The sequence below is a fragment of the Zingiber officinale genome, chromosome 11B, assembly GCF_018446385.1.
Source record: "Zingiber officinale cultivar Zhangliang chromosome 11B, Zo_v1.1, whole genome shotgun sequence".
Classification (NCBI taxonomy): Eukaryota; Viridiplantae; Streptophyta; class Magnoliopsida; order Zingiberales; family Zingiberaceae; genus Zingiber; species Zingiber officinale.
This window is the reverse complement of record NC_056007.1, coordinates 83,612,883-83,684,971: the sequence shown is the minus strand read 5'-3', so window position 1 is coordinate 83,684,971 and position 72,089 is coordinate 83,612,883. Positions and strand designations below refer to the sequence as shown.

The following is a 72,089-nucleotide window of genomic DNA, read 5'->3' as shown; positions in this document are numbered from 1 at the left end:
TGGCTTGGCCGGCCACCATAAGATGGGTAAGAAGCTTGACTTTAAGTGGATATAAGGCTTTATAAGTAAGAGACTACAACAGGGATCGAGAGAAGAAATTGGTTTTGGTCTCCTGATGAGCTTGAGCTTCCCGTGTTCGCTCCGAACATCCAACTCAAATTCATCAATAATAACTCATACCACTAAAGAGTTATTATTGCACTACCGCACCAATTCCATATTACAATATGGGCTCCTTCTTATCATGAGTGTGCTAGTCTCCCTGTGTTTAAGATATCGAATATCCACTAATTAAATGAGTTACTAACAACTCACTTAATTAATATCTTAGCTCCAAGAGTAGTACCACTCAACCTTATTGTCATGTCGGACTAAGTCCACCTGCAGGGTTTACATGACAATCCTTATGAGCTCCTCAAGGGGACATCATCAACCTAGATTACTAAGACACAGTTTCATTCTATAATCAACACACCATATCATTTCCCAACTTATCGGGCCTATTGATTTAACAAACTAAATCTCACCCTTTGATAAATTAAAGAAATAAATATTAAGTATATATGCTTATTATTATATCATGATTAAGAGTACACACTTCCATAATAACAGAGGTCTTGTTCTTTTTAACAGTTAGTATAAAAAGAACAACCTCAAATGGTCCTGCTCAATACACTCAGAGTGTACTAGTGTAATTTTATAGTCAAGATAAACTAATACTAAATTACACTACAACCATTCCAATGGTTTGCCCCATTCCATCTTGGTTGTGAGCAACTATTTATAATTTATAAGAAACTGATAACATGATCTTCTGTGTGACACAACACACCATGTTATCTTCAATATAAATTAAATGAATAACTACACTTAGTATATAAATGTAGATATTTGACCAATGTGATTTTTTATTTCAAAATAAATATTTATATAAAAAGTTAGACTTTTAGTATACACTCTAACAATCTCTCATTTATACTAAAAGACTATGCTGTCATAAACGCTGCCATACATCTGATTCTCATCCCCTCAACATGCCGATCAAAAGCTGTTGATGCAATCTTGGCGACAACAACTTCTCCTTGCTTTACGATGTCTTGTATCAGGTGGTACTTGCGCTCAATGTGTTTACTCGCCTTATGGGCTCATGGTTCCTTCGAGTTTGCTACTGCACCGCTATTATCACAATAACTTGTGATGATTTTGGGCAAACCAGGAATCACATCTGATCCGGCGGTAAGAATGAGGGACCCACTTCCTGAAGGGTCTCAGCTTGAGGACCGATGAAGGGCTGACTAAGTGGTTAATGGCCGCGCCGAGAGGCTTAGTCGGTCCGAGCGGAGCTAGAGATAACCCATCCATGGGCTTGGGTTTCCGACGCCAAGGCAGGAGGATCGAAGGGCCGAGTGGCTTAGTAGGTCCGAGCGGAGCTAGAGATAACCCGTCCATGGGCTTGGGTTTCCGACGCCAAGGCAGGAGGATCGATGGGCCGAGCGGGAGTCCGCTCGGCTGGGACCAAAGGGCCGAGCGGGTTGTCCGTTTGGCCCAGATAAGGGCGAGGGTACAAAGGTGGCCGAGCGGCCTATGCGCTCGGCTCGGGATATGGGATATCAGCAGAAGCATGTCTGATGATTAGGCCGTACACAAGATCGCACGATGGAGGATCTTGCCGTCACATCATGGAAAGGTTGATACAGTAGCAGTATGGCCTCATGGACGTCTTTCTGACGGATCCATATCTAGGCATGGCCCTTCTGACAGACCCATACTTGGGCATGGTCAAATGCAGGTGGTTACTTTGATTGGCACGCCCAGGCTTCTTCGAGGGGCCTATATAAGGCCTCCATTCCTTCACCGGAGGTATGAAAAAAGTCTTCATCTTGAGGCCACCCTTTTTGTTATCCCTCGCCTGACTTGAGCGTCGGAGGGCCGTCGCCGGGACACCCCTCCCGGCTCGGTTTTGTTGCAGGTTCACCGGAGCACTTGAGGATTCAGCAGGGAGCGCCACGTGCCCAGTGTCCGTTGGCTCCTGGTTCGGACAGGATCAAATTGGCGCCGTCTGTGGGAACGCTCCTGCATTCGAACAAGAACAATGGATGAGGCTGGACGACAACACACGGTGGCGCTTTCAACAGAAGAACTCGACGCTCTGGTCGAGATGAGGGCCGCCAAACTTGTGGAGCAAAAACAGAAAGCCGCAGCCGAGCGGCCGGAGCAACAAGCAACATCTGCATCGGGTGGCCGAGCGGAAGCACCTCAGGCCACCGTCGCATTCCACCGGGCCTTATTTCGCACCCCTGAAGCCGTACCAGCTCGGAGAGATAGAGGCTCTTCTTCAGACGAAATGCCAAGGCGGGATGACAGAAAAGGGAAAGCTCCCCGGGCGGACACATCTCCCGAGCGGATCAATCGCCAATTCTCGGAGGCTATTCTACGAGACCCCCTACCCAAGCATTACGTGCCTCCGACGATCGGCGAGTATAATGGAACAACAGACCCGGATGATCATCTGGGTAAGTTTGATAACACAGCTACACTCCATCAATATACAGATGGAGTAAAGTGCCACGTCTTCCTTACAACCCTCTCAGGATCGGCTCAACGGTGGTTTCGGAGGTTGCCGGACGGATCCATCGCTAGCTTCAAGGACTTCCGAACGGCCTTCCTCCACCATTTCGCTAGCAGTCGGCGGTATCAGAAGACAAGTGTCAGCTTGTTCGCCATCAAGCAAGAGCCAAGAGAATCGCTTCGAGCTTACATTCAGCGGTTCAACCAAGTGGCGATGGATATCCCAACGGCCACATCGGAGACGATGATGAATGCCTTCACGTAAGGCCTCGTAGATGGGGACTTCTTCCGGTCGCTCATCCGAAAGCCGCCCCGAGATTATGATCACATGCTGCATCGGGCCAACGAATACATAAATGTGGAAGAAGCGCAAGCCGCTCGGAAAAAGGAAACTCCAACCGAGCGGGCACCTGTTCAGGCCGAGCGGAAACAGCATGCCGCTCAGCAGCCACCAAGAGGACCGAGGGCCGAAGCAATCCGATCCCCCCACGCCAGGTCGCACGTACAAGAAGTGGTTGCCGCTCGGCCCAAGCCAAAGAAGAGGTGGACCCCTATGTTCTGCTCCTTCCATCAGACGGATACGAACAACACGAGGGATTGTCGAAGTCTTCCCTTCGTGGCCAATCCCGTTCCCAGGAAAGCCGAACGACTGTCTCCTCCCATCGACAGGAGACAAAGGACCCATGAAGCCGACCGGACCCGCACCGAAAGGCGACATCAACAGACACCCGATCGGCACCGATCTCCAAGACAGGAGAATCGCCGGGCGTCCAGAGAACGGTCACGACCGTCCACTCGGGAAGAGGAAAACAGGAGCAATACTTCCCGGGGCGAGATCAACGTCATTGCTGGCGGGCCAACCGGAGGAGACTCCAACCGGGCCAGAAAGGCGGGCGTTCGGCAGCTACAGATCCACGCAGTCGGCTGTAGTCAAGAGCGGGCAAGTGGACCGGAAATCACCTTCGGCCCCGGAGACTTGGAAGGAGTAGAAGTGCCCCACGACGCTCTGCTCATTAAAGCGGTAATAGCAAATTATACTATTCACCGCCTATTTGTTGACACAGGGAGCTCGGTCAACATCATATTCAAGAAGGCGTTCGATCAGCTGTAAATTGATCGTGCCGAGCTGCTGCCCATGACGACCCCGCTCTACGGGTTTACTGGCAACGAAGTTCAGCCGGTCGGACAAATTCGGCTAGCTACCTCACTGGGAGAGGAGCCGCTCAGGAGGACCAGGACAATAAACTTCGTGGTGGTCGACTCTCCTTCGTCCTACAACGTCATTTTGGGACGACCGGCGCTTAGCGAATTCCGAGCCGTCGTCTCAACCTTCCACCAGAAGATGAAGTTCCCCGTCGAAGACAAAGTGGGAGAAGTACGGGGGGATCAATTAGCAGCTCGGCGATGCTATATCGAGATGGTCCGAGCAGAATCCAACTCTGCTCGGAAGGCGCCTCGAATCGAGGTAAATGTCATCACCGAGAAACCTCCTGCTTTAATTTATGATGAAAAGGAGGAGGTTCAGATCCATCCGAACCGATCGGAGGCCACAACTTTTATCGCCTCTGATCTGGAGAAGGAGCAGAAGGAGGAGCTGATCCAGTGCCTCCAATGAAATCATGATGTCTTCGTCTGGTCGACACATGAGTTGCCCGGGGTTTCGCCGAGCCTGGCGCAGCATGAATTGCATGTCCGACCGGACGCTCGGCCAGTGAAGCAGAGGAAAAGGGATTTCAGTGCCGAGCAGAACGCCATCATTCGAGCGGAAGTAGAGAAACGAGGTGCAATTCCCTAGCTGGCTGGCCAACGTGGTATTGGTCTCCAAGCCGGGCGGCAAGTGGAGAGTCTGCATCGACTTTCGGGACTTAAACAAAGCATGCCCCAAAGATTTTTATCCCTTGCCCCGGATAGATCAGCTGGTGGACTCTACGGCCGGTTGTGAATTGATTTGCATGCTCAACGCATACCAAGGCTATCATCAGGTGCCGCTCGCCCGTGAAGATCAAGAAAAGGTTAGCTTTATGACTGCCGACGGCACGTATTGTTACAATGTGATGCCGTTCGGACTGAAGAATGCTGGGGCCACCTATCAACGCTTGATGAACAAAGTGTTCAGGGAGCAGATCGGGCGGAATCTGGAAGTCTATGTGGACGACATTCTCATTAAGTCTGTCCGAGCGGCCGATCTTTTCAAGGACATAGAAGAAACCTTCCGAACGCTGCGCAAATATGGAGTCAAGCTAAATCCCCAGAAGTGCTTGTTCGGAGCAAAAGGAGAGCGTTTCTTGGGGTACATAGTGACCGAACGGGGAATCGAAGCAAATCCTAGCAAGGTGAAAGCTCTGCAAGACATGCCGCCCCCAAGAAATACAAGAGAAGTGCAGAGGTTGACCGGTCGGATAACTGCTTTGTCCAGATTCATCTCCAAAACCGCCGACCGGAGCCTTCCATTCTTCAAGATCCTACGCAAGGCTACTAAGTTCCAGTGGGACGAAGAATGTGACCGAGCGTTCGGAGAATTGAAGACGTATCTTAATTCTCTGCCAGTGTTAGCCAAGCCGATCGGGGGTGAGTCACTTTATATTTATTTGTCATCGACTGAGCATGCTGTAGGGCAAGCGGCGAAGAGCAGCCGGTGTATTTTCTAAGCCACATTTTAAAGGATGCTGAATCTCGTTACACCGGGCTCGAGAAGTCGGCATTTGCTTTGGTTCTAGCCGCTCGGCGCCTTCGACCGTATTTCTTGGCTCACACCATCATTGTCCGGATGAACAGTCCACTCGGAAGAGTACTATTGAATCCAGAAGCGTCCGGACGGCTCATCAAGTGGACGACAGAATTAAGTGAATTTGACATCCAATATCAGCCCCGCTCGGCGATCAAAGCCCAATCCTTGGCTGATTTTGTGACCGAAGTTACAGAAGGCCGAACTGGAAGCTATGTGGAGAATATATGTGGACGGGTCCTCCACCTGGCAGGGGAGTGGGATAGGAATAATTCTGCTCTCACCAAGAAGAGATCGAATCTGTCCATCCGGCTAGATTACAAAGCTACCAACAACCAGGCAGAGTATGAGGCCCTCATAGCTAGGCTACAAGCTGCTCGGCATGTGGGTGCCACCGAGTCCTTAGCCACTCGGACTCTCAATTGGAAACACAATAGCTGTTGGGCACTTTGAAAATCAATAGTGCCAGGCTAAAGTTCTACGCTGAGGCCTTTAAAAAGTTGAAGGCCGAATTTCAAGAAGAGTTAGCCAAACTCGCAAGTTCAATAACACCAGTCGCCATTCAGCAACCAATTGAAAAAGTACTGCTGGTGGCGCACGTCGATCGGATGCAAGGCCTCACGTTTCCAAGCGACTGGAGGACACCTATTATAGAATTTCTCCGTTCGGGCACCACACCCTCCGATGAATATGCAGCCCGGCTCCTCAGAAGAAGAGCCAGTCGGTTTACACTCATCGGAGATCAGCTTTACAAGAAAGCTTTCTCGCGCCCGTTGCTGAAATGTGTAAGCTCGGAGGACTCAGCTTACATCCTCCAGGAAGTACATCAAGGATCATGCGGGGGTCATCCGGGCGGGCGCTCATTGGCCAAGAAGATCCTCTTGGCCGGATACTTTTGGCCAACTTTACAAACAGATGCCGCTCGGACAGTATCTACCTGCCTTTCATGCCAGAAGTATCACAACTTCTCCCACCGACCGGCCGAAGAAATGAAGGCGTCAAGTGTTTCATGCCCGTTCGACCAATGGGGAATGGATATTGTCGGTCCATTTTCGATGGCGACCGGGCAGAGGAAATTCTTACTAGTGGCGGTAGACTATTTCTCCAAATGGGTGGAGGCCGAGCCGCTAGCAAAGATCACTGAACAAATGGTTAAAAAATTCATCTGGCAACACATCATTTGTCGGTTCGGCATCCCTCGCCGACTAGTGTCCGACAACGGGCGGCAGTTCACAGGGAAGATGTTATAGGATTGGTGCAAGAGCTACGACATTGAGCAACATTTCACATCCGTGGCCTATCCTCAGAGCAACGGTCAAGCTGAAGTGGCCAACCGGGAAATTCTCCGTATTTGGGAGGAAGTTGGCCGGATGAAGTGCCGAACGTCTTGTGGGCCATCCGAACAACGCCAAAAGAAGGGACAGGAGTCACACCGTTCCATTTGGTATATGGTGGCGAGGCCGTCATTCCGGTTGAAGTCGGCGTGGAGTCCGCCCGGATCCAGAGCTACGATGAGGACAACGCCGAACGGAGAAACATGGAGCTGGATTTGGTAGAAGAGGAGAGGGCAAAGGCGTCCGTTCGGCTGATGGCGTACCGACAACGAATGAAGCAAAACTATAACCGGCGCGTCATTCCAGATCGGCGACCTTGTCTGGAAGAAAGTCAAGTCGGTCGACGACGTCGGCAAGCTTGAAGCTCCATGGGCAGGTCCCTTCAGAATCATCGAAAAGCTCCGCTCGGGCGCGTATTATCTGGAGGATGAGGAAGGTCGGCAGCTAGATAGGCCGTGGAGCGCAAACCACCTCCAGCCTTACCGGGCAGGATGAAAGGTGTGCCTATGTAAATCATCTTGTGTACTTTTTTCGACTGAATACTTGAAATGCAGAAACGAAAAATCAAGAGAACAAATAAGAAATCGCCAACAAAAGAACGAAGGCCTCGAGCCGCACGGGTCGGGCCAAGCGCTCTAAAATTGAAGGCCCCGTACCATTCGGACGGAGGTATATTATCCTAGCCCAGATGCTCGACGAAGCAGACCCTGAGCCATTCGGCCAAGAGTACGTTATCCGAGCTGGGTGAAAGGAACCAAAAGTGATAAAAAGGAGGGCAAAAAGCTTCGCCGAACGGAAGCGTCAAAATTAGCCAGAGTCGTAGAGCCGCACCGACCAGCTATAAAAATCGAGCGGAAACCGACGAGCACCGTCGTTAAAAATCGAGAGCTACCGATCGGCTATAAATATCCGCGCATTGGCTATAAATATCCGCCCGACGAGCACCGTCGAATCGAGAGCCGCGCGATCGGCTATAAATATCCGCGACGAGCACCGTCGTTAAAATCGAGAGCCGCGTCGATCGGCTATAAACATCCGCTACCGACGAGCACCGTCGTTAAAAATCGAGAGCCGCCCGATCGGTTATAAATATCCGCCCGACGAGCACCGTCGTTAAAATCGAGGCGCGGATCGGCTATAAACATCCGCGACGAGCACCGTCGTTAAAAATCGAGAGCCGCGCTGATCGGCTATAAACATCCGCGCCGACGAGCACCGTCGTTAAAAATCGAGAGCCGCGCCGATCGGCTATAAATATCCGCGCCGACGAGCACCGTCGTTAAAAATTGAGAGCCGCGCCGATCGGCTATAAATATCCGCGTCGACGAGCACCGTCGTTAAAAATCGAGAGCCGCGCCGATCGGCTATAAATATACCAAGCGGAAGAACGAATATCAGAGTAAGAAACCGCGGAAACTACAAATATTAAAACATTCAGGCCCGATTGGGGGTTGGTCCTTCGATACTCGGCATTTGTTGACTTCACGCAGGCAGGATACGTGCAGAGCGAGTAGGCCTTCTCGCTCGGACTTTATGCAATGAGCCAAGCCGATCGGACGCGTGAGGGAGAAAGCTTAAGAGCATGACTGGCAAAAATTTTACAAGCATCAATGTTAAGCAAACAGAAGAATATTATGGACAATGAGTAGGAAGACAGGCAAAGGGGCATCGTTTCATTAGAAGAAAAATTATGCCGAACGGCACGTACAAAAATTTTACATCCGCCGAGCGGATGAAGTACAGAAAGTGCTTGAAATAACCCGCATCACTCCGGATCCTCAAAATTAAAAAAGGTGTCCGGGATGTCGTCAATCATGGCCGCCAGTTCGGGAGGGGGAATGCTTAGGTCAGCAGGAAGATGCCCCCCTTCTTGAAGTACGCCGTGGTGACCTTGACCGCCTCGAGGAAGGTTGAGGAGACGTTGCCACCAAACTTTTCGCCAAATCGCTCCGAGCGGATGTATTCCTGGCGCGCTGCTGCTAGCCGACTTGGCTCGCCCTCCTTATATTTTTTGAGTGCCGCTCGGGAAGCGGTTAAGGTATCTTGGACTGCCTTCAAGTCCATCTCAGCTTTTGTGCGTTCGGCCGAACGGATCTCCCGCTCGGCATCCAGCTCGGCCCCTAGCTTCTTAGACTGCTGATCTAGGGCCCGGACTTCGACTTTCATTTTATCTAGATCAGCAATTGCCCGCCTCTTCCGGCCATTGGCACGCTTCACGTCCCCGTCCCGCTTCTTCACCAAGTCTTCGAGTCGGGCCACCTCTGCAGCCAGATCGGCTGCCTTCTTCTGTTCGGCCTCAAGAGCTTGTTTCTCCCGCTCGGCCGTGGGACCTCCCGACACTTGGAGTTTTTCTAGGAGATCCTCCAATTCGGCTAGCCGATGGCTCGTGGCGATTTGCTCAGCCCAGCGCTGTAAGGGAAATACTAATATCAGGAATCAAACAATAGCATGACACGGGAATGAAGATGGGTTTACCTGAGTGGCCTGCTGCATATTGTTATCGCCGAGCTGCTTGGGCGTCATAAGGGCCACCTGAATCTGGGCGTCCTCGAAGAGCTTGGCAAGCGGACCAGTCAGGGTTATTTCGTGAACGGGGCTCGATGGCCGATCGGCAGACAGTAAATAGTCCTCTGACGGGAATCGGAGGGTAGTCTTGATGGTAGGGTGGCCGGACGGCGCTTCTTCAATCGCGGCCGCCTGATGCGAGGACTCCCCTATGGTGGAAGTTTCGCCCAACCGACGTAAGCGGCGGCGAGTTCGGGGAGGAGAGCCGGAGGGCTGTGCGATAGGCGAGGCCACAGGGGTCCCAATCTGCGGTGGCGTGCGGTCAGGCGAAGTTACGCCGATCGGCGCCTGTGGTTCCCCCTCTTGGGTCGGCGGAAGGCTGGGGTCTCTTCGACGTTTCCACCGAACCTCCAATGGTGGATCTCCAACCTGGGGGACGCCCAGCTCAGCGGGGGCCGAGGAAACAGGATCCGCCTCAACCTCCGTTGAAGCGGATGGGGTAGTTTCTGTTTCAGGGGCGGACTGCGCCCCCCCTCTCCTGCATCCGCCGGGCGGCTGGGGATGAGTCCCCGCTCGGCGAGCTCTTTTTTCGTAGCCGCTTCAATCTCCACGGACTTCAATTTCAGGTGAGCGGTAGCCTTGGAACGCCACATGACTTCAACTGCAGTAAACGAAATTAAAATCAATTAGACAAAAAAGACTAAGAGAGTAAAGAATCCTTACTCATGCGGAAGGGGAGATTTGCCCGAACGGGAGACAATCCGAAAATATACAACACCCCCTTGAGCAGCAACTGGTCGATCTTGTATCGCTGACCAGATAACCAGTTCGCCGCATGAAGATAGGCTGGATTGCTTCTGAACTTGCCGAGCTCCGGCTGAGTCGGCACAGCGGTCTGCCATTTGGTTCGGAATGCTGGCCGCTCGGGAAGTCGAATATAGAAGAAAAACTCCTTCCAGTGTTTGTTGGAGGTCGGCATATTATCAAAAAATTTAAAGCCTATTCTACTTTGGAAGATAAAAGTGCCCGGCTCGGATTGTTTGGGGTAGAAGAAGAAGTAGAATATTTTGGGGTCAAGAGGGATACTGTGCAGCTTAAAGAGGACGACCACCCCGCTCAGCAGCCTAAAGGAATTCGGCACAAGCTGGCCGAGCGGGATGCGAAAATAGTTACAAACCTCTAAAAAAAAGGGATGGGTAGGAAATCTAAGGCCACCATGGAATTGGTCTAAAAAGAAACAGATTGTGCCAATCGGCGGGTCATGTGGTCGGTCAGTCGGGTCGGCTATAACTATTTCATGGTTATTGGGAATCCCATACGTCCGAACCAGGCGCCGAGCACCCTCCTCATCAAACCGACTCTCCATGGTCATATACCAGGGACCGTGAACGTTGGTGGCGGGTTCAGAGGAACTTGCCATCTCGGAGAGGCAAGAGGATAGCAAGAAATCGAAAGAAGGGGAGCGAAAGAGGCGAAATGAGCAGGGAAAACCTAGTAAGTGAAGGAAGAAGACTCACTGAGGAGGAAACGGGCGGAAAAGATCACCGGGGAAAAGGTAGCAGCCGGAAAGTGGGACTGGATCGCCGAAGGCTACAGCGGCAGAGGAGGCAGAAGGAGGAAGCACGAGCGAGCGTGCGGCAGAGGAGGAGAACTGAGACTTTATACAGCCGGGGCCCGTCGGCCTCCGCCATCCGATCCAGGTCACGAAGGACAAGGACGCCATCAGGCCGTCCATTTTAAACGAGGGCGTCCCATCGTGAGTGACGTCGCCGCCACACAATGGGCGACAAGTGGCGCTCTGTCGCCAAGCACAATTAATGCGCCCATACCGCGCATGCTTCGACTTAATGGAGAGGATTTGTGTGATTTTCGAGAAGATCTAGACAAGCAAATATCCACATTAAGCAACAAGACAACCGAAATAAAGAGCCGAACGGCTGAATTTGGCAGAAGGGCCGAACGGCCCCAAGAATATTATGAGCCACGGAAAGGCGGCGACCGCCCGCTCGGGCACGTATAGTCCAGTCAGTCGGACTCACTGCCTCCTTCGACTAGACTTGAAGGGAAGGCAAGTGATCCGGCGGTAAGAATGGGGGACCCACTTCCTGAAGGGTCTCAGCTTGAGGACCGATGAAGGGCTGACTAAGTGGTTAATGGCCGCGCCGAGAGGCTTAGTCGGTCCGAGCGGAGCTAGAGATAACCCATCCATGGGCTTGGGTTTCCGACGCCAAGGCAGGAGGATCGAAGGGCCGAGTGGCTTAGTAGGTCCGAGCGGAGCTAGAGATAACCCGTCCATGGGCTTGGGTTTCCGACGCCAAGGCAGGAGGATCGATGGGCCGAGCGGGAGTCCGCTCGGCTGGGACCAAAGGGCCGAGCGGGTTGTCCGTTTGGCCCAGATAAGGGCGAGGGTACAAAGGTGGCCGAGCGGCCTATGCGCTCGGCTCGGGATATGGGATATCAGCAGAAGCATGTCTGATGATTAGGCCGTACACAAGATCGCACGATGGAGGATCTTGCCGTCACATCATGGAAAGGTTGATACAGTAGCAGTATGGCCTCATGGACGTCTTTCTGACGGATCCATATCTAGGCATGGCCCTTCTGACAGACCCATACTTGGGCATGGTCAAATGCAGGTGGTTACTTTGATTGGCGCGCCCAGGCTTCTTCGAGGGGCCTATATAAGGCCTCCATTCCTTCACCGGAGGTATGAAAAAAGTCTTCATCTTGAGGCCACCCTTTTTGTTATCCCTCGCCTGACTTGAGCGTCGGAGGGCCGTCGCCGGGACACCCCTCCCGGCTCGGTTTTGTTGCAGGTTCACCGGAGCACTTGAGGATTCAGCAGGGAGCGCCACGTGCCCAGTGTCCGTTGGCTCCTGGTTCGGACAGGATCAACATCTAAGTCCATCAAAAAGTTCCTGAGCTATACAGTTTCTTTAGCTGCCTTAGAGGCTGCCACATACTCAGCTTCCATGGTTGAGTCTGAAATGCATTTATGCTTAACACTCCTCCATGCTATGACTCCACCTCCTAAAGTAACACATAGCCTGATGTAGACTTACTATTGTCTCTATCTGATTGGAAGTTAGAATCCGTGTAACCTACAGGAAGAAAATCATCTGCTTGGTAAACCAACATATAATCTCTAGTCCTTCTCAGGTACTTTAATATATGCTTTACGGCAGTCCAATGTCCTTGTCTTGGATTACTTTGATATCTGCTAACCATGCCCACGGTAAAACAGATATCCAGTCTCGTGCATAACATCGCATACATTAGGCTTCCTACAGCTGAAGCATAAGGAACTGCCTTCATTTCTTCTATCTCTTTTGATGTCTTAGGAGACATCTCTTTAGATAAAGATACTTCATGCCAAAAAGGTAGAAAACCTTTCTTGGAATCTTGTATGCTAAAACGAGCTAAGATAGTATCGATATATGAAGCTTGGGATAAGCATAACATTCTTTTCTTGCGATTCCTTATTACTTTGATCCCAAGAATATGTCCGCATTCTCCCAAGTCTTTCATATCGAATTGCTTGGACAATCATACCCTTACTTTTGACAATACTTTGATATTGTTGCCAACTAACAAAAATATCATCTACGTATAGTACAAGAAATACCACCACGTTTCCATCACACTTCTTGTATACACAAGACTCATCCGGACATTGAATAAATCCATAAGACTAGATTACTTCATTAAACCGGATGTTTCAAGATCTTGAAGGTTGCTTCAGTCCATAAATATATCGATTGAGCTTACACAGTCCATAAATATACAAGATGCTCTTTGCCCTTTTCAATAAACCCCTCTGGTTGTTTCATATGGATGTTTTCTTCAAGACTTCTGTTAAGGAAAGTTGTTTTGACATCAATTTGCCAAATCTCATAATCCATATGAGCAGCAATAGATAAGAGTATCCGGATAGACTTAAGCATAGCTACAGGCGAAAAAGTTTCCTCATAATTGATTCCCTCTTTCTGAGTATACCCCTTCGCAACAAACCTTGCTTTGAAGGTTTCCACCTTCCTGTCTGTCTCTCTTTTTCCTTTGTAGATCCATTTACATCCAATAGCTTTTACACCATTTGATGGTTCTACTAGCTCCCAGACTTTGTTAGAATACATGGATTCTATTTCTGAATTCATTGCTTTTTGCCAAGATGCTGCATCTTTATCTTGGAGTGCTTCGTCATATGTTCGGGGATTAGGTTCATATTTACCTGGGATCAAGTCCGAAGACTCTCCCAAAAACATGAATCTTTCAGGTTGCCTCACAACCCTCCCACTACGACGAGGCACTGTCTGTAGTTGTGTATCATTTGTGATACATGTTGCAGTTTCTTATGATATTTCATCTTGCACTCTTGGTACTAAAGTAGATGTATCCTCTCTCATTTCTTCTAGAACAATTTACTCATGGGCTTGTGGTTTATTACATAGTCCTCTTCTAAAAATCGGGCATTCATGCTAACAATGACCTTTTGATCTTTAAGACTATAAAATAAACCACCTTTTGTTCCTTTAGGATAACCTATAAACAGGCAAACTTCTGTATGAGATTCCAACTTATCAGCATCTCCCTTCATCACATGTGCTAGACTACCCCAAATCCGAACATGACTCAGACTAGGCTTACGCCCGTTCCATAATTCTGTGGGAGTAGAGGGTGCTGATTTAGAAGGTACCAAGTTCAGAATGTACATTGTCGTTTCTAAAGCATATCCCCAGAACGAATTTGGTAATTCTGAATAACTCATCATCGATCTAACTATTTCCATAAGAGTCATATTCCTTCGTTCTGCCATACCATTCTGTTAGGGTGTACCAGGTGCAGACAATTATGATTGAATCCCAACCTCTGATAAGTAATTCCTAAACTCTCCTGAGAGGTACTCGCCACCAGAACGAATTTGGTAATTCTGAATAACTCATCATCGATCTAACTATTTCCATAAGAGTCATATTCCTTCGTTCTGCCATACCATTCTGTTAGGGTGTACCAGGTGCAGACAATTATGATTGAATCCCAACCTCTGATAAGTAATTCCTAAACTCTCCTGAGAGGTACTCGCCACCACAATCAGACCGTAGTGTCTTGATACTTTTACCATAACGTTTCTCCACATTAGCCTTGTACTCTTTGAACTTATCAAAGCATTCAGACTTGCGCGCATCAAGTAAATGTACTCATATCTCGAATAGTCATCTATAAAAGAGATAAAATATTCGAAACACCCTCTTATCTGGATAGACATAGGACCACACAAATCAAATTGAACAAGTTCCATCACATCTTTGACTCTATACCTCTCGGCCTTAAAAGGTCTTTTGGTCATTTTACCTTCCAAGCAAGATTCGCAAGTTGGAAAGTTTTCCAACACTAATGAACCCAAGAGTCCATCGGCTATTAGTCTTTGAATCCTACTTAAGTTAATATGACCAAGTCTTAGATGCCAAAGATATGTTTGATTCATTTTCGAAGGTTCCTTTCTCTTATTAGAATTAGAAGATGTGTTATTAATTTCCATTTGTTATTTTGTGGGAGTTATTAGATTTAGAGTATACAAATTACCAACTAATGTACCAGAACAGATAACTATCATATTTTTCTTGATAACCACTTTGTTATCAAAAGAAACAGTATATCCATCCAAAAATAGTTTAGAAACTACTACTCTTGACTATAGGCGTCAATCCATCTTAGGTCCATTTGGGAAATCTAAGTTAAGATCTTGACTAGATTCTGGTCTCGAGGAGACAGAATCTAATTACTACTCTTGACTATAATTGTACTAACATTTGTTTTGCAGGGTAGTATTAGTTTTATTGTCTCGGACTAACTTCATTTTGCAAAACATAAAAGCGGCTGGAAAAGTTGGTCCAAGCGCCCGAAATGCCCAAAATTGATCTTGTCGCCAGCTTGGATCGCGTTGATTAGATGGCTGACGTCACAGTCTAGGCGCCCGAAAGGGATCCAGGCGCCCGGAACTGCCTATATAAGCAGCCTTCCACCAGGAGCAAGCATAACAATTTCTCTCTACAATTGATTTCTTGTACGCTGCTCCAAAGACGCTCCTGCAATGGTGTGAAACTTCTCTGACAACCTGCAACCCAGTTTTTTAATTTCCTTGTTGTCAGTAACTTCATTTTATTTTTCTTATACTTATTGTGTAACACTTTTGTGAACTATTAGTGGATTTCCCAACGAAAGTACTCTCACGTGCGGACCTTGGAGTAGGAGTTGACAAAGGCTCTGAACCAAGTAAAACTTGGTGTGTTAGCATTGTTTTAGTTATTATTTTCCGTTGCGTACTTTGACTCGATAACGATTTTTTAACGATCGCTATTCACCACCCTCTAGCGTTCTTTTCGATCCAATAGAGATTTGCTAAGGTATGCACTTAACGCATTTCCTAGGACTCCAGAATGGTCAACCTTAGTAGAAGCGTATTTCATCTCTAAGGATTTAGAGGTAAGCAATTTAGAAGAACTTTTTTCAACTTTTGAAATTCATGCGTTAAGATGTGCAGGTCTAAAGAAGGAATCAAGGCAAAACATTGCCTTAAAAGCTAAAACAGATGAACCAGATTCCAAGACATCACTTGACGATGACGAAACAACGTTAATGGTAAGAAAATTTAAAAATATTTAAATCTAATAAATTTAATTAAGTGCTGGGTACAAAAAAGAAAAAGAAAAGTAAGATGCTACCACTGCAAAGAAGAAGGACATGTCAAAGATAACTGCCCAAAATTGAAGAGCAAAGACAAGGACAAGGAAAAGAACAAGAAGTCAGCTTGTCCTAAGTATACTCTAAAGGTGACGTGGGATGACACGTCATCTGAATCAGAGATAGAAACCCTTTTTTTGGTTCCAAAATTATACTTAGATTAATTATTTTTTGGCTTTCAGACAGAAAGTTAAATATTTAATTTTTTAAAAAGACTTTGTCTAGAAAGTGGTTGTTGCTCCAATATTTAAGAAGGTCTAGTGTCTCGCCATAACATAGAACCCAATTATTGAAATAAGTATTCAATTGAGTAACTGGTAAGCAATTATTTGTTATAAAAATACTTTTTCAAAAAATTTTAGAAATTATTTAGAAGTTAATTTTTTCAAGAAAAATAACTTTATTTGTAAAAATATTAATTTTTTATGAATGTTAATTTTTTTTTTTTGATAATTTCAACTTTATATTATCTGACTTATATATGTTAAACTTTCTTTACATTGATAAATCCAAACTTAAACTTTAATTTTTCCCTTAGACTTTTGTGTTAGACCTTCCAAGTAATGTCTTTAAGGTTACCTTATTTTTTATGTGATCAAAAGGGGAGTAGTAAAGATTAAGTCTAAGGGGAGGGTAGTACAATTTTTTAATTTTTGTACTTGTAATTTTTTTTACCTTCAAAATTTGAATTGTTATTTTATTTATGGTTTACCCTAACTGAACTTAGGGTTTGTTCATATCAAAAAAGGAGGATTGTAAGTACCCGTGGTAGTTTTGATGTGACCAACCAAATAAAGTTATGTCCTGTTGATATTTAACTTCTGTGTCTAAGTGTGCAGGAACTTAGGAGCATAGGAAGTCAAGCGAAGATGCAGCTAGCGAAAAAGATGACACGGGAGAGAATCGACGGGCTCGGTGCGTCCGAGATATGAGGTGTTGCAAAAGAGTATGCGGGTAGACGAAAATGAGGCACGCGGCGTTTCCGAGGGACAAGAAGCTAGAGCAGAAGTTTGCTCAAGGTCAGAAGTTAGGTTTAGGTGAGCCCTATTTCGGATGGCTAAGATCATCAAGCGGAGCCGGAGCCGAAGTAGAATACCTGGACCCAAGCAAGCGGAGCCGGAGCGTAAGAACTTGGACCAAATAGTTAACATGATGTTAACTTGGGTCCGGGCTCCTGGACTGAGTCCAGGCGCCCGAAGCAAGCTTTTATCCGGAACACGGTGTGGAGCGTTTAATTTCAGTGTGACGGGGATAAAATTTTATCTCCTCTCAGGTGCCTGGAACCCTTCTAAGCGCCCCGACCAGGGCTATAAATATAGTCCTGGTCCCAGAAGATCGGAACAATACTTGTAATTTATTTCTTTCCAATTTTGTTCTATAACTGAGTGCTTTAATTGCTGTAAAGAGGCTTCTCCGCCTAAAGGAGAGTTTAGTGCGCTTTTATCTTCCTTGAATTAACAACCTCCCGGTTGTAACCAAATAAATTTGCTGTGCCTCTTATTTTTTTCTCTTATTTTTGTTTATGTAAGTGTTAAGTATAATTAAGTTGTAAAAGTTTGAGGAAGGTTCATTTTTATTTGCAGGGTTATTCACCCCCCTCTAGCCGGCCGCTAAGAGACCAACAGAGGGTATTAGAAACCTTAAGAAGCCATTTGCTAGCTGACTCTAGAAACAAGTGATGTAACCTAGAGGTGGCTTGTGCAGTCGGTGCTCCAACATTGAGATCCAAATCTTGTGGTTGAAGGGGATACCATAAGATATTCAGAGTTGCATTTCTGCATCTCTCATGTATACAGTCCGATGGGACTCATACCAATGGTTTGAGAGGTTACTTATTGGAGACGGAAGGAAAAAAGATAGTGAACTTTTTGTACTGACTAAAGTAGAGGAAGGCAAAGAAGGCGGCGAAGACGAAGACACGGGCAGAAATGAATGAAGGTGAATTCTCTTTTGGATGACCTAATAAATCTTGGAGCGACATAGTGGAGTTATCACATCAACCCACCAAGTTGTTGGATGACAAAAAGGGAGTCGCGAGGTCTCTACATAGTCGTCAAATCAATCAATTGAATGGTTATGATCACAACATAACCTCTCCCAATCAAATCTCCATAGTGATAAGTTACAAAGTGAACACCAATCTTCGAGACAATTCAAACCCAGCCATCACATGCAGAGAATAGATAGGCGCCAACATGCCACCACTGATGGATTTGGAGTCACGTTAGTAAAGGCACTGTCGCACACCTCTGTAGTTAATGCGATAAGGTGCTCCCGTAGCCCGAAGCAGATACCGCTTATCACCCATTAATACAGCGGTAGGTATTCCAATCATAAGAGTGATATGCACCTCGGGATATAGCCGAGTTGGTTATCATATGACATATTTGCATAATAATTAAACAAGGGTTGAATTCCAACGAAGACCAATGAATTACCCTCCCATATGATAGCTAGCTTTGGTTTCCTAATTTACTCGCTCCTAATAGTGTAGGATAGTCTTGGGTGGTCGTCAAGGTGACAAATTTCACCTTTTGTATAATAAGAGTGATACACACTCTTGTGTATCACGTCCATTGAATACAATGTCTTCTGTCCTAGGTGACCTAGACTCAGCTAGCTGTACTAGAGAGAGGTCTACACCTCAATTTAAACATGTGAAAAAGGTGTTCTCGAAAGGCAAATGACAACTCAATATAGTACAATAAGTTAGACTACACCTCCTTCGATTAGATTTGAAGGAAAGACTTGTGATGTAACAGAATTCAGCCTCCACGCGTCCCATGGAGTCAAAAGTCGTGCTAATCTATCAATTAAAGTCAAGATGGGTCACACATGACCCAAAGGGAATTTGATTTGCTCAGATAAGACTCGGGTCTGATTGAACCGACTCAATAAGCTCATCCCAAAGATTCAAGTTTGGTTAAGTACAAGTAAGCTATAGGGGCTCCTATCTCAGCTCCCGATCCTGACACCCGTCTGGGTCTTAGTCACCGACATGGCTCCTGTCTCGGCTTCAGATCCAAACCTCCTCCATGTCTCAAGCCTTAATCTCCAACATCCACTCTGGCTTAATTTCAGATTCTGGCACCACCTACTTGTTCGGTCTCAATCATCGACATCGTTCTTGTTTTTCTCCTCCATGTCTCAGGCCCCTATCGCCGACATCCACTTTCGCTCAGTCTCATATCCCGACACCATCTACATGACTCTGTCTCAGTTGCCAACATCACTTATGTCTCAGCTTCAGTCACTGGCATCCACTCCGACTCAGTTTCAGATTCTAGCACCATCTATGTTCGCCCCTAGTCGCCGACACCACTTCCAGTACAGTCTTAGATCTTGGCATCTCATCTCAGCCTCAGTCACCAACTTCATCTACTCTCATGGTCAATCAACACAAACTTCAATTCCTCGTTCCTTCATTATTAGATCAAGCTCACACTCTACGTGGCCTATTAAAAGCATGAGAGTGACATGTGGTTAAGGAGGCCGCTTAACCACCCAATCATTGAAAATCATTTCTATGCAAATATTGCAGAACATGTGTCATTGGATGAATGGAGAAGCAGTTATAAGATTATTAGACTTGGTCTCCTTGATACCTCCCTCTCCAAACATGCCATCGCTTAGTGAATGACGAGACAGCTAACGACTATCAGATCTAATCCCCTTTACTAGCTCATACGAGGAAGATGGAGGAGCATGCTCTGCAGTAGTTGAAACCCTAGACATGGTAAGTGTAAAAGATCCCTAATTTTGAACTCTCTACAACTCCACCAAGTTTTCTTCCTTTTCTTCTTCTCCATCTCTTCTTCCTGCATACTACCTTGAGCAAACTCTAACTTGAGTATCGGAGTGGCCTACCAGAACTCCTGGGCGTCAGTCTAACTCTCTGTTGAAGTGCATTTTAGGGTTTTTTCATCATTCACACTAATAATCTCGAGGGAATGCATGAGTTGAACTGAATGAGCCTCTATTAATACTTCCTAATCTATCCTAATGGTTGGTGAAAAATATTTATAGAATTAAATCGGTCAACCTTAGAATTAATGAGTTCGAATAATTGAATACCTTTACCCACTAAAAAATAATAATAATACATCCAAAAAGTAATTAGTTATTTAAAAAGCCGGTTTATTTTTATTGGAGGCATAATGAAATAAACCGAAGCCCTTCTCCTTCTCCGACCCCCTCTTCCCTGCTGCCTGTTTCGCCCGGTCGCCGCCGCCGCCCACGGTCCACCTGTTGGCGACGCCGTCCCGACGCCTCCATCCCTCTCGAAATCCAGTAAGCGGTGCTTCAGAAGAAGATAACAAGTGGAGGGGAGTGTTGATTCTTAATATGTCTCGGGGGCTATCCTCTTATCTCTAAGGTAAATAAGCAGCTAACTCCATGATGTCATGCGGTCGCCCCATTTTCTATCACTCACAATCACTTCTCAGTTGCTCTCTATCTTTCGGCCCTCGCAGGCACTGCCTCGCATCCGCTGCGCCCCTTCGCGTGGTTGGGGCAGTTCGTTATAGAATACTTTGCAGTTCTCGTTCTTAAAATATTTCGGGTTCTAAGAAAAAGCTTATCTTGGATTCCTGAGTATCACATTTTGTTTCTTTACTATATCTCCTCGGTGATCAAAGTCCAGAAAAGCATGCATAGGTGTCGGTTAGTAGACCATTCTTTTGCTCTATGTTGTTTGGAAAAACGCCTTCAAAAATTTTCATCTGGGATGCATTGGGCGTAATACTGTATCAAATTTTATTTTTGAGTTTCAGAGCTAGAATCACTCGGCAATCACTTGCAGATTTTTCCAATTCATGTGAAGTACGGAAGGGGGTAGGCTGATTTCCCCCTATTTTTCTTCTGTGAAGTCTTATCAACGTCACTGATCAATTTCTCTAACAGGTTCGGAAGAATGGAATCGATTTAACAGAGTCATCTCATGCGTTCTCATCTTCTAATGGTATTAACTTATCATTCTGTATGATATGTTATACTGTTATAAAATGTGGTTCCAACTTGACGACTCATGTAAATATGCTTCTTTCAAGTTTCAACAAACCACGAACAACTGAATTGTGCACATTGATGTCAGTTAGGAGAAACGAGGCACTAATCTTTGTGAAAAAAAAGGTTTTTATTTTGTTAAATTGCCTTAAAAGTACTTTTGTCATTTCGTGAGGGAAAAAAACACTTCCATATGGTGCTTTGTTCAAAGCTCTATATGGATGAACTAATAGATACTGTTAATTACCTATCTAGATTTACATCGACATTCAACCTAACCCGGTGTATTTTTGCATAATTATTGTTCCAAATTACAATGTTAAATCCAAGCCATGCTACCCTGACACCGGGCAGGATAGCAATTATCCTATGGGCTGATGTGAAAGCGGAATTGAGGAGAAGGCAAGAAGAGAAATCACCAAGAACAAAGAGAAACCAGAAAAGGGGAAACTTTATTATAAATAGAGGAGGATCTCTCAAACATCTAAACAGGTGTTTATATGAACTCTAGATCCTAACACTCAAAAAAAGAAATAAGTCCTAATATACATATCTTGATTCCTATCTTGTAAGGAAAGGAAAGAAACTTTACCAGAAAAGGAAACATTCATAACAGAAGGCAATTATTAAAACAAGACGCTAACATAGACAACCCATGACCCATAAATATCAAAAATACCTTAAATACCATAAAAATGAAAATTACTAAAAAAACTAAAAATAGTAAAAAATTCTTTGGATCCTCCAACTTGGGTGGGCCTAAACCGTTGATTTTGGACCCGAAACTTGGTGGTTACGGTTCCCTAACAAACGTAGATCTTCGAATTCTGCACGTGTGATCGCTGACAGAACCTGATTTTGAGTTCCGAATCAAAAGTTGTGTTCTCCGGAAGATTGGGTCCTCCTGGTCCTGCATCATACCCCTAACTATTTGGCTTAGATACATTGATCTTATTCATAAGTTGAACTTTGTTCAAGGCTATGTTATTAGCAGTAAAGATTTCACAGATCATTTTAATTGCAGTTTTCTATTTTCTCCTTCTACCCCTCACCTCTCACATGGTCACACCTTCAACTTTAATTAATTTAATATGTTTATTCAATTGTACTATAACCTGCTGTTTTGTAGATCTCAGTACCAATCTTTTGGGTGACCGTTTGGGTACTAAATTGCTGCAGCTGCAAGTTATTAATGCACTTCGGAGGGGAGATAACCAGCAAGCCTCCAAATTTCTTTTAAACCTTGGTGAAGTGAAGGACTACTTAAATCCCAATAGTTTTTCTTATATTCTGGAATATTGTGCATCCAAGGGTGATCCATTGGTAATGATTAATTTTAAAAATTCTTAATTTTAAATTCAATGTGTCTTTATTATTTGTTATAGAATCCAACTGCACCTTTAGCTATGTGTAAAACATAACTATCTCCTAATTTTGACAATTCTTCAAGGCTGCATTCACCTAGTCAGTCTCTGGATTTTAGTGGGGGTCATGGTTTCCTTTGTTTTAGGATCCTAAAGAGTGTTTATGCATAATCTAAGAATTTTCAGGAACCTTTATACCACTCATATATTCTTCTACAAATACATTGGGATAGCCTGGAATATGTTAATAGAGATGTATAGTTTTTTTTTTTATTTTGGGGGGGGGGGGGGGTAGTTTAACTGTCAGAGGATCAGAAAAGAGAGAAGGGAACTGGGAGCATATACATACTGCTGCATGCTTAACTTAAACTTCAAACCTAAAAGCATGCTCAGCCTCAGTTTGTTTACGAGTTCAATAGTGTGTAGTTTGCAATTAGGTAGAAATGCAAAAAATTTCCATGGCAATGCTGAAATACTAAGTCAAAATTTTGATATACAAATCCATTAAAGACTACAGATCAAACATTCTTTTTTTTTTTTTTCCTTCAGGGTTAATAGTATTTGAGTATATGCATACTAGATTGCTAGGTCAGGAAATTTGTTTGGTTCCCTATACCTTCTGCTGACGGAGCAGATATATTTTTTCTTCATTTTCTTATTAACAGTTTGCTGATAACTAGCATTATTTCCCATATTTTGTTCTTATTGGTGGTCTTATTGTTTAGTTTGCTATGGAGACATGGAATACGATGGAGGAAAAAGATATTGCCTTAAACAAGAGAAATTGCAGCTTCATACTTCAAGCTTTTAGTAAACGAGGATACATGGAGCAGGTTTGTTTTGATTGTGGTTATTCTATCACTGTTACTTACTATGTGATAAAGAAAATTGTTTGTAAAGATATAGAATTTTTTACCCAGAAAATGTGTAATTGTTATTTAAAATATGATCTCTTTCTTTTTAGCAAAAAATAATCCTCCTTTGTAAAAATATTTTAGAGTTCATAAGACGGAGGCAAATATGTATTTTACTTTTCTTTTCATTTTCCAGATTGTCTTTGTTATGGAAATGGATAATTGAATTTTTTTAAGCTATGCAAATGCAGTTCACAAGAAACTCTTTCCTTCAACAATTTATAGTTCATTTCTATGGCGGTTCAGATTCCAAACAATGTTACTGCCCAGATAGCTATTCCTAGGAATATATGGAAAGCTGGAAAATCTACTCCTATGATTGAAATGGGAAAAATATGGAAAACATGTTCCTTATTATTCCCCTAGTTGATTTCATGTCTCTTACAATTTTCTTTTACTACATTTTCACAACTGCAGAAGGCCAATCTAAGCCTAAATTAGAAAAACTCATATGAAGATGTATATGCTGTTGGTGGGTATCCATTTTTTTTTCCTTTTAATTGGCGTTGGCTTTCCTAGGCACCAAATGTAGGTGTTGGGTTTTTTCTGGGCACCAAATTTAGTTGAATATATCCTGAGCCACTCCCATCCATAGTAGTAATTGTTTGGTATTTGATCTGACTTTCTGGGGGTTGATTTCTTCAGTCCTCTAGCTGGTTCAACTAAATGGGTATAACAAAATGGATTTTGTTTGGCCAGAAATGTCAGTATTTAAGGAATTGTTCTCTTTTTATTTCTATGATTATTAGAATACCACTTTAGCATTCAGGATCATCCTGAGATGGTCACATGCTTGTCTGCTGCTGTTGTCTGTCCTTTCTCACTGTATATATTCCTTTATAAACTTTATCTTAAGCATGATTCTAGAAGTCATTCATCATCTTTTACAGAAAATTTTCTTGCTCAATTATTCACTTTTCATAGGCATTTAACCTGCTTAATTCTCTTGGGGAAAATGATCGGGTGCATTCTTCGCTGCCAATGTTTAATCTTTTCTTAAGTGGATGTTGGAGTTCGAAGAGCTTCAATTATGTTAACCATTGCTTGGGGCTGATGGAAACACAACTTGTTGGCAAGTCTGAAGTAACCTACTGGGAACTTCTTAAGGTTAGAATTCGATCTGAATGGTTTTTATGAGAACATGTAATAGAGTAGCATGAATTATATCTGTGACATAATGATCTAAAATTTAGATGTTTACTTGGTTGACTTAATAATCAATCATGCAATATGTTCAAGTGTCTGTTTAAATTTGACTTTAACAAATGAAGGATGTTTAACTGTGCTTGAAGTATCTACAGACAGTTATATGGTATATTTTGATACATCAATAGTTACTTCTTGGGCTTTTTTCCCATCCCAGGCCCTTTCTCTTCTTGCTTTCAAGCAAAGTGAAACCTTTTGTATTGTCATTTTGGTATTTGATATTTTATCATTATTTGTCTGCTGAATTTGCATATCTTCTTGGTCTTTTGTCCATAATGACAATACTACTAATTTTCATAAAATTTCCAATTTGATGATAATACTGCTGATTTCAGTAAAATTTCCAATTTTACCATCTACTCAACATAGAAATGGTTTCGATAGACTATAGTTTTTAACTTGTTTAGTTTGTCTGATTTTTATCATGATCTTCCCTGCATATATATATATGTTTTTTGATAGACTCTAAAATGCTGGTTGTTGCATGAACTTCCATCAGTGTTGTTCAGATTGTAACTGCTAGTGTATGAATGGATGTGATTTTCTAGACAAGCTGAGTGCTTAGATTATTTGTTTATTCTTTATTATTTGATCATGTTGACGTGTTATTATATGTTACTTCATATCATTTCTGTATTATGGGTGGATGGACAGTCACATGCTCATGTCCAAGTCTCTTTGTCACGCTTGGGATGATATCAACTATACCCTGTCTCATCTTGTTGGTGATGTATGCAATCAAAGGCTGCATTGCATCATTGATCTGAGTCTTCTCTGGTGGTTTTGCTGAACAACCTGTTTCAGATGTGTTTTGTCTGTTCCTCAGGCACTTATACCAATGCTTTATAATTGAGTAAATGTTTAATTGTTGCATCTTCTTCGTATTGGCTTCTGCTACTGGTGCTTAGGATGTTCAATTGCTAATTCTAAAATGTTCTTTAGCTTGCAGTTCTGCAGAGAAGTCTATCTTCAGTTCATGAGATCTGGAAGGAGTATGCTAGATATTACAATCCAAGTGCAATAATGTTACGGAAATTTATTTGGTCCTTCAGTAGGTTAGGTGATCTTGAATCTGCAAATGCTGCCTTAAAACATCTAGTCATGTTTGCAAGACAAGGTAGTGCTTGCCTTTCAAAATCTGCTTCTGGACAATATCGTTCATCAGGTTTAGATATCCCTATTCCTTCAAAGGACAAACTATGTGAGAAGGTTTTGTTGGACAATCCAACTTCCTTAACCCACAGCAGAAACCCTGAGATAAGTGTAGGTTTGGAAGCTAGGCTGGAGGTATTGGATATGAGACATAACAATGACAATAGGAATCTTGAATTAGAGAAAATTTTTGATGGTCAATCACAATCTGACAAAGTTGATACACTTGTATCAGGAACCCTAATAGATCAATTAATAAGCAAGTCAGGGAAAAGTAAATTCATTTCAGAGGCACATGAAATCATTGATGATGCTGTTCTAAACAACCTAAGTTTGAAAGACAAGCAAGAAGCTTTTTGTGATCCCAGAACTGAAAACATGAAACAGATATCGAAAAGGTTCTCCCGTCCGCTTATGAACTTGTTGAGATGGTCTTTTAATGACATCATACATGCCTGTGCAGAATTGAATAATTACCAGTTGGCTGAGCAGCTATTTTTGCAGGTACAGTCATCTGTCATATGTATACTTTTGTTATATTTTAATTTCTTGGCTGTGAAAGTATTTGTTGTTTTTGCTTCTTTGGATGTGATTTTTTTGCTGCTATGTATTCATCTACCTTTTATAGATTGCTTTGGTTCTAAATGTCAAAAAATTTTCTACTTGAGCCATATGTTTCTAATATAGACCATTTGGTACAAATTAAAAGGCATTGATAATGTATATATTACCTCCTAGTCTAAGATGGTTCAAGTCTTTTTAGCGAACTTATATTTACAGCCTCTGCAGTTGGTATCAATCAAGATCCGCAACCATGATTCTGATAAATATGATAATTTGTTAATAATGCAGTAAGATTACCTGGATAACCAGTCTGATGTATTTCCAGTAGAGGACTAAAATTGTGAGTTTATGTTAATAGAAGGTATGACAGTGCACACAGAATCTTTGCAGACTGTTTAGCTGGGTAGCAATATCGAATGAAGAGTTGAAGTACAGGGAAGAGAGCCTCTCCCTCCTTTTACTTGAGAGAAATTGGCAAGAGAAAGAAACAGATGAACTAATAATGTTACCCTATTTGAGCTGACATGCTAGGCACCCAATACAGTCTGTTTCATTGATAGGGTATTTATTAAACATTTTCAGATTTCTGCCAACTAAATTTTCTCCCACTTCTCCATTTTTTATAATCCGTACTTTGCCCTTGAACACAAATGATCTAGTTATAACTCAATTTTCTTTATTAAACTGAAGATCTTCCTTTCAACAAATTCTAATCTTAAAGTAACCACAATATTAGAAGCAATGGTTGAATGAGGTGATTTATTGGAGCCATTGGTGTGAGAAAAACTGCATGCTGACTTAATGAAACTTCATACAAAACCATGATATATATTTAATTACTTGCTTAACATATTGCTTTGAGCAATGCTAGAAAATTCTTAGAGATGTTTTGTATTTGGCCATTATAAGTTATGTTTATTGTTATTATTATTTGAATGTGCAAATTGTAGTGTTTCTTGTTCTTTGGTTCAAATTCAGAATATTTCATGCATTGTAGAATAACTTAAATTTTAGTTTCAGATGCTTTGGAAGTCACAAATTTCATCTTAGTGTCTCATTTCTTGTATTACTGATATTCACTTATTTTAGAAATTTTTGGTTCACCTACACGTCTATTGTTTTTCTTTCTAAAATTCAGCACTAATTGAGTTTATATTTTTCTGTAGATGTTTGACATTGGGTTGAAACCTTCTAAACATACATATGATGGCTTTGTTAAATCTGCCATTGCAGGAAAGGGAGTTGAATATGGCATGAAAGTGGTATCTACCATACTGTCATTTATTTTCAGACTCAGACATTGTTTGGGTCCTTTGTAAGTTGTTTCAACGTTTATTTAACTTACTATTTCTATGCATTATTTTCCAGCTCAAGATGATGGAGGAAATGAACATCGAACCATATAATGATACTTTTGCAGTTCTCTCAATTGGTTATAGCCGAAATTTTGAGCTGGATTTGGCTGAGTTTTTTGCAGATAAGATATCTGTTTGCCTACCCAAGTACATGTATACCTACAATTCTTTGTTTGCTGCCTGTGGTATCATGGTAACCAGGTTCTTCCTGAAAATGTTAATATTCAATGCATTTTATTTTCTAATTATTTCCTATGTTTCCTTTTCTTTTTCTTTATATCTAACTAAGCCTCTTGTATCCTTTACCTCAATAAGTAGTATACAGTTAAAATATTTATATCATACCAATGCATATTTGATTGTTTTTCCTTTTAGAGACAACCCTGATATGGTTACTGAAAATCTAGTTAGTATTGAAGTTATTCCTCTTTTACTTTTTTACTTCCATCCATTAACTGTGGTACTCCACATATGCCCCAAGTTTTATCATATCTTCATAACCATGATTATTTCTTTCTTTTCCACTTGTTCTGGCAAGTTTAAAATAAAATTGTTATGCCATCAGTAAATGCACATTTCTTGAATACACTTTCTTCCAAGTTGTGCTCTTCAAGTAATTGGCCTTTCTATTTTCGTACATGTTCTTAATATTGTATGTGGGTTTATCATCAATGGTTGATACCATGCTATATAGTAATAGAATGAGATACTTCTGTTAATGACTGGTTATGCACTTATGCTAGTCCCAATCATTGAATTGTTGGGAATTTCAAATTGTTTACAGATGCTGGTCCAGTAGCTACTTGATTCAATACATCTTTGAGAATTAAGATCTAAATGGACAGGAGTTACACCAATTGCTAGAATAATAATGACATACCCAGTTGCTCTAACTATAGAGGAATTAAGTCGGCGAATCTCAGTATTGAACTTTGGGAAAGTCTAATTGAACGAAGACAATAGGTGAAGTGATTATATTGAATAATCATACTTGTTCTATTTTTGGATGGATAGCAGTTGATGATAGTTATTCAATAAGATATTTGAGTTAGAGAGGTCTCGGAAATAGTTTGATTTATTGCTTACAGAGAGTTTAGAAGGTAACTAGATAATATTATGGTATCTTTGGAAAATAAACGAGCATCAAATGTGATAGAAACATATCATGTTTTTGTCATGGGGTGTGCATTTAATGAATTTCCTTAGACCTAACACCAAATATATGAAATATAAATTCGATGGCACAAAGAAATTTAGTGGAATAGTAAGTTGGATGGACACCTTCAGATCTAACACTAATGAGAAATTAGTGAAGGGGTTATTCATATGATAAAGAGTGGATGATTAGAATCGATGCTGAAGTTCTGTTTGATGTTATGTGCCCTTCAGGTTGTTGGACAATGTTCCACTATCTGTTTTCAACATTTAGCAGTAAGTTTGTGCAGTATTGATGGAAAATATTTAGATTGATGTATGAGATGAATTAAAATTAATATTATTCCCAGGAAATTAGATGTAACTTCCATTGATGATAAAGGAGAGAAATCAAGTTTTGTGGTATTGATAGGTTGAAAGATAATAATGAAACAATTAGAGTTGAAGGTGTGAATATAATCATAACAAAGTACACAATTTTTTTTGAAGAGGTTCAAATGGTATGGATTTTACTAACAATATTACTTCTCATAGGCAACAATAGGATAATATCCGTGTATTTGACCTCAAATTGTTGAGACATATTGCCTGTATTTGTTATCTAACCAACTTGTTTACTACACTACTGAAATGACAGCTAAACTAACTTCGACAAGGATTACTTGACAGCGCTTTATAATACTTTGATTCATTTGTTCAGAGTTCTGCTCATGTTAGATCCTTTTCTATTCAATATGTTTCATTAGTGACTGCTACACTAGGTTAGATCAACACTCCAACAATGCAACTGCCTGCCTGGTGTGTTGAAGAAGGCTTCAACTTGGTTATTATCCAAATTCTTTATTTACATTCTTCCCATGTAGGGTGAACCAGAACGCGCAGTCCGTCTTCTTGTGAAGCTCAAGAAACTGAACATGAAGTTAAATATTTCAACCTATGCACATATGTTCTCATTGTTTGGTACTGTCAATGCCCCTTATGAGCAGGGAAATATTCTTTCCCGTCTTGATGTTTCCAAAAGAATAAGTGCTATTGAGATGGATATGGCAAATAATGGAATCCGACACAGTTATACATCTTTGAAGAATTTGGTACTTTGTTTTCTTTTCCTGCCTACTGCTCCTTCATAACACAAACCAGATTTGCATCTTGATATACCATTATATTACATGATTCTGATTGGACTGCTAAGTTACATCAAGATAGTATTAAAAATGCTTAAAACATAATGGACAGATCTGTAGTCAAAAAGATAATTGATAATTTTGTATCATGATTGTAATTCCAATGAACACGATCATGAAGGTGCCTGCTATCAATTGGTAAGAAACCTTGGAAGCTGTTTCCAAGGTGTTAAGTTCAATACCAATCTTTGCCTAAATAAGGCTTGATTCCATATGCATAATATATTCCAAAAAAAAAAAACAAATGAACAATCTTGCCCAGGCTTCCTTGTGTATATTATATTTTCAAAAAAAAAAAATCATTATATACTGAGATAGAAGAATTGTTCTGTGCAAATAGATATGTACCTGTGGGGTGAATGATGTATAGACATTACTAAAAAGTATTTAATTTGTAGTTCTTGTGCAAATCCTCATTGAATATATATTTTTTTAAAAATAACTACGATAAAATCTGATTGTTATTTTCTCAAAAGAACCTTTTGTGTTGTGGGAATTTAGAATGTTGCAGGTTCCATGATGGCCTGATGTAGATCCTGGTACCCTCATTTTTTATTTGCTTTTTAATGGTTTTCTTTTTCTTCTCTAACAAACAGGCATTTGCATTCCTTCATATCCTGGAAAAACAATTTTTGATGGGCAGTCCTATTTTCCTCGTAATGTAGGCAGTTTAGAGAATATGTTTTTAGAATGTTGGGAAAGAAATATGAATGATAAGTGAATAATAATATTTTCTTTGACTATTTGCCCTTGCCAAATAAAAATTCCGATTTCTTTTCTTTTTGAAAAGGAATTTAAACCTTTATAGCCTTGAAAATGTCACCCTTCTGGCTTCTGTCATTGTATTGGAAATTGTAGGCAACTTAGCTTTTCATTCCTCCAGCTATGTATTTTAGTACAATCTGGTTTGGCATTTTAAGTACTGAAATCTTGTTTGATTGCTGTATTATTAGTTGCAGAGGTCTTAACTTTTTGTGTGTATAGTTGGTTTGAATAGATTTGGGTGGTTGACCACCTTGTATAACTTTTATTCTGCAGATTAGAGCTTTAGGAGAGGAGGGCATGATAGAAGAAATGCTGCAGTATCTAAATGTTGCCGAGAACATGCTATGGCAGGCAGATGGTCACCAGAAAACTGATATGTATAATGTTGTACTGCATGCACTTGTACAAGCAAAGGAGGTATCTGGGATGATAGCGTACAATCCTATTTTCATCCACTCTTTCTGAATGTACTTTCCTTACATAAATATGCATAAATATCCTATTCTCTCAGTTTCACAAGGCAATTGAAGTCTTCAGAGGTATGAGATTATGCAGTTTTCCTGCTAATGTTGCAACATACAACATGATGATAGAATGCTGCAGCGTTCTTAATAGTTTCAAGTCTGCTTGTGCAATTCTTTCCTTGATGATACGCGATGGTTTCTGCCCACAGATTTTGACTTTTACTGCCTTGATTAAGGTATGATCTTGTACTAGACTTTTTATATATTTATTTTTGTTTTGAGAGATGAATAAATTGCGCTCAACACTCAACACTCAAAACTCAACATTTGTATTGCCAAAACTAACCAATAGCTTTGTTAATTGACATCTCACGATTATGTTGTATTTAAGGGAAAATATAAATTTGGATAGTTCACCAACTCCCATGTGAATTTCATGCATCCTGAAGAAAGAAACCCATTGGTTCCTAGTCTTCATATGTTTTATTGTTTTATTATTGTTCCATGTAGGCATCACATTGATTACTAAAGTTTCTATTGAGACCCTATTATTGCTTTGCAAATACTACCTGAAAGTTGATTTGGAAGAACTTTAATCATCAGAACTATAAAAGAAAAGTTTTAGGGAGATAAGAACATTTTCCCTAATCTAATTTGTATGAGGGAATCTTAACAGGTTCTTCTAGCAAATGAAGATTTTGAAGGAGCTTTTAGTGTTTTGGATCAATCAAGGTCCGAAGGCATTCAGCCTGATATCCAGTTTTTTAACACAATCCTTCGGCAAGCATTTCTAAAGGTATTTTGATGTCAGTCAAATATCTCCACTTTCCCCCCACATTTCAAACACTCAGCTGATGAGTCAAAATATGGTTGTTTTTTTCAGGGTAGAATTGATGTGATAGAAATTATAATCGAGACCATGCATAGAGATAAAATAAGTCCTGATCCATCTTCTCTATGGTACACATTCACTGCATATGTAGAGAATGAATTCCACAGCACGGCTATGGAGGCACTCCAAGTGCTGAGCATGCGGATGGTCTCTGAAGATTCTGAGATTCTTCAAGAGAAAAGAGATACTTTTGGGCAATTAATACTTAGTGAAGACTCAGATGTAGAGCTACAGATTGTTCAGACAACTTTTGAAAAATCACAAGAATTTCTTGCAACTGCTCTAATAAACTTGAGGTGGTGTGCTATCATGGGTTCTTCCATATCATGGAATCCAGAGGAAAGTCCATGGGCGAAAAGGCTCGCCAATTTAGTTTCTTCTTAAATGTAATTTTTGTATGTTTTCCCCCTCGTCTAAGGAAATAGATAGGGTATTTTCCATCTAGAAGTTGTTATATAAATAAAATAAATGTTAATTGGTGAAAGTGCATAACCAAGTTTGTAAAAGTGTAGACAAAGATCACAAGTTGTAACAAACTTCACGAGAAGACTTCAGCAATGAGTGTTCAGCTTGTACCGTTGAATAAGATTACAGAATCTAACAAAAGAGCCAGCGATTAGCAAAAGGCTCAAGGTAATCTTTGGCATCATTGTGATGCTAAAGTTCACTTTTTTGTTTTAGAAAAAAGAGTTTTGCTTTCTCTTATATGTTCAGTTTCCTCAGACAGATGGATTGAAGATGGGATGATTTGCAGAGTCGAATACTTGTCATCACTGTTCAAAATTTCGTTCTGTATCGGGTGGAATGGACATAACTTATTGTTCCGTCCACACATCAAAATAGTGAAGATTTCGTTGTGTCCGCACGCTTGTCGTCATGCGATAGCATAGGCAACGTCGCCAGACATTTCCGGTGCCGTTGGAAGCGTCGTGGGGGCATTTGAAGTGTCGTAGGCACTCGAGGTTTCGCGACATGACATTTCTAGCGGTGTTGAAAGCGTCACGGGATGTTTTCGGCGTCGCCAGAAGTGTTGTTAGATGCCTCCGGTGCTGCTAGACGCGTTCACGAGGAGTCGGAGGTGTTGCGGCCTCGCGTGCGAGTCGTGGGCGTCGGTGTCGGGTGTGGACTTATTGTGCAAAATTAATATTACTATTTAAATAAATTAAACAATTCGCACTACCACTTAATTGTGATATTTTAAAAAGACTTTTATAAACCCTAATTAAATTATCCTAATAAAATATAAAAAATACATTTAAAATTTTTAAAAAAGTAATAAATTTTATTAAATAATATTCTGAAATTATTTTTACTATTTTAAAAATTCTAAAAAATTCTTAAAAATTATAATAAATCAAATTTATATTCTTATATATATTTTAATTATTTTATATTTTTTTTACTATTTTAATGGTTAATTGATATTCTATTTTTTTACTATTTTAAATATATGTTATTTAAATTATTGATTAAATAAATAAATAGTTAATTTATATGTTTATTATATATAAAATAGTATTTTGTATTAATTTATATAATTATGATTATTTAATTTGGACATTGGAGAACTTTAAAAATTATCTAAGTAAAATATTATAAGAATCATTGTTTCCATTTGATTCACGTGATTTCTTTTAGTAAGATAACATATTATGATATTATAATATATCAATTTTAATTCAAGTTATTTATATATCAATTATTTTTTAAAAAAATTATATTTAATTATTTTTTATAACAATATTAAGTTGTTTAATAATGGAGAACTTATATAAAATCAATATATAACTTATTTTAAAATTATACACAATAAATATATTTATCTAATAATTATTATATATAAATAAAAAATATCGAAACTGTATCGACACGATACGATATGATACCGAAATTATATTATTTCGATTTAGGACTGAAACCTCGACTATATATTAGAACACGATTATCGAAAGGATGATATGCTGAATGTTTTTTTTTTAACCAAAATTTGATCCATTCAAAAGAAAATTGAATATGAATTGAACTCCTTATCTATTTCTAGTACCTAATCTTTTGCCTCTTTTATGAAGCGGAGCAATGGTGTAGCGGATCGAATTTCGATACAAGGTTGATTTAAGAACGTTGAATTGATCGACTGTTGATAGAATGCGCTTGTGCATCCGTGGAATTTAGCCCGATGAAGAATTATATGGATAAAACAAGTACCGCATGGTTTGATTGGATTTTTCTTCGTGTCATTTTCAAGAAAACAAATCATTACTGTTGAAGGAATTAAAGGTTCGTGGTTCTTTCGTAGGACATCTTCAGAGAATTCTATTCTCTTGTTCCGATTCAACTTTCCGACCAGTTTATTGAACTCTGCATGTAGTTGATTCGTATATAACAATCAAATTTTTGCAGCGGAGTCATCTGATAAATCTGTTGAAGTCATGAGGAAATTCTCAGAGCAGTAAAGGTAACTTTGGATTCGCTGTTGTTATAAAGGAATGAAAGTTGTCACGAGGAGGCTGAAGACTTCTAGTGAGGTTGAACTACACTTTGTAATCTTTTATCTTTAGTTATGTCAGTATTGCTAGTTCAAAAGGACTAAATAACTCTTTTAGCCAACAATAAAATAAGTTTGAGGTTTTGTAGATATAGTTGGAATTATGTGATGAAGAGAACACAAACTCAGAAGATGCTTCGATGTCACTCAGGCATTCTAATCACATCAAGAACGAGAAATCTCATATACGGGAGTAAACATATTTCATCTGTTGAATGTTCAATGCTCACTAGTTTTTCATTTTTCATTTACATAAGCTGCTCATACATGGTTCAAGATCCATGTAGCAAATCCTAAATAGTCTGGGGTGCAGCCTTGTTTTTTTTTTTTTTGTTATAATATTTGAAAAATCCAGTTGTGGTTTGGGTTTGACAAACTGTGAGGATTGAGAATCCCTCTCTTAATGTTCATGATTGACTTATGAGAGTCACTTCTGTAACCTGTTAAAAATTGATGTTACCCAACCTTTTTGATCTCCTACTATGCATGCACTGCCAATGTGTGTGATGCCAATTTTGTTTTGCAACATTATGAGTGTGTGGTCTATGCCCATAGAATCATTCAGTTTGAATGTTTGAATTTTGTAATATCTGGTTCTCATCCACAGCTCTACTTCATTCACAAGGATGTTTGTGGACAGATGTAGGAAGTAGCATAACATCTCCTTACCAATAAAAGTGAATCAAAACCAGTTAACAGGAATCAGCTGTTGGCAATGTGAATGAACAAAATGCAATGAATGCTTGAAGCTTGTTTTCATAGACGACTTTATTTCCTTTCATAATCTATATCACAGTACTGGAACCTTAGTAATGCAACAAATTTGTGTTTATCCCATATCTGATTAATCTTTTGATGTTCACATGTTCTTGAGAAAGTTAGTCCATATGCATTCTCGTAGTTACTATTAGGATATCTTAAAATATATGGTACATGCTCCCAGAGCGTAGCACAGACGGTGGACACATGACATCTCTGGCATAATGACCAGGAGTCGATTCTCATAAATTAATGATCTAGGTTTACCCCACCATACACCTGACGCTTGTGTACCTGCATGTACCTCCCTTCATATCCGTGGGGCCGATATTAGGGGGACCGTTAATGTAGTGGATCTACATTTGAAATATATGGTGCATAAATCTTTTGTATGCTTCCTTATCTTTTGTATATGTTTCCTTTTTTATCTTTATCTCTTTATGATGTATATAAATACACCTTGTATCATTATTCTTAAATAGTGAAAATATATTCTCTCAATACCTTTCACATGGTATCAGAGCCTCAAGCCTATGTCATAAACCCTAATCCTAGCCATGCCTAGCTGACATCGTGTCGCTATCGCTACCGCCTACCCTCTCTCTCAAGCAGTCGCTCCTATGGATGCACCTGCGACGGTCTCGATCTCCTTCAATGTTACTGCTCATGTGCCCTTGAAGCTGACTTCATCCAACTATCTCTCATAGTGTCTACAATTCACGACCCTTCTCACTGGTCATGATCTGCTTGGCTTTGTTTATGGTTCTCACCCCTATCTAAACAAACTACATACTCTCAACGGTGCTTAGACTCTTAATCTTGCATATCATGCTTGGATCTATCAAAATCAACTCATACTGAATGATTATTAGATCTCTTTCTCTATTCTTACTTCCGTTCATTGTTGCTGCTCGTACATCTCATGATGCTTGGAACACTCTTGCTCTCACTTATGACACGCCCTTCCTTGGTCGTATTACATAACTTTGCAATTCGGTCAAAGGCTCTCAATCTATCACTAAATTTATATAGTTTATCAAATCCAAGTCTGATGAATTGGCGCTCATGAATGCCCCTCTTGACATTGAAGACCTCACCATCAAAGTCCTTCATAGTCTTGATGATGACTATAAGGAACTCGCAGATGCCATTCAAGCTCGGGACACTGCAATCTCGTTTGAGGAACTCCATGAGAAGCTCCTCAATTATGAAGCTCATCTGCCACTCATTGGGATACACAAACACTCTTCCAACAACTACTCACCCTATTTCTCGATCTGCTGCCTCCTCACGCCGACCGACTTATCCACCTACTGCGTCTCATCCACCCAACAGTGCTCATCCCATTAGTTCGTGGTCCTCCCAACCACAACAGCAGCCGCCACCCACTCCAGCATAGGGCCAGCGTGTCTCACACTGGACATTGTCAATTGTGTAGTTGTCAATGTCATTCCGCTTAGTGCTGCCCTAATTTTTCATATCAGCTCGCTCCTACCCCTGTGCCTCCCATTGGCTCGCCTCATGCTGTTTATGGATCGTTTGCTTCGTCGGTCGCAGCCTACACTATGGCATCACCCTCTTCGTTTGATTGGATCATTAACTCTAGCATCACCCATCATGTGACTTCTGACCTCTCTAATCTCTCTCTGCATGCTCCGTATGTTAGATTTGATGGTGTTGTTGTTGGTGATGGTGTTAGACTTCCCATTACTTACACAGGTTGTCTCTTACCACCTTCTACCCCTTCTTCTTTAAAGTTTTCCAATGCCATTTGTATTCCATCAATTAACAAGAACCTTTTGTCTGTCTCCCAATTCTATAAAACTAATGATGTCATTGTTATTTTCTCTTCCTCTGATTTTCGGGTCAAGGATCCTCGCACGGGGGCTATTCTCCATCAAGGTCTACATAAAGGCAGTGTCTACTCTTGGTCTGCATCCATTCCTTACCCACCACTGGTGCTTTCTTCTTCTATTGTTTCTCTCCCTATCTGACATAGTCGTCTGGGTCACCCATCTGCTCGAGTCTTACGTCAGTTAGTCATGTCTAAGTCATTGTCTTGCTCTGCTTCTCCAGTTCGTCATTTTTATTGTAATTGTTATCAATGCAATAAAGTCATAAATTACCTTTTCATGACTCATCGCTAAAGGGCAGCCCGATGCACGAAGCTCCCGCCATACGGGGTCCCGGAGAATGATCCATTATAAGCAGTCTTACCCTATTTTTGGCAAGATGTTGTTTCCATGATTCAAACCCGTGACATTTTGGTCATATGACAATAATTTTACCATTGCACCAAGGCTCCTCTTCTTCATGACTCATCGCTCTCTTCACAATTTCTCCTTGATCTAATATTTTCTGATGTTTGGACTTCTCCAGTTCTCTCATGTGATAGATATAAATATTATGTTATATTTGTTGATCATCACATTAAATATATTTGGTTATATCTCTTAAAATATAAATCAGATGTCCTTTCTTTATTCTGATGCTTTAAGTCTTTTGTCAAGAAACAGTTTAATCGTCCTATCATCACCTTATATATTGACAATGGTGGAGAGTTTCTTGCACTCAAAGAATTTCTTAGTTTGCATGGAATCTTTCACCTAACCACTCCTCCTCATACTCCTGAACATAATGGTTTCTCTGAACACCGTCACTATCATATTGTCGAAACTAGTCTTGCGCTTCTTCATCAGGCGTATGTTCCTACTCAGTTTTTGACCCTTTGTCTTTGCCACTGCCACCTATATAATTAATAGACTACCCAAATGCAATCTTTCCTACAAATCTTCCTTTGAGTGTCTCTTTCCTCCCTACCAAATCTCTCCAAACTTCACATTTTTGGTTGACTGCTATCCTTGGCTTCGTCCCTATGCTTCTCATAAACTTGCACATTGATCTTCACCTTGTGTCTTCCTTGGTTACTCTTTTACGCAGAATGTCTATCTGTGCTATGAGTTCTCTTCTAGAAAATTTTGTCTCTCGTCATGTTATTTTTGTTGAGTCTGAGTTTCCTTTTGCCAATGATGGTTCTAGTATTAGACTCTTTCCTGGAGCATTGCCTAGAATGCCTCTATTGGATTCCTGTTCTGGTGATTCTTCACCTATTTGCTCCTTTAACCCATGTCCCATAACACCGGTTGTTCACTAACCAGTCACTATCGAGCCTTCACATGCTAAACCTTTTCCTGCCGAACCTCCACCTGTGATGGTTCTAGTGTTAGACCCTTTCCTGGAGCATTGCATATTATGCCTCTGGAGGATTTCCATGCTGTTGATTCTTCACCTATTTGCTCCTTTAACTCATGTCGCATACCACTGGTTGTTCACAAATCAGTCCCTATCGAGCCTCCACTTGCTGAACCTCCGCCTATCGTGCCAATCGTAGCAATAGCTCCACCCTCACTTGCTCCTCCAGTTAACCTTGTTTCTAGCTCCAACACTCATCCTATGGTGACCCATTTCAAAAAATAATGTCTTCAAGCCTCATCCTCACTTTGGTCTCACCGCTATCATTGACACTACTCCGTCTAAACCTACAACAAATATTGTGGCTCTCAAGGATCCCCGTTGGCGTGCAGCCATGTCTGAGGAGTTCGATGCTCTCCTCTATAATGGAACTTGGAATCTTGTCACGTTTAATACCTCTCAGAATGTCGTTGGTTGCAAGTGGATGTTCTGACTTAAGTGAAAGTCTAATGGCTCTGGTGAATGCTACAAGGCTCGTCTAGTTACTAAGGAATTTCATCAACACCCAGGTCTTGACTATGCTGACACTTTCAATCCTATGGTAAAGCCCACTACTGTCCGTCTTCTCTTATCTCTTGCTATTTCCAAGGTGGTCTCTTCATAGATGGATGTGAATACTGCATTTCTTTAAGGTCAGTTGGATGACTATGTTTATATAGTTCAGTCGCCCGGGTTTGTTGACTCTAATTTTTCATCTTATGTCTGCAAGTTGAATAAAGAAATTTATGGTCTTAAGCAGGCGCCACATGTCTGGTACACTACGCTTCATCGTTTTTTAATCAGTGTTGTCTTCATGACCTCTGTTGCCGATACGTCGTTATTTATTTTCTGCCCTGGAGGTATCATTATGTATCTACTTGTCTATGTCAATAATCTAATTTTTACAGGGAATAATGCTGGCGCCCTTCAAGGATTCATCAATCAGCTGGGTGCTCGGTTCTCTATCAAAGATCTAGGAACCTTATCTTATCTTTTTAAGTGTTGAAGTTATTTCCTCTCCAAGGTCCTTTGTCTGTCTTAGAAAAAAAATATCTTCTTGATATTTTACCAAAACCAACATGGCAGACTCGAAACTTGTTTAAACGCCTATTGCCACATCAGCATCTCTGCACTTTTCTAACGACTCCCCTCCTATGGATGCTACTTTGTATCGTTAAACAATTGGTAATCTGCAATATTCCTCTTTTACTCGACTAGATATTGTCTTTGCTATTAACAAACTATCTTAGTTTATGCATCCTCCCTCATCTCTCTATCGGGGGTTGTCAAGCGTCTGTTGCGCTACCTTAATGGTACACACTCTTATAATTTGATTCTACACTCCTTTCCCTCTTTGCATGCCTACTGTGATGCAGATTGGGCTAGTGATATTGATGATCACATGCCCACTAGTGCTTATATTGTGTTCCTAGATTCCAACCTAATTTTCTGGAGCTTTAAAAAGTAGGGTTCTATTGCTCGCTCATCTATTGAGGTTGAATATCGTGCCATTAGTTCTATTATTGTAGAACTACCATGAGTTCGATCTCTTTTTGATAAACTAGGTGTGGACACTGTGCCCTCTACAACCTCTATATATTGTGATAACATTAGAGCAACTTATCTCTACGCAAATCTTGTGTTCCACTCACATTGCATTGAATTATCATTTTGTTCGTGAACTGGTTCAGAATGGTAAAGTATGTGTCTCTTATGTCTCCTCGTCTGACCAGTTAACTTATGCTTTGACGAAACCATTTCCTAGTGCTCGACTTTGTCTTCTCTGTTCCAAGATTGGTGTCTCTACGAGCTCATCATCCTAAAAGGGCCTATTAAAATATGTTAGAATATATGATGCATAAATCTTTTATATATATTTCCTTATTTTTTATATTATCCACTTTGGGCCTAGGTCATCATGACTTTGCTCTTGGTCTCTCCCCAAAGGCTTTATGTCAATGGAGATATCATGCATCCTTTTAACATCATGATCTTTACCAAATCTTTCTAATGTGAGACTTTGATTGAACCCCAACAATCCTCCCCTCAAACCCCTCGCAAGCATCCACACCCGGTCACCTTGACCTACTCCGGACCTCCCCGCGAGCATTCGGTCACCTTGACCTATTCGTCTCCCCACAAGCATCCGCATCCGGTCACCTTAACCTACTTCGGGCCTCCTCGCGAGCATTCGGTCATCCTGACTTGCTCCGGGCCTCCTCACAAGCATCAGATTACCTTGACCTGATCCATGATTCTGATACCATTTGTTGTGCCCAAAGGATATTCACATATCTCTATAATGTCATGATATTATCTACTTTAGGCCTAAACCCTCATGACTTAGTTTTTGGGATGTCCTCAAAAGGTCTCATACCAATAGAAATATCATATATTCTTTTAATCTTATGATTTTTATCAAATCTTTCTAATATGAGACTTCCACCATATATTATATTTAAAAAGGTAGATCCGCTACCTTAGCGGTCCCTCTAGTGCCGGCCCTACGGATACCATATATTATATTTAAGAATTAATACATTGTATTATTATTCTTATAGAGTAGAAATACATTTTTTTAATATCTTTCGCCACCGTTACATCTTTATTTTCCATAGTTAGTTATATTGCTATACACTGTTTATTTTCATTCATACTATCTCTGTTGAAGAGATCAAGGAAACAACATCAAATATACAACTATTTTTGCTGCAGCACGAAAATTGTGGTACACAAACTGATGGAAAATTAGAAGATGCCCCTGTGCCGAACATTGCAAGTTCCACGATCATAGTTTTTCCGATGGATGAGCATCTCTGAGTATTGAGATCGTGCTTCGATACTACGTACGAGGATTCAATATGTTGAAATGTCAATGTTAGAAAAAAAAAAAAGAGCGAGTTTTCTGATCCGTGCCCTTTCAATTGACCTTGTAGATGTTCATGCTTGGTGAGGATGTAACTTCCTTGCTTTCTTGCACTTCAAGATTCGACGTTCCACCCACATGAATTTGTTCCCAATAAAAAACTGAAACGCAATTTGTTCTTTCGTGGTCATGCAAACTCAATGTCATTTTCTCTATAAATTCTCAAACTTGAAAGTGCTGCGAGACTCAAGTTAGTCAATGAGAAAACATCTCATCACTTTTTGAATACTAGTTGATTCAGTATGTTTGTTTATTTTCAATTTCTATTCTCTGTCCTCATTTTTTTTCTTATATTCCCGTGTCCCATTATTGATCGGACGAATCAGATTAAATTTCAAGGATACTTTATACTTCACGAGAATACTGTACATATTTTAAAAATATTATAATATCTTAAAATTTAATTTAACCCGTTCGATCGATAATGAAATACTAGAACAGACAAAAAATGGGACAGTATTTTGATGTTGACTCAGTAAATTTAAGAATATTCTATTTATTGTTTATATGCAACGGCCGACTTGTTGGATCCATTACCAGCGGCCGTGTAACCGCTCCGAAACGACACCAACCAATCCGAATTCGCGACTCTGTTGCCATCTTCAGCGGAGGGGCCTGTCGTCGGAGCCGGCGCCGTCTCCTCATCGTCCTCCCTCCTTATCGCCCGAAGCGTTTTCCTAGCCATTCTTCTCCGGACGTCGTCGCTCCCCCCCTCTGCCACCCTCATTAGCATCTGCTCTGCCTCCGCTGCCCTGGCCAAACGTGGAAACCTGTATCGGTCCCGGCTCATTCCAAAGAGAGCCGCTACGCAGTGCTCCTCCATTGCCACCGCCGCCTCACTCTTCATTAAGGCCACCACCGCCGGGACAGCCTCGGCATCCATCAGCGCGCTGCGCCCCTCACTGCAGGCCGCCAGGTGACTAATCACCCTCATCGCCAGTCGTTGCAGGCCAGGGCCCAGCCTCCGTGGCGAGGCTTGAATCGCTGTCGCTGTCTCCTCATCTCCACCCGCCGACGCAACGGCGAGAAGCGCACGCGCAGCACCGGCGCTTTGTGCGATCTTGGGACGATTAGGATCTGAGAGGGAGAGGTAGTAGAGTGCCTTCCCGGCGTCGCGACGAGTGCGGAGGCCGGCACTGGACGGGCACGCAAACAGGACAAGCAGCGGCGGGATGGCGCCTAGGGAACCAATGATCACCCTGTTCTCTTCCTCAAGAGCAAGACTGAAGAAGGCGGCGGCGGCGTGCTCTTGGGCCTCTGGCCGGCCGTGCCTGAGCACGTCTATGAGCGGCAAGACCACACCACAACGCACAATTGAAACTTTATTGTCTGGCTCCAGCGACAGGTTCACGACGACGGCGACGGCGTTAATCTGGACAGCGGCACAGCGAGAGAGGACCATGGAGCGGAGGGCAGCGAGTAGCCTGCGGCTACAGAGTTTGATCCGGCAGAAGCGATCCTCTCTGGTGGCATGGCGGAGGAAAACAGCTATGAACTCCTGCTCCTTAATGTCGTCCTCCGTCAACTTCGCCAGGATCTCATCTTCGAAAGCATCGATTTCGGAAATAGTAGGAGACAAAATGTCTGAGGAAGTCAAGATCGCAGATTTTGTGTTCTCGATCTCAAGAGAGGGAGAGGATAAGGAAGAGGAAGAAGTGTGATAAGTTGAGGAGCTGGTGGTGGAGGGCAGCGAAAAAAAAGGAGAGTTTTCCTTGAAATTGATATCTATTTCACTCGATTTCAACCCCAATTCGTCGTCTTCTTTACCCATTGATCTAGAAGATGACGCCGAAACTTTCAAGCATTGATCCTTTTTGTTCTCCAGAACGAGACGGAGCGAGCTCGTCCGCAAGACTTTATCTTTTTCTTTTCCACCGCAATCACCGGAAGCCAATTCACCAGGAGGAGAACGAGAAGCAACCCCGAGAGTGGAAGAAGGGGAATCGGGGCATATGAGGTGGCCGACTAGGGCGCGGGCGGCATCGGGAGGGATGGGGAGAGGGCGGGGGAGACCACGGCCCTCGCACCAGTGGAGGATGGCGGATTTGAGAGTGACGTTGGGGATCAGCACGGGCGTCGAAGAGGGCAACGAAGTGAAGGAGGAAGAAGAAGGGTGTTGGAGGGAGAGTTCGGGAGGGACGATGCCGAGGTCGAGGCAGGCAAGGATGCAGCTCCGCTCGAAGGTCCACCCTGTGGTGGCGAGGACGACAGGGTCCCCCATGATTGAGCGCGAGAGGGGGCACAGGAACTGCTCAGGCGCTGCCTCCGCCAGATCGGCAACACCAGCGGGGGGAGACGGCGATCAGCAGTTAGCGGAGAGCTTGGACCGCGGCTTTCCATTTAGCTTTCCATTTAAGGGAAAATTTGCGTGAAGTCCCATTAGCAAACATAACTTTACATGCGGTCCTTATTTTCCAAATTTTTTATTTTTATTCTCTAGTCAAACATATTTATCTAATTATTCATAATATTTTTAGGTATAAAAAATTTAAAAATCAGTATAATTCATTTTAAATTCAATACATTAAATTTAGAATCTAATATATTTTTTTATCAAATTGAGTACGTTTTTTTTTCATCTTAATTAGATGGAAAATATATTAGATTTTCTTTAAATGATACTCAATTGGATGGAAAATATACTAGATTTTCTTTAAATGATAAATAGTATTGAATTTAGGAGAAATTATATTAAGAAAAAAGTTGTGCTCAATTTAATAGTAAATATACTCTATTCTAGTTTAAAGTATTGAATTTAATAGGAATTATATTCATTTTTAGACTATTTGTACCTAAAAAAATTTGCGAGTTAATTTTGATAGAAAATATACATGATTTTCTTTAAATGGTACTCAATTGGATGAAAATATACTAAATTTTGTTTAAATGGTACTGAATTTAGGAGAAATTATATTAAGCAGGGAAAAATCATGCTCAATTTAATAGAAAATATACTTGATTCTAATGTAAAATACTGAATTTAACAGGAATTATACTCGTTTTTAGATTTTTTATACCTAAAAAATATGAGAGATAATTTTGATAGAAAATATACTCGATTCTAGTATAAAATGCTGATTTTAAGAAGAATTATACTCGTTTTTGGACTTTTTATACCTAAAAAATCTGAGGACAATTAAGTCATGATATTTACATGAGGGGAGTTGAAGCAAAGGAAACTTTACATGTAGGGAATGGAAACAAAATTTTTTAGATAGAGGAACTGCATATAAAATTAAAAATGAGATTGGAGATTTTTTCCACTTTACCAATCTTTAATTCTACGATGACATATTCAATTCTATTAAAAATTTTCATAATGAAGAAAAATTTAAAAAGTATTTATGGAGGTTAGTCTGCATTATCAACATTTTTAAATTTACTTTTCACAGAAAAAAAATATCAACCTTAGTTAAGATTCAAATATTAAATTAATTATCGATCTAACCATTAACAACATATTTGATATTTATAATGTTTTTTAAAATGGGTAATGATACAAGTTATGATGTGTAGACATAGGGGATGATATGGTAGCTAGAGTTATAATGACATGGACGTCAAAGCTTCGAAAGGAGAACATCTTCTTACCCATCTTTGATTAATCATCTAGTGTTAAGGTTCTTAAATCCAACCCAACCGAGTTACAAATCGACTTAGGAGAGGAGGCAAATGTTGGTCCCTTTTTAGGCCGGCAAGAGGGGAGGGGTGAATTGTCCTACAAAATAAAACTCGAACCTTTCTCGGATTTCAACTATATCATAAACACTTGTAATAAAAAGAAGAGACTAAGTAAAGAAATCATACATCAGAGATTTACTTGGTTTGCAATAAGAGGATTGCTAATCCAAGGAAAGTAAGCGCACTATGATCTCCTCTGGGCGGAGAAGCCTCTTTACAACGTTGACATTACAAATAAAAAAAACACAACTGAAAGCACAGAAATAATTGATTACAAGTGAGTTATATTGACTGTGCAGATCAGTGCTATATTTATAGCACTGGTCGGGGCGCCCCGAATGGGTTCCGGGCATCCTGGGGGGATAAAATTTTATCCCCCAACGATCAGATCGCGTTTGACGCGATCCTGGTCAAAATCCAAGTCCGGGCGCCCGGAAGGGTTCCGGGCGCCCCGGAGCCCAAAGTCAACAGTGTTGACTTTTTCGTCTCCGGTTCAGCTCGTCTCGGTCCGGGTCTTGTTCGCTCCGGCTCCGCTAGCTTGGGTGATCTCGGCCATCCGGAATAGGACTCACCCGAACCCAAGTTCCGGCCTTCTCCTCGAGCAGTCTTCCTTCCCGGTTTCTCGCCCCTCAAACGTCGCGCACGTTCTTCTCGTCCACCGATGTACTCTTCCGCGGTCACCTCGTCCCTCGGACGCACCGAGCCCGTCGGCTCTCTCTCGTGTCGTCCTTCTCGCTAGCCGCGTCTTCCGCTCGACTTCCTGTGTTCCTAAGCTCCTGCACACTTAGACACAAGGGTTAAACAAACGCAGGACCTAACTTAACTTGTTTGATCACATCAAAACACCTTGGGGTTCCAACAATCTCCCCCTTTTTGATGTGAGCAACCCAAGTTAAGTTAGGGTAAACATATGCAATAAAAACAATTTATATTCAAATAAATCCAAATATTTTTCAATTGAAAAAGTTATATTACCTCCCCCTAGACTTAACATACTTCTCCCCCTTTGATCACATAAAAATTGGGGTTATAAACAAATCTAAGGTAAATTTGTTAAAAAAAAATTTAAAATGTCTAAGTAAAGAGACTCTTCAGAATTTTTCTTTCAAAAAAAATTTAAGTAAAAAATTCTAAGATAACTTTCATAAAAAAAATTTCTAAGTCAATTTTTTTAAAAAAATTCTAAGATAAAAAAAAATTCTAAAAAAAAATTTAAATATTTTCTAACACAAATTGAATAATTCTTTTAAAACATTAAGTAATTTAAATTAATGCTTTTTCAGTTAGTCAATTAAACTTTTCATTTTGATACTTGGCTTCCAGGTCGTGGCGAGGCACTGAGCCTTCTTGGTTATTGGAGCAACAACCACTTCCTTAGACAAAGCTTCATAAAGAAATTAGTTGTTTAATTTCCTTGTTGAAAATGCTAAGTCTAATTTTAATTTTAAATTAAACAGGTTTTTGGAACCCAATAGAGGTTCCTACCTACAGGATTAACCAAGTATTTTCTAGGTACATAGACTTTTGATATATTTCTAATTTGACTTTGATGAAATCTATAATACCAATTTAAACCTCTATAATTTCTAAAAGTAGAAATATTTGAACCATTAGATTTTTTCAATCTTTCTATTTCTTCTTTTAGTTTTTTATTTTCAATTTTCAATTTTCAATTTTCAATTTATCAAAATCCTCTATAAGACATGATTTTGCCAAAATTCTTTTTGTTTCTAAAATTTCATTTTCTAATTTGATATTTTTATTTTCTAATTTATACATGGATTTAGCCATTGCCTTAATACCAAAGTAAAGTTCATCAGGGGGTAAGAGGCATACCTCACTTACCATATCAGACTTAAAGCCTGAATCTCCCCCTGCTTCACTACTTCCATCTGAGGTCGCCCCCCCTTCATCGATGCTGGGTTCTGATGTACTTTGTCCTTCGTAGCTTGCCATCAGTGCAATCCCGCCATATTCTTGAATCTCGGACTCAGATGAGGAAGTGTCATCCCAAGTGGCTTTTAGGTTCTTGGGTTTCTTGGGTGTCTTCATTTTGTCCTTCTTTAGTTCTGGGCAATCCTCTCTTAAGTGTCCTTCCTTTTGACACTGGTAGCAGCACACTTTTCTTCTATTTCTTGGATTCTTTTTATTCTGCATTTCTTTAAATTTATTAGCTCTAATTTTTTTTTTAAAGTTTCTTACCATATAAGCTTCCTGATCATCCTCTGAGTCTGACTCGGGTTCATCCCTTTTGGTTGCGTTTAGCGCAATCATCTGGCTTGATTCCTTTGTACCTGCACACCTGGTTTCATGCAATTCAAGAGTGGAGAACAGTTCTTCTAAAGTACTTACCTCCAGGTCTTTCGATATGTAGTAGGCATCGACGATTGATGTCCAATCTGATGTTCTGGGAAACGCGTTGAGTGCGTAGCGTATTGTTTCCCGATTTGTTACCGTTTCTCCGAGGTTCTCGAGACCAGTGATCAGTTCTTTTACCTTTGCGTGTAGACTAGCTACCTTCTCACCTTTCTCCAGTCGGATGTTCATTAGCTTGTTCCGGAGGATGTCTCTTTTAGCGAGCTTCGCTTCGGACGTGCCTTCGTGGAGTTCCAGGAACTTCTCCCAGAGTTCTTTGGCAGATGAATAGCTTCCGATGCGGTTGACCTCTTGAGGCGGCAACACGCTCAGCAGGTGATATTCCGCACGGCTGTTTGCTACAGACTCATTCTGCTCCTTCTTTGTCCAGTTGCTCTCTTCTTTTTCTTCTCCATCTTGATTCATTGGAGCTACAAAACCATATTTCATAATAAACCGAATTTCAAAATTAGTTCTTAGGAATACCTCCATACGTCGCTTCCAGTCTGCGAAGTCCCCCTCGAATTTTGGTGGAACGATGCTTGGTCCGGCCATCTCGTTGCTTCAGTTGGCGGTTAGTCCTCCTGAAGCGCCTTGCTCTGATACCACTTGTTGGTCCCTTTTTAGGCCGGCAAGAGGGGAGGGGTGAATTGCCCTACAAAATAAAACTCAAACCTTTCTCGGATTTCAACTATATCATAAACACTTGTAATAAAAAGTAGAGAATAAGTAGAGAAATCATACACTAGAGATTTACTTGGTTTGCAATCAGAGAATTGGTAATCCAAGGAAAGTAAGTGCACTATGATCTCCTCTGGGCGGAGAAGCCTCTTTACAACGTTGACAGCACAAATAAAAAGAACACAACTGAAAGCACAGAAAGAATTGATTACAAGTGAGTTATATTGACTGTGCAGATCAGTGCTATATTTATAGCACTGGTCGGGGCGCCCCGAATGGGTTCCGGGCGCCCTGGGGGGATAAAATTTTATCCCCCAACGATCAGATTGCGTTTGACGCGATCCTGGTCAAAATCCAGGTCCGGGCGCCCGGAAGGGTTCCGGGCTCCCCGGACTGCTCCGGGCGCCCCGGAGCCCAAAGTCAACGATGTTGACTTTTTCGTCTCCGGTTCAGCTCGTCTCGGTCCGGGTCTTGTTCGCTCCGGCTCCGCTAGCTTGGGTGATCTCGGCCATCCGGAATAGGGCTCAACCGAACCCAAGTTCCAGCCTTCTCCTCGAGCAGCCTTCCTTCCCGGTTTCTCGTCCCTCGAACGTCGCGCACATTCTTCTCGTCCACCGGTGTACTCTTCCGCGGTCACCTCATCCCTCGGACGCACCGAGCCCGTCGGCTCTCTCCCATGCCATCCTTCTCGCTAGCCGCGTCTTCCGCTCGACTTCCTGTGTTCCTAAGCTTCTGCACACTTAGACACAAGGGTTAAACAAACGCAGGATCTAACTTAGCTTGTTTGATCACATCAAAACACGTTGGGGTTCCAACAACGAACACCTAAGTCGATCGAACCTGGTGACTATGGTGCCTTATGGGGAACCGACTCCTATAGTACCCTAAAGACGATCAACTCTTGAAACTGATTGAGATTAAGGACGGTCGATCTTACGTGCTAGCCGAAATGACTAACTCACCCCCACAATAGACCAACTGTAGGTATGGTCACAGGGAAGGATAAACTCTTTACTTCGTGAGAGTCTCCCTATACACGCACGGGCGACCTTAACCGTCGATTGCCTTATGTTTGAATATTGATAAAAAAAATAAATAATTAAAAGACATTAATGATTTGTATTGTGTATTAAAGGTCAATTCCGGGCAGAAGGTTCCATCAAAGCAATTACTTATTTCAAAGTACCTCGTCTCTTAGTTAAAGTTTAAAAAAAAAATAAAAAGGAAGTGTGGTAAAAATGACAAGAAGATATTGGAACATTAATTTAGAAGAGATGATGGTGGCCGGAGTTCATTTTGGTCATGGTACTAAGAAATGGAATCCTAGAATGACCATCTCTGCAGAGCGTAAAGGTATTCATATTACAAATCTCACTGGAACTGCTCAATTTTTATCAGAAGTCTCTGATTTAGTTTTTGATGCGACAAGTAGGGGAAGAACCGTCTTAATTGTTGGTACCAAAAATAAAGCAGCAGATTCAGTAGCATCGACTGCAATAAGAGCCCAGTGTCATTATGTTAATAAAAAATGGTTTGAGATTTCCATGTGGTAGTATATTTGTGTATCCGTCTGATTATGAAGTTGGACAAGTTTATACGCCCCGACCATATAGAAAGTCGGTCGGGCATAACACAACCCAGCTTAACATATTGACTGAATTGCTCATAACGTAGCTTCATTTCCCGGGGCATCTCATTATAGGTCCGGTCGGATAAAAGGATGACCAAGCCTATAGCACTTGGCCTCATATTACTTCTTAAACGTATTTCTATCAAGGCATAGGTTATCATAAGAATTTTCAGGAAGCAGAGAGCATCATATTATTTCTTAGATGGACTTCCAACATAATCAAGACACTATATTATTCTCCGAATTAATGTCTCAGGGCAATGCAAAATATAACCAAGAAGCTTAATATCGAAACATATATGCGCAGAATATAACTGAGCAGCTTAAGGTCGAGATAAATATAAAGGCAACCAGCTTAAAGACTGATCAAGATATACTCAACAAACAATAACATAACAAGACAGCCGGCTTAACAACCGACCGAGATATACTCAACATACAACAACCTAACAGGGTGGCGCGCTTAACAATTGGCTAAGATATACTTAGCAGATAACATCCTAACAGTCTGTTAGAATAACAATCATGTGTTAGAGAATATTCTCCTGGAACCTTCTTCAGGGGCCCTTGTGTACCCCATCAGCCGATCATTTATAACAGCATATTTCTTCATCAGCCTCAATAATAACAGAAGTTATAAATGACAAAAGAGATACACATATGGGTAAAAGAAAGATTCCTTGAATAATTATTATGCATTGTCTAACAAACTCTGACACACTTTGCCACCTTATGATTGCAGAATTTCTAAGAAGTGGTATATAAAGGGAGAGCCTCTCCGTGGTGGAGGTACGTTCTCTGAACATCTGCAACTTTAATCTTGCATGCACGTTCTTATTGCTCTTCATTCACCCATCCGAATTTGTACTGACTTGAGCGTCAGAGGGCATTCGCTAGGGACTCCCCTGCGCTGACATTTTATTGGCTCATCTCCGTGTGCGCAGGAGCAGAAGGGAGCTTTTCCGTGGAGTAAAAGGTCTTCTACCAGTCAACCATCAATCCATCATACTCAGTGCATCATCTCTGTAGTTTTCAGATAGGAACAAATTTGACACTGTATGTGGGAAACTTTCACCTAAATCTGAGAATCAGAAATGAAGGAAGCTAGAAGACTTACTATTGTTACTTTGACGCAAGAAGATCTAAATTTGCTCATTAATGCCCGAGTGCATAAATTATTACAATAACAACAAGTGACTATCAGTGGCACCTTGCCACCACCTAATCTAGTCGCATCAACAACAACCCACCAGAGGAAGAGAGGAGCTCGAGAGAAAGACTCAACTCATTTGCCACGAGCATCTCACTCACCGACTCCTCACCATCATGCGCTTTTTCGCACTCCGCCTGAGCACTTGGGCCAGGAAGGATTGCACCAAGAATCCTTGGGAGAAGCGCCTGTCCGAGAAAGGTGAAAGGAAAAAAATCTAGCAAGGTGCAGGTCCTCCGAAGAAATTAGCACCCCGTTCTTTCAGAAGGTACTAGAAGGCAAGCTGCCAAAGTATTATCAAACTTTGGCGATAGGGGAATACTCAGGTCAACTGACCCTAAAAATCATCTCCTTAAATTTGAACATGCTTCCCTTCTTCATCAATTCACTAATGGAGTAAAGTGGCGGGTGTTCCTCACCACATTTGGCGGCTCGGCACAAAGGTGGTTTAAACAACTACCCACTGAATCCATTGGTAGCTTTAAGGATTTTCACAAGGTTTTCCTTCATCACTTTGCCAGCAATCGACGCTACTAAAAGACTCCCCTGAGTCTTTTCTCACTCAAACAGGGGCTCAAGGAATCACTGAGGACTTACATTAAAATATTTAATCAAGTGACTATGAATGTTCCTTCAATCACTACCGACATTCTGGTGAACACCTTTTCCCAAGGACTCAGTAATAATGACTTTTTGGTCTCCTTGGTTAGGAGACCGCTAAGAAATTTCTATCATTTGCTGGACTAGGTGACCAAATTCATCAATGTCAAATAAGCACATGCCCCCAAAGGAAGGAGGTCACTGCACCAGTTGTAACTCCAGCGTCTGAGCACAAAGCATTGCCCTCTCCTCCACCTAGGGGGACCTCGAGCGGGTCCTCACTCATCATCAAGAACCATAGTCCCAAACCGTGCAGCATGTGGAGGTCGAGCAAGAAAGATACCCCGAGCCTTGATAACTAACATTTTTATTGATTATTTTGGCTCTTATTCCTGATATTTTTACCTTCTCACATGCTTAATTTTATGGTTATATTATATTTTATGCGTAGAATTTATTTTGGACTTACCTTGTAAATTTCCTACAAATTATAAAATTTGATTTCATATTTTTATGTGATTTTATAAGAAATTCAAAGAGCCATGAATTCGGGTCGAGTTGAATCGAATTTGACTTGATTTGGAGCAAATGGAGGAAATCAAGCTGAATTAATCTGAACTGTTGATCAAGATCCAGTGAGATCCTACCCCTTCAGTCAGATCAAGTGATCCAGCCTTCCATACCGATTTAAAGTGATCTAGATCGTCCATAGAGATCATCCTCATCCAAAGAAGTAGGGCTCCAATTCAAACCCACTCTTAAAGCCCAATCTCGAAGCTCAATTTCATAATCCAATTTTCCTGCTCTTATTGGATTCGGATCCCTTTCCCTACCCAAACCCGAAACCCATTAAGAAACTTACCCCTTTTCACTCACGCAGATGAACAGTGGAGCCCTCATCCTGATCTGGTTCGCGATTTTCTCCTTCTCTGCGCGCTTTTGTAGCTAGGGCTCGCGATCCCTGTGCCTCTCTTCTTCCTTTCTTTTCCTCACCAGCTGGCGGCTCTTCCCTTACCTTTACTGTCGCTGGCCGGCGAATCATCGCCCACCACTTCCTCTTCACGATTCTAGCAGCAACAGCAGTAGCTTTCTCAGGGAGCGGCAAGATTTAGCAGCAAGTTTCGACCAACTCCACCTCATTGGAGGGGTTCTCCGATGTGACCTCCATCTTCCGGCAACCTTCCAAAGTTCCTCCACTTGTGGTTCAGGCGGAAGAGCAGAGAGAGGTCCGACAGTCCATCACAGTTTGGTCAACTTCCATCTGAGGGGGTTCTTTGGTGGAAGATTCGTTCATCCCATCATTGTTGTCAAAGAAAGCAGCAACCGGCAGTGAGCTCCTGTCTGTTGGATCGAATGGGTGCGATAGAGGGGGGGTGAATATCACGCTTTTAAAATCTTTCTTTTACTCGTTAAAAATAAAGTCGTGCAACGAAAAAATAAAGAACAATTCGGTTACTTGGTTCGGAGCCTAGGTCGACTCCTACTCCAAGGCCCACGATTCTTGACCGCACCGATGGATAATCCACTAAGTCTCTTCTTTCCGAAAGCCTCAGAAAGAAGCAGTGCGTACAACAAGATGAGTAAGATGGTAACAACATACTATCTTACTTGAATTAAGTACAATACAAGCAAAAATAAGTTATACCGACAATATGTAAAAGTTGAAGATAGGTCGGTACTTCTTGAAGCAGTAGATGAGTAGTCGTAACACAAGTCGCAGCTTTGCACAAAGATGAATTTCGAACCAATCAGCGTTATCTTCAACCTCAGTCCTCGAGCTCTCTTTTATAAGAATCATCGATGTTCGGTCGACATCGATCCCTGGGTTCGATCGACCGAACCAGCTCCCTTCCTTCCTAGCTGAGATTCGATGCTGATTCGATCTTCGACAATTAATGATTATTAAGGGTTCGGTCGACAGATCACTCTGTTCGATCGACTAAACATGCTCCTTCCATGTTCGTCGAGATTTGCTGAGATTCGCATTTACTATGCCTTTAATGATTGATTGTTCGGTCGACCGATCCTCCGGTTCGATTGACTGATCAGTGTAGTTTCCTTCGCTGCTAATCGTTGCTGACTAAACCATGCTGAGTCACCCTAGTTCGGTCGATCGATCCCTATATTCAGTTGACTGATCCGGTCGAACCTGCAAAATAGTGTTAGACAAAATATCCCTGCAACACAAAGATTTGCACAGTAATATATAATGCATGAGTAATATTAGATAGTAGAACCTGTTTTGATCTCAACTTGGAAACTTTTCCAATTTCTTTAGTTGGATCAACGACGTTAGGTAGTTCCTAACAGGAACACGACCTCACTGTCGCTCCTCCAGTTGCTTACCTCTGTTGGTGCAATCGACCTCCAAGGTTTTAATGTCAAACAAATATGTTTAAGTATGTTTAAGTATAGAGTTTGATCTAGGGAAGTCCTAGTTGTAGGCTAGGCAAGGGAAGTCCTAGTTGGAGGCTAGGCAAGGAGAGAAATCTCGGTATATCGTGGAAGTCAGGTGGATAGGTCTGGAGGACCTAATCCCTCGGTAGCCGAATACTGAGTCCTAGTTGTAGGCTAGGTAAGGGAAATCTCTGTATGTCGTGGAAGCCAGGTGGATAGGTCTGGAGGACTTGATCCCTGGGTAGTCGAATACTGAGTCTTGGTGAGTGAAACCAAGTGGAGAAAATCCTAGGGGATGGTAATCTTAGGTAATGAGAAGTCTTGGAGGAATGAACTCTAAGTAAGGTTGATCGGATGGTAAGGTTGACCAGCGGATCTCGGTAAATCTAGGTTTATGTTTACCATTGTTTTCTGTATTACTATTATTGTTGTTGGCTAATATGGTATTGCAGGAAAAGTCTTAGTGGATCAGGCGATCAGACACTGAGCAGACAAAAGACCAAACATGTCTGGAGGATCATGTTTGGCAGGTAAGTTGAGGTATGCAATTGGAAGAGCGAAAGTGAGGTCGGGTTCCTAAAGGGAACAACCTAAGGTCGCTGATCCAACTAAAGAAACCAGGAAGATTTTCAAGTTGAGATCAAGACAGTCCTAACTGTCATACTCATGCATTATATATTACTGTGCTAACCTTTGTGTTGCAGGGATACTTTGCTTAATACTGTGTTGCAGGCTTGGCCGGATCAGTCAACCGAACCAGAGGATCGGTCGACCGAACCAAGATGACTCAGCACAGATCTGTTTAATCAGCAACGATCAGATGCAGAAGGAAAATACACTGATCGGTCGACCGAACCATCAATATTAAAGGCACAGTAAATGCAAATCACGGCAAATCTCGACGAACAGGGAAGGAGCTTGTTCGGTCGACCGAACAGAGGGATCGGTCGACCGAACCATTGAAGTCCAGTTAATGCAGAATATCGAGCCAGCGTCAGACTCCAGCTGGAAGGGATCGGAGCTGGTTCGGTCGACCGAACAGAGGGATCGGTCGACCGAACATCCATCATACCTATAAATTGAGGCTCGAAGTCAGAGGTCAGTAAGAATTTGCTGATCAACTCTTGTGCTCTTCTGCTAGCTGCTCACGCTACACGTCATCATCAAGTTTGCAAGCGACTTCATCCAACAGTACCGACGAAGCTACAATTTACTACTTCTATTGTCGGTATATATTTTTAGTACTGCACTTAATTTCTGTAAGATAGTAGGAGTGTTACTATCTTACATATTTGTACTTGTGCGATTCACTTCTTTCCGAGGATTTCGGAAAGAAGGATTATAGTGCTTTGCCCATCGGTGCGGTCAAGGACCGCGGGCCTTCGAGTAGGAGTCGAACTAGGCTCCGAACGAAGTAAATACCTTGTCTCTTTTTCTTATTTCCGCTGCACGACTTTGTTTTGAAAGAAAAGAATAGTTTTAAAAAGCGTGATATTCACCCCCCCCTCTATCGCTCCAAACGATATATCAACCTCAACTTACCTGCCAAACATTGGTCCTCCAGACTTGTTTGGACTTTCTCTGCTCAGTGTCTGATCACCTGATCCGCTAAGGCCTTTCCTACAATACTACATTAGCCAGCAGCAATAATAGTAATATAGAATGTTATGGTAAAACTAAACTTAGAATCACTAAGATCCGCCGGTCTGGTCAATCGTGTGCGGTTGACCGGAAACCATTCGATCAACCTTGCTTGGAGTTCACTCCTCCAAGACTTCTCGCTACAAAAGGTTATCTCTCCTTAGGATTTTCTGGCTTCACTCACCAGAACTTAAGGTTACCACCCCTTAGGATTTTCTCCACCTGACTTCACTCACAAGGACTTAGTATTCGGCTACCCAGGAATTATGTCCTCTAGACCAATCCACCTAGCTTCCACGATCTACTGAGATTTTCCTTGCTTCAGTATTCGACTACCTAGGGATCAGGTCCTCCAAACCTATTGAATCCACCTGGCTTTCATGATATACCAAGATTTCCTTGACTAGCCTACAACTAGGACTTCCCTTGCCTAACCGCAGTTAGGACTAGTCACTCGGTTGACTTCCTACCTTTGCCTAGCCATGACTAGGACTTCCCATTATCAAGCTTCATTAAACATACTTAAACATATTTGTCGAAAATTAAAACCTTGGAGGTAGATTGCACCAACAATCTTCCCACCTGTTTTCGGGGTTCTGAAGCCAGACCCTTGTATGACGACGAGGGTAGTCATTACTATTGGAGGTTGATGTGTGAATTGTGGTTGGAACACTTAGTTTAATTCTGTTCATTCGTGTTTATTAATTGTGGTTGAATGCTTGTATTGAACTTGACTTTCCATATTTGAATTGCATCTACTATGCTTAAATAGATTCACACACACAATGTGTTCGATGCATTTCTTCAACCATTAATTAGGTTTAATTTGATGCATTTTAGTTTGTTTAATTCTTGCTTTGTCTTATTCTTTCAATTTCGTTAAGTTCTAGTTTTGATTGAATGCAATTAGGATAGATTAGTTTCAGGTAAGACCAGGAAATTTCTTCTATATCATTAGCAGTTCCAGAGTTTCAGTGTGATCAGAACCTCAGATTTGATGAGTAAAATGGAGAACATTGAAAATACTCTCAGAGAGCTTTAGACACCAGATTTTTTAGTTGATTCATTCTGCATTCATTATCCTGATTTAGAGGCAGACTTCGAGTTATGGAAAATTGTTCATTTATTACCGAAGTTTCATGGATTATCTGGTGAAGATCCTAACATACATCTGCAAGAACTAGATATGGTGTGCTTTTCATGGAACCCACTTGGCATATCAGGAGATGATGTTAGACTTAGAGTATTTCCATTTTCAATAGTAGATTCAGCAAAAGATTGGTTGTATTGTCTTCCACCCAACTCTATCACCAGTTGGATCGATGTGAAGAAATTATTTCTGACGAGGTTTTTTCCTGCTTCTAGGATTGTAGCTATTAGAAGAAGTATTTGTGGAATTCAACAATTTACAAGAGAACCGTTTTAAGAATATTGGGATAGATTTAAAAGACTTGTTGCTAGTTGCCCTCAGCACCAGATAAGCGATTAGCTACTGATTATATACTTCTATGAGGGATTGCTTCCCATGAACAGGAGTACGGTTAATGCAGTTAGTGGAGGGGCTCTAGTTCAGAAGACATCTACTCAAGATAGATAACTTATTGAGATTATGGCTATAGATTATCAGCAGTATGAGACTAGACCGATGATTATTAAAGATGTTCATTCCTTTGCCAGTGTGCTCCCTACCAGAATCCAGTATTATCAACCTGATCCTCAGTCTTATCAGATCCATCAGCAAGATAGGTATAATTTATTTGCAGGATTCGGGTATGGGAACACATAACAAGGGATTTCTAAGTGACCTCAGTATTACTAGCCTTACTTTCAGCACCATCAGCCTGAGCAGCATTTTAGGGAGCAGTCATAATAATTGTGGCAACAACAAGAAACACAATTCCAGGAAAAAACACATTCATCGACACAGTTACAGTTGCTATCAGATCAACCTACTACATCAATTCTTGAGAAGATGGATTGTAGAGTTTGTGATATTCCTGACTTTGATTCTGCTACTCTACATGACTCTTCTAATTTTTTATATTGTGATGTTGTAGTTGATTCTAATATTGTTGTTGTCGATGATGTTGTTCCAGATATTCTTGATGTTACAGGTGTTATTGATAATGATGAAAGTGTAGGGGAGACCCAAGAATCGCTTCCTTTGACTATTCTATCACCCATGTCAGCTGAACTAGTTAAGCCTGTTATTGTACTTAGTGATGATGGAAGTGTAGGGGCAACTCAATAATCACTTCCATTGATTGTACCTGATCCAGAGCCAGATCTTTTACCTGATCAAGATAATGTTGTATTCACTATTTTAGACCCTCCAGGTACCTATCAGGATGGTAAGGTCAATGTTTCTTCGGAATTCTTAGAAAATTCCATGGAGGTAATTCTTTCTAATTCTATTGGATGTGACATATCTATTGATTTATACTCTGTTTATATTGATATTGTTTATAGTCCATCTCACATTACATGCGTGCAGGAATTGCATCCTCTTTTTAGTGCACAGGATTTCTACAAACATTTCATTTGTAGTCAACCACGCAAGGATGCAGTCTACCAAATGAAGAAGACCCTAACATTGTATGCAATAATGAAGCTTCTGGAGTGGACACTCCAGCTGAATTGTCTTCAGCCACTGGAGAAATTTTTTGAGGAGTCGATGGTGGAAGGAGCGGTCTTGACTTCACCTACATTCATTCCACTTCCAGATTGGCTTCTGGACCCCGACTCCGACCACCAAAAATTCAGGGGAGTCTGTTCCATCTTACTTTTTCTTTTTCTTTCTGTTTGTATATATGTCTTTACTTTCTTTACTTTGTTTGCGTTATTTACTTTTGCTTGGTTGTTCATTTTTAGTTTATCTTGTCAATTTTCGTAATAAATTCCTATGCGTTCTTTTTATCATCTTAGAAATTATGAAAGTTAGTTAAATTTGATTGTCAAATTTGATATTTATAATCATGATTGAATTCTTGGATTGCATGTGATTACAACTTAATGATGGATTTCATGTTATTAGATTGAGATGATAATTTTTGATATACCTAGTGAGGATATTTTTGAGCCTATTATTCCTATTGATGTGTGATGAATTCGTGGTTAATGTTACTCTAGCACTTGCTTAAGTCTTTCGAGACCACATTATTATAGGATTGCATTATTTTTATAAAGGCTATCTCACTTTCTTTTATTCATTCCTTTTGTTATCACATGTTTCTTGAATAAAATCCATATCATTTATCATATCATTCTTTTCTCTCTTCATTTATTTCCATTTATTTCACTCTCTTATTCTCCTGGGATGTGGATAGTTTTGGATGTTACATGATGAGTGTTTTGCCTGAGACAGACAAAAATTTAAGTGTAGGGGAAGAGAAATAACTTAGTGAAATTTAGGGGAAGCATAGGTGAACCATGCTTGATCACCATAGGTAAACCATGCTTGATCACCATAGGTAAATCATGCTATTTATCTTTTTATTCGAGCTATTGATAATATTGTATAGTGATGTTGGGATTGTAGGATCGAAAAGAATTTAGATATCTCCACAATTACATGATATTGTCCACTTTGGGCCTAAGCCCTCATGGTTTTGCTCTTGGGCTCTCCCCAAAAGGCCTCATGCCAATGGAGATATCTTTTTCTTATAAACCCATGATCTTTTCCATGTGTTGTCAATATGGGACTATGTTTGCAACCTTGCAACCCCAACAATCCCCCCCTCAAACAAAGGACCATGGGCTTCCCACGTCCGATCCTCGACCCACCAGGTCTTCCTGCCCCTCGGTCTACTCGACCTACTAGGACTTCCTGCCCCTCGGTCTACCCGACCTACTAGGACTTCCTTGCCTAGCCGCAACTAGGACTTCCTGCCCCTCGGTCCACCCGACCTACTAGGACTTCCTGCCTGGTGTCTGGTCCTCTTGATCCGAACATAGGAGCCCCCACTTTCTTTGTTCGAGGTCAATATTGTACTCACATGGTTCAATCAGACCATAGCTCTTGTGCACAGTCGGCGGTTAAACCTTCTGGCAGTCCGGGCTCTGATACCAATTGTAGGATCGAAAAGAATTTAGATATCTCCACAATTACATGATATTGTCCACTTTGGGCCTAAGCCCTCATGGTTTTGCTCTTGGGCTCTCCCCAAAAGGCCTCATGCCAATGGAGATATCTTTTTCTTATAAACCCATGATCTTTTCCATGTGTTGTCAATATGGGACTATGTTTGCAACCTTGCAACCCCAACAGGGATGTATACTATAAGTCTAGCTTTTGTATGAACATCTGTTTTGAAATGAGAATCATTTTGGTCAAATGTTTGCATTTTATATTTATATATATGTCAATGCAGTTGTCCATTTAATTTATATTATAGATAACATGGTGTGTGGTGCCACACAGAAGATCATGTTATCAGGTCCTTATAAATTATAAATAATAGCTCACAACCAAGATGAATTGGAATAAACCATTGGAACGGTTGTAGTTTAATTTGGTATTAGTCTGTCTTAACTATAAAATTATACTAGTACACTATGTGTGTATTGAGCAAGACCATTTGAGGTTGTTCAATTTATACTGACTACATAAAAGAACAGAACCTCTGTTATTATGGATGTGCGTCCTCTTAATCCCTATATAATAATAAACATGTATACTTAGTATTTATTTCTTTAACTTATCAATGGGTGAGATTTATTCGTTAAATCAATAGGCCCGATGAGTTGGGATATAGTATTATTTATATGGTGTGTTGTTGATTATAGAATGAATATGTATCCTAATTATTTAGGTTGATGATATCCCCTTGAAGAGCTCATAAGGATTATCATGTAAAACCTGCAGGTGGACTTAGTCCGGCATGATAATAAAGTTGAGTGGTACTACCCTTGGAATCAGATGTTAATTAATTGAGTTGTCAGTAACTCATTTAATTAATGGGTATACGATATCTTAAACACAGGGATATTAACGCACTCATGATAAGAATGAGCCCATATTGTAATATGGGATTGGTGCGGTAGTTCAATAATAATCCTTTGGTGATATGAGTTATTATTGATGGACTTGAGTTGGGTGTTTGGGATGAACAAAGGAAGCCCAAGCCCATCAGGAGGCCTAAACTAATTCCTCCTCTAGATCCCTATTGTAGCCTTTTTATAAAGCTTCACATCCACCCATCCATAACTTGGTTTTGGTTTGGTTTTCTCCATTCTCCTAGGGCCAGCGGCAAGGTTATAGAAAGAGAGATTTTTTCTAAACATAATTCTATTCTTTTTCTTTCTTTGTAACCGACGGTAAAGGTTATAAAAGGAGTAGGTGGTGCCCCCTAAAACCTAATTTTCCCACAAGCCTCCTCTTCTCCTTACCTAGGGCCGCCGGCATCCCACCTCTTCCTTGGTGGCCGGCGCCCCCTCCTCCTTGGTGGCCAGCGGATTGGAGAAGAAGAAGAAGAAAAGAAGGAAGAAGATTAGAAGGTGCTCCATCTAGAGCCTCCTTTTGTAACCAGCGGTTTGGAGAAACAAGAGGAAGGGTGGTTGTTATCTTGGTAGATCATCGTCCACACGACGTCCAAGAAGAGAAGAAGAATACAGCAGAAGATCAAGAGGTCTTTAGCTACAAAGGAAATGTACAACTAGTTCTTTAATTCCGCTGCGTAATTAGTTTAGTTTTCTTTGTATCGATTTTGAATACCAACATAAGAGGCCAGCGATCTTGTACTTCGATCAAGGTGTGCTTTGATCCGTCAAGAACTTGCTTGATTGATCAAACACATGTCTGATCGAACATGCGGGTTGCTAGAAAAAGTTCTGTACTTGTACAATTTTTGTACAGGAAAATTTAAATAGAACGGAATTCCAGCACCTTCAAGTGGTATCAGAGCATATTTCCTGGTTCTGTGTGATTGGTTTTCGGTTAAATTATGCACTGCTCGTATATAAATTTAGGTTGGATAATAGTAGGATGTGCAAAATAGATTAACTCTGTGGTTGTAGGCATCCAAGATCCAACCATTATGGCTTTCTGTGTTTGTGTATGATTTGAACCCTCGGACATATTGAGGTTGTTGTGTGTGCATGATTGTAATAATTAAATGCAGTCGGTTGTCGTATTATTATTATTTTTACATTTTGTTTGATCTAGATTACATGTAAATTCCTTTTTGGAATATAGGATCGATAAATGTAAATTTTAAATTTTTGTTGCGGCTTGTATCCTTGCTATGCGAGGTGCTATTTTGAGGACCGGAGGCATGGCGAAGGAGGAAGCAAGATAGACGTGACGACTTGATCCATTGACGACATATTGGAGGACGGCGTTGGATAAAGCCATAATAGTTGAAAATTTTATTTTCATATTTATTGCCTTTATATGCTGTTTTTATGTATTGTGATGTGTGTGCATATTAAAATTCCTCAATTTAAATAACTAAGTAGGAGAGGGATTATTTAAATAAATCTCACGGTCTCCATTACTGGTTTGTAAGTGATGCATTCAAACTTGCGCGTTGGCTTTAACTATTTTCCTCAATATCGGATGAGTTTATTTGTGGATCACTAGATCAAACTTCCTCCGTGGATGATTATAGGAAATTATTTAGATATGTGTGATCTTCTCCATCTGAAAGGGCACAATCCTAATTAATGAATTAAGTATCAAATAATGGTATATACTTAGACGCATTTAATAGTATCCTCCCCATCGGAGTCACTGCTATTATTTGTGTGACCGAAGATGAACCAACTATTAATTTTATTTATCATAAAGTTAGGTTGATAAGATAATAAAATTAATGGGTAAAATCTACTATTGTAAATGTTTGAATTAGTATACATTCACACTATCATGGCATATGAAATTCACGGTGTTTTGAGGTGTTGGTGAATTTAAATTATATTGCTTGAGGAATCAATATTATTTTAAATTCTAAAGTTTTGACCAAATATTTTATTTGTGATTATCAAGATTTCAAAATGGTTTTCAATCCTCTTGCTGTTATTTTAAAAGAAAATAAACTTACTGGTCCAAATTATATTGATTGGAAACGAAACTTGGACATTATCTTAACTGCTGAAGAATACAAGTTCGTACTTCTTGAGATCTGTCCTAGCATGCCTGATAAAGATTTTAGTGAAGAGAAGATAGAGAGACATAGGAAATAGGTTAAGGAAGATGAGATGACGCAGTGTTACATTTGGGCTTCTATGTCAAATGTGCTGCAACATCAGCATCAGGCCCTACCCACTGCCTATGACATAATGCTCAATCTCAAGGAACTCTTCGGACACCAGAATTGGGCTGTCAGGCAGGAGGCCATGAGAAACTTAATGACGACCACCATAATTGAGGGGGCACCCGTAAGAGATCATATCTTCAAGATGATGGCTCATTTGAATGAGATGGAAGTCCTTGGAGCTGAAATCAATGGGGAAACCCAGGTCGATATCATTCTCCAAACGCTGCCCAAGAGTTTTAAAAAGTTCCACTTGAACTATAACATGAACAAAAGGGTTTATTCGTTGGTGAAACTTCTGACAGAACTCCAAGCGGTAGAAGGGCTATTTCGTTAAAGTTTTCAAGTTCACATTGTTGAAAACGTTTCTGCCACTAAGCCGAAAGGCAGAAAGAAGAAGAAGAAACAAGTTGGTTCGGCAAAGAAAGTGATTCGACTTCAAGGGACTAGGCCGTAGGCAGGTGTGAAGAAGCCGAAAGGCAAGTGCTTCACATGCAAGCAGTCTGAACATTGGAAGGTGGGTTGCCCTCGCAAAAAGGAGAACAATAAAGGTATATCTTATTCATTAGTTGTTGAAACATGTTTAGCGGTGTTATCTACCGGTACCTGGTGTGTAGATACGAGAGTCACTGATCATGTCTGCAATTCATTACAGGGGTTCCAAGAAATTAGACGACTACATGAAGGGGAAATCACCGTCTATATAGGCAATGCTACGAGAGTGGCGGCTGTTGCAGTGGGAGATGTTTATTTATCTTTTGATAGGAATAAAACTTTGATTTTGAAAAATTGTCTTTACGTACCATGTTTTAGAAAGAACTTGATTTCAGTTTCTAAATTATTTATGGATGGATATTTTGTTTTTTTTTATGACAAAGTGGTTGTCAAGAAAAATAGAATGGTTATTTGTTCTGGTGCGTTGGTTGACAATTTGTATACTCTTAATCCAATAACTCTCACGATGCAACAAATGGAAATTAATAACACATCTTTTAATTCTAATAAGAGAAAGCAACCTTCAGAAATGAACCAAACATATCTTTAGCATCTAAGGTTGGGTCATATTAACTTGAGTAGGATTCAAAAGTTAATAGCCGATGGACCTTTGAGTTCATTGGTAGTGGAAAACTTTCCGACCTGTGAGTCTTACTTGGAAGGAAAAATGACCAAGAGGCCTTTTATGGCAAAGGGGTATAGAGCTAAAGAAGTGTTGAAATTGGTTCATTTTGATTTGTGTGGGCCTATGACTATCCAGGAAAGAGGTGGTTTCGAATATTTTATCTCTTTTATAGGCAACTATTCGAGATATGGGTACATTTACTTGATGTGCCGCAAGTCTGAGTGCTTTGATAAGTTCAAAGAGTACAAGGCTGATGTGGAGAAGCGTCATCATAAAAATATCAAAACACTACGGTCTGATCATGGTGGAGAGTACCTCTTAGGAGAGTTTAGGAGTTACTTATCAGAAACCGGGATTCAATCCCAATTGTCTACACCTGGTACACCCCAACAGAATGATGTGGCAGAACGAAAGAATAAGACTCTTATGGAAATGGTTAGATCAATGATGAGTTATTCAAAATTACCAATTCATTTTGGGGATATGCTCTGGAAATGATGGCGTATATTCTGAATTTGGTACCTTCTAAGTCAGTACCCTCTACACCCACAGAATTATGGAATGGGCGTAAGGCTAGTTTGAAACACATTCAGATTTGGGGTAGTCCAGCACATGTGCTGAAAGGAGATGCTGATAAGTTGGAATCACGTACAGAAGTTCGCTTGTTCGTGGGATATCCTAAAGGAACGAAAGATGGTTTGTTTTATAGTCCTAAAGATCAGAAGGTCATTGTTAGCACCAATGCCCGATTTTTAGAAGAGGACCATGTAATGAACCACAAACCCATGAGTAAAATTATTTTTGAGGAAATAAGAGAGGACACTTCTACTTTAGTACCAACAGTACAAGATGAGATATCACAAGTAACTGCAACACGTGTCACAAATGATGGACAATTACATGTAGTGCCTCGTTGTAGTGGGAGGGTTGTTAGGCAACCTGATAGATTCATATTTTTGGGAGAGTCTTTGGACTTGATCCCTGGTGAACATGAAGCTGATCCCTAGACATATGATGAAGCACTCCAAGATAAAGATGCAGCATCTTGGCAAAGTGCGATGAACTCTGAAATAGAATCTATGCATTCTAATCAGGTTTGGGAGCTTGTAGAACCACCAAATGGTATAAAAGTCATTGGATGTAAATGAGTCTATAAAAGGAAAAGATGAACAGATGGGAAGGTTGAAACCTTTAAAGCGAGACTTGTTGCGAAAGTGTATACTTAGAAAGAGAGAATCAATTATGAGGAAACCTTTTCGTCGGTAGCCATGCTTAAGTCTATCCGGATCCTTTTATCTATTACTGCTCATATAAATTATGAGGTTTGGCAAATGGATGTCAAGACATCTTTCCTTAACGGAAGTCTTGAAAAAAACATCTATATGAAGCAACCATAGGGATTTATTGCGAAGGGTAAAGAACATCTTGTATGTAAGCTCAATCGGTCCATTTATGGACTGAAGCAAGATTCAAGATGTTGGAATATCCGGTTTGATGAAGTGATCCAGTCTTATGGATTTATTCAATGTCCGGATGAGTCTTGTGTATACAAGACAAGTGACAGAAACGTGATGGTATTTCTTGTACTATACGTAGATGATATTTTGCTCATTGTCAACAATGTCAAAGTGTTGTTAGACGTAAGAGTATGATTGTCCAAGAAGTTTGATATGAAGGACTTGGGAGAATGTGAACATATTCTTGGGATCAAAGTAATAAGGGATCGCAATAAAAGGATGTTGTGCTTATCCCAAGCTTCATACATTGATACTATCCTAACTCGTTTTAGCATGCAAAACTCCAAGAAAGGTTTTTTACCTTTTCGGCATGGAGTACCTTTATCTAAAGAGACGTGTCCTAAAACATCAAAGGAGATAAAGGAGATTAAGGCAGTTCCTTATACTTCGGCTGTAGGAAACCTAATGTATGTGATGCTATGTACAAGACCAGATATCTATTTTACTGTGAGCATGGTTAGCAAATATCAAAGAAACCCAGGACTGGGACATTGGACTTCCGTAAAGAATATATTAAAGTACTTGAAAAAGAATAGAGATTATATGTTGGTTTACCAGGAAGATGATTTGCTCCCTGTGGGTTACACGAATTCAGATTTTCAATCAGATAGGGACAACAGTAAATCAACCTCGGGGTATGTGTTTACTTTGGGAGGTGGAACCATAGCATGGAGGAGTGTTAAGCAGAAATGCATTTCAGACTCCACCATGGAAGCTGAGTATGTGGCAACCTCTGAGGCAGCCAAAGAAGCTGTATGACTGAGAAACTTCTTGATGGACTTATATGTGATTCCTGATTTGCCCAAAGTTTTCACAATTTATTGTGATAACAGTGGTGCAGTAGCAAACTCAAAGGAATCACGAGCCCATAAGGCAAGTAAACACATTGAACGCAAGTACCACCTGATACGAGACATCGTAAAACGAAGGAAGGTTGTTGTCGCCAAGATTACATCAGTAGGTAACCTGGCAAATCCTTTCACTAAGGCCCTTCCGACAAGAGCTTTTGATAGGCATGTTGAGGGGATGAGAATCAGATATATGGCAGCATAGTCTTTTAATATAAGTGGGAGATTGTTGGGATGTATACTATATGTCTAGCTTTTGTATGAACATCTGTTTTGAAATGTTTTGAAATGAGAATCACTTTGGTCAAATGTTTACATTTTATATTTATATATATGTCAATGCAGTTGTCCATTTAATTTATATTGTAGATAACATGGTGTGTGGTGTCACACAGAAGATTATGTTATCGGTTTCTTATAAATTATAAATAATAGCTCATAGCCAAGATGGATTGGGACAAACCATTGGAACGGTTGTGTGTATTGAGGAAGACCATTTGAGGTTGTTCGATTTATACTAACTATAAAAAAGAACAGAACCTCTGTTATTATGGATGTGCGTCCTCTTAATCCCTATATAATAACAAGCACGTATACTTAGTATTTATTTCTTTAACTTATCAATGGATGAGATTTATTCGTTAAATCAATAGGCCCAATGAGTTGGGAGAAAGTATTATTTATATGGTGTGTTGTTGATTATAGAAGTGTAGGATCGAAAAGAATTTAGATATCTCTACAATGGTATGATATTGTCCACTTTGGGCCTAGGCCTTCATGGCTTTGCTCTTGGACTCTCCCCAAAAGGTCTCATGCCAATGGAGATATCTTTTCTCTTATAAACCCATGATATTTTCCATGTGTTTTCAATATGGGACTATGTTTACAACCTTACAACCCCAACAAGAAGAAATATGTGTCCTAATTATTTAGGTTGATGATGTCCCCTTGAGGAGCTCATAAGGATTATCATGTAAACCCTACAGGTGGACTTAGTCCGACATGATAATAAAGTTGAGTGGTACTACTCTTGGAATCAGATGTTAATTAATTGAGTTGTTAGTAACTCATTTAATTAACGGACATACGATATCTTAAACATAGAGAGATTAACGCACTCATGATAAGAAGGAGCTCATATTGTAATATGAGATTGGTGCGGTAGTTCAATAATAATCCTTTAGTGGTATGAGTTATTATTGATGAACTTGAGTTGGGCGTTCAGGCCAAACACAGGAAGCTCAAGCCCATCAGGAGGCCTAAATCAATTCATTCTATAGGTCCCTGTTGTAGCCTCTATATAAAGTCTCGCATCCACCCATCCATAACTTGGTTTGGTTTAACTTGGTTTTAGTTTACCTTGGTTTTGGTTTAACTTGGTTTTGGTTTGATTTTCTCTATCCTCCTAGGGCCGATGGCAAGGTTATAGAAAGGGAAATTTTTTCTAAATAGAATTCTGTTATTTTTCTTTCTTTGTAACCGACGGCAAAGGTTATAAAAGGAGTAGGTGGTGTCCCCTAAACCTAATTTTCCCACAAGCCTCCTCTTCTCCTTACCTAGGGTCGGCGACATCCCATCTCTTCCTTGGTGGCTGCCCCCCCCCCACCTCCTTGGTGGCCGACACCCCCTCCCCCTTGGTGGCCGACGCCCCCTCCTCCTTAGTGTCCGGCGGATTGGAGAAGAAGAAGAAGAAAAGAAGGAAGAAGATTAGAAGGTGCCCCATCCTAGAGCCTTCTTTTGTAATCGACGGTTTGGAGAAACGATAGGAAGGGTGGTTATTGTCTTGGTAGATCGTCACCCACATGACGTCCAAGAAGAGGAGAGGAATACAACAGAAGATCAAGAGGTCTTTAGCTACAAAGGAATGATACAACTAGTTCTTTAATTCTGCTACGTAATTAGTTTAGTTTTCTTTGTATCGATTTTGAATACCAACACAAGAGACCAGTGATCTTGTACTTCGATCAAGGTGTGCTTTGATCTATCAAGAACTTGCTTGATTGATCAAACACATGTCTGATCGAACATGCGGGTTGCTAGGAAAAGTTCTGTACTTGTACAATTTTTGTACAGGGAAATTTAAATAGAACGGAATTCCAGCGTCTTCAAGTGATGCATAACACATTGAAAAAAAGTGGAAAAAATAGAAAAAAAAAACAAATCAGAAACGAAAAAAATCGGAAAAAAATCAAAAACATAAGAAACAAAAGAAAAAAAAATGGAAAAAAAAAAGAAAAATACTTTTGACATATTGTGCTATTTTATATTTTTTTTGTGATAGAATTTTTAGAAGAGACTTTCTTTATTGTAGCAACATTGAGATTTTATTATATATTATGAGTGATATTTTTATTGAAAAGGTATAGTAGAGGTTGTCTACATGTTTATTAGATTTATGAAAAATTTTGACATGTGATATTTTGTATTCATTTGTGGTAGAATTTTTTGTGTGACAATCTTTATTGTAGCGATATTGAGATATTATTGTATATCATGAGTGGATTTTTATTGAAATACTAAAGTAGAAGTTGTTCACATGTTTATTGGAGTTGTGAGAGCTAGCTTGGAAGTTTGGATGAGAAATATTTTTGGGCATTGTTTACTTGTACTCATCTATGTAACATTCCAATATGTCAATGTCTTCCACCATTACCTTACTTAATCTTTCTTATTGTTTCTCTTACACTGTCATTTGCTTGATTCATGTTTGCCTTACATTTCAAATAATGCCTTCATTATTTTATTGTGCACTCTTATGTATATAGTGATGGAGATTAAAAGCAAAGCAAGCATATGGTAGTGCATGAACCATGAGTGGCTTAAGTGAGCTCCACTATTGCATGTATATGAGAGGAGAGCCATTATCACTTTCCTTGTGAGGTTATTTTATTATCATCCTCAGTTTATCTATTGTGGATTGAAATTATCATGTTTGTTAATTAGTGTATGAATTGAATCCATGAATGCTTTGGTCATTTGAATTAGACAATCCTAGGTAGTTTTCTTTCATTATTTTCTAAGCATGATTGAGAATTGCTAGGGGAATGCATTTTTAGTTATCTTTCTTGTTTTGTTGATTTGCTCGAGACGAGCAAGAATAAATGTGGGGAGTTGATAACTAGCATTTTTATTGATTATTTTGGCTCTTATTCTTGATATTTTTACCTTCTCACATGCTTAATTTTATGGTTATATTATATTTTGAGTAGAATCTATTTTGAACTTAATTATAAATTTTCTATAAATTATAAAATTTGATTTCATATTTTTATGTGGCTTTGTAGGAAATTCAAAGAGCCATGAATTAGGGTCGAGTTAGATTGAATTTGGCTTAATTTAGACTTTGGTTGGACGATTTAGAGATGAATCTTGATAGTGCAATAATCCGTCTAGTCAGTCGTGGGCCTCCTTCAAGTTGCGGGGCGGGGCCATGTCTTGTAACGCCTTCACTTTGCTCAAATTCACCTTGATTCCTCGTTCAGTGATGATGTATCCAAGGAAGCGACCGCTTTTTGCTCCGAACAGACACTTGATCGAGTTCAGCTTTATTTCATATGCCCTCAAAGTTCGGCAAGTTTCTTCGATGTTTGCACAAAGGTCAGCAGCTCGAAGGGATTTTATTAATATGTCATCGACATATACTTCCATGTTGCGGCTGATCTGCTGTCGGAACACCTTGTTCATTAGTCTTTGGTAGGTGGCATTGACATTCTTCAATCTGAACGACATGACGTTGTAACAGTAAGTCCCATCAATCGTGATGAAGCTGGCCTTCTCTTGATCCTCTCGGGTGAGCGACACTTGATGGTAACCTCGGTATGTGTCGAACATGTAGATCAGCTTGCAACCCACCGTAGAGTCCACTATCTGGTCTATCCTGGGCAGGGGATAAAAGTCCTTCAAGCAATCCTTGTTTAGATAGCGAAAGTCAATGCAGACTCCTCATTTGTTGCCCGGCTTGGAGACTAGCACAACTTTGGCGAGCCAGCTTAGAAACTGAACCTCACGGATGTGCTCGGCTTCCAGCAATTTTTCTATCTCTGTCTGGATGATCTAGTTCAGCGCCGCACTGAAGTCCCTCTTTCATTGCTTCACTGGCCGAGTGTTCGATCGGACGTGAAGGTCATGTTGAGCTTGTTAGAGTGTATACTAAAAGCCTAGCTTTTGTAAACATTTATTTGTTGAAGAATCACATTGGTCAATATCTACATTTATTTGTTAAATGTAATTGTTCATTTAATTTATATAGTAGACAACATGGTGTGTGATGTCACATACAGAAGATCATGTTGTCGATTCTTTATAAATTATAAACAGTTGCTCACGACTAAGATAGAAAGGAACAAACCATCGGAATAGTCGTAGTGTAATTAGGTATTAGTTTATCTTGATTAATAAATTACACTGGTACACTCTAAATGTATTGAGTAGGACCATTTTAGGTAAGTTCTTTTTGTACTGACTTTATAAAAGAACTAGACCTTAGTTATTATGGAAGTGTGTACTCTTAATCCTAATATAATAACAAGCACATATATTTAATATTTATTTCTTTGACTTATCAAAGGGTGAGGTTTAGCTCGATAAATCAATATGCCCGATAAGTTGGGAAATGATATTACTTATAGTGTGTGTTGTTGATTATAGAAGGAATTTGTGTCCTAGTTATCTAGGTTGAGAATGCCCCCAAGAGGAGCTCATAAGGATTGTCATGTTAAACCCTGCAGGTGGACTTAGTCCGACATGATAATGAAGTTGAGTGGTACTACTCTTGGAGCTAGATATTAATTAAGTGAGTTGTCAGTAACTTACTTAATTAGTGGACATTCGTTATCTTAAATACAGGGAGACTAACACACTCATGATAAGAAGGAGCCCATAATGTAATTTGGGATTGGTGCAGTAGTGCGATAATAACTCTCTAGTGGAATGATTTATTATCGATGAACTTGAGTTGTGTGTTCTGGGCGAGCACGGGATACTCAAACTCATCGGAAGGTCAAAACCAATTTCTCCTCTAGGTTCCTGTCATAGCCTCATTATAGCCTCAAGTCCATCCAAATGTAAGGCTCTTCTTGGTGTATAAGAAGAGGGTCGGTCCATTGCTTGGTGACCAAGCAAGGGCCGACCACATCCTCTTCTATAGGGGTCGGCCCTACTGCTTGGTGACCAAGCTAGTAGGGGTCGACCACAATAATTCAAACAAGAAGGGTTGTTTTGAATTTTTAAAATATTCTCTTTGTAGAAAACTATAAGTTTTAAAAGAGAGATTTTAATTTTTAAAACTTTCCTTATTTGAATTAGGTCATACGTTTTAATAGAGAGTTTTAAAAGTTTTAAAACTTTCCTTTTTTAACCATCCTCATGGTTTTAGAAAAAAGGAAGAGAAGTTTTAAAAATTAAAATTTTCTATTCATGTTAAAAAAGAAAATTTTTGAAGAGAAGTTTTAAATTTTAAAACATGATTTTAATTTTTTAAGAACTTTCCTTTTTTAACTCCTACTTTAGGAAAGAGAGCTTGTAAAATTTTATAAGAGTTTTTTTTGTAAAATTTTATAAAAAAATAATAATATTCCTTTCCTCTTATGGTGGCAGGCCACCCTTGCTTAGTGCCCAAGAAAGGTGGCCGACCATATTAAAAAAATAAAATCATCAAATTAATTTTTGGTGATTGATTCAATCAAAAGGAAAGAAAAGGAAAAATAAAAGGGAAAAGGAAAATTAGAGGAAGATTTTAATTTTTGTAAAAATTCTTCCCTTATTTGCCTTGGGCAAGTATTATAAAAGAAGGGGTGAGGAGGCTTCA

The 72,089-nt window shown here is 40.5% G+C and overlaps 2 protein-coding genes across 4 annotated transcripts; one reads left to right on the top strand and one right to left on the bottom strand.

Annotated features, from left to right (window-relative positions):
• Positions 1-20,027: 20,027 nt before the first annotated feature.
• Positions 20,028-32,385, top strand: LOC122033692 (pentatricopeptide repeat-containing protein At1g76280-like). Of its 3 annotated transcripts, none has more exons than XM_042592813.1 (15): positions 20,028-20,245; positions 20,343-20,532; positions 20,643-20,703; positions 20,773-20,830; positions 22,054-22,197; positions 22,964-23,071; positions 24,077-24,259; positions 25,301-26,014; positions 27,241-27,336; positions 27,443-27,622; positions 29,448-29,675; positions 30,807-30,950; positions 31,045-31,233; positions 31,674-31,793; positions 31,881-32,385. In XM_042592813.1, exons 4-15 carry the CDS (start codon positions 20,810-20,812, stop codon positions 32,271-32,273), a joined length of 2,520 nt encoding a protein of 839 aa, XP_042448747.1. In that variant the 5' UTR covers positions 20,028-20,245; positions 20,343-20,532; positions 20,643-20,703; positions 20,773-20,809; the 3' UTR covers positions 32,274-32,385. The 3 variants fall into 3 exon arrangements, with proteins under 3 accessions (XP_042448747.1, XP_042448746.1, XP_042448748.1); XM_042592812.1 differs by having other exon boundaries at positions 22,004-22,197; XM_042592814.1 differs by lacking the exons at positions 20,343-20,532; positions 20,643-20,703.
• A 9,356-nt stretch (positions 32,386-41,741) lies between these two features.
• Positions 41,742-43,698, bottom strand: LOC122033459 (U-box domain-containing protein 38-like). The gene has a single exon (XM_042592481.1). The coding sequence runs from the start codon at positions 43,569-43,571 to the stop codon at positions 41,847-41,849; it is 1,725 nt and encodes a 574-aa protein (XP_042448415.1). The 5' UTR covers positions 43,572-43,698; the 3' UTR covers positions 41,742-41,846.
• Between the last annotated feature and the right edge of the window lie 28,391 nt (positions 43,699-72,089).

Coding starts and splice junctions, on each gene's coding strand:
- LOC122033692 (XM_042592812.1), top strand. Junction 22,198..22,963: donor CATCCAAGGGTGATCCATTG/GTAATGATTAAT, acceptor CTTATTGTTTAG/TTTGCTATGGAGACATGGAA. Junction 27,623..29,447: donor TTGCTGCCTGTGGTATCATG/GTAACCAGGTTC, acceptor CTTCCCATGTAG/GGTGAACCAGAACGCGCAGT.
- LOC122033459 (XM_042592481.1), bottom strand. CDS start 43,571: ATGGGGGACCCTGTCGTCCTCGCCACCACAGGGTGGACCTTCGAGCGG.